Source organism: Papaver somniferum, chromosome 5, assembly GCF_003573695.1.
Source record: "Papaver somniferum cultivar HN1 chromosome 5, ASM357369v1, whole genome shotgun sequence".
Lineage (NCBI taxonomy): Eukaryota > Viridiplantae > Streptophyta > Magnoliopsida > Ranunculales > Papaveraceae > Papaver > Papaver somniferum.
The window spans coordinates 148,285,226-148,356,903 of record NC_039362.1 but is presented as its reverse complement, the minus strand read 5'-3'; the positions used below and the strand labels follow the sequence as shown (position 1 = coordinate 148,356,903).

The following is a 71,678-nucleotide window of genomic DNA, read 5'->3' as shown; positions in this document are numbered from 1 at the left end:
GTTTTCTAGATGGCTTTTCCGGTTATAACCCCATTTTGATTGTGGAGATTTTTGATGTTTGGGGGATAGACTTCATGGGTCCATTTCCCATGTCTGACAGCAAGTTGTACATCCTAGTCGCAGTTGATTACGTTTCTAAGTGGGTAGAAGCCATAGCAACCAGAACAAATGACCACAAGGTGGTACTTTCATTTCTAAAGGAGAACATATTTTCACGTTTTGGTACCCCTAGAGCTATCATCAGTGACGGCGGTTCACATTTTCGTAACAAGTACTTTGAGTCTTTAGTACGCAAGTATGGCATAACTCACAAGGTTGCTACTCCGTACCACCCTCAGACTAGTGGACAAGTGGAAGTGTCTAATAGGGAAATTAAGCACATTCTGGAGAAGACGGTCAACCCGTCCAGGAAAGATTGGTCATTGAGATTGAATGATGCTTTGTGGGCCTATAGAACAGCTTATAAGACACCAATTGGCATGTCCCCCTATCGTCTAGTGTATGGAAAGCCGTGCCATCTACCTGTGGAATTAGAACATCGTGCCTACTGGGCAATCAAAGAGCTGAACTTCTCTCTGGACGAAGCTGGAATTCAAAGGAAACTTCAACTCAACGAGTTGGAAGAATTGAGAAATGAGGCTTATGACAGTGCCAAGCTGTACAAGCAGAAGATGAAGATGTTTCATGACAAGCGTATTCTACGCAAATCCTTCACTCCTGGTCAGAAAGTCTTGCTGTATGACTCCCGATTACATCTTTTTCCAGGAAAACTGCGTTCCAGATGGAAGGGTCCGTACCTAGTACGCACAGTTTTTCCTCATGGAGCTGTAGAGCTAAGGATGTCTCCAACAAGAACGTTTTCAAAGTCAACGGGCAGAGATTAAAGCCATTCCTTGAGCCATTTCCACCCGACATTGAAACAACCGACCTGGAGGACCCAGTCTATGTGGACTAAACTGGTCCACTCTTTCCCTAAATAACCAAACAGTTTTCCAAATGTTTCCCTAAAAACCAAAATTTTTCGTTTTCCCATCAAAACCAAATGTATCCCAACAAAACCAAATTTTTTCCAAAAAGTCCAATCCCATTAAAAACCAAAATTTTCTTGTAGATAATGTGTTAGTTAAATTTCCTTTTGTGTATATTTTGTGCTCATCCATTGTGACTGCTATATGATGGATTTTTGCCTTGAATAACGGAGTTTTAATCGAGCTGTCGCCGTACAATCGGGTATTCTCTCTCCTTTTACTCTACTCAGCATGTTCCTCTTCATATATTGTTTTTAATTTCTTTCCATATTTTGAAACATTGAGGACAATGTTTAGTTTAGGTTTGGGGGTATAGAGTAGATACCATGATAATTTGCCATAATTGAAAACAACTCCTCTTTTTGAAAAAATTGAAAAATTCAAAAAAAAAAATTAAAAAATGAAAAATCATAAAAATGGAGCTCATTTACCTTGAAATGTTGACTCTTGTGCAAATATGTATTTTTATTAGGAGTCTTAGTCTAGATATTTAGGCACCCTGATTCTAGCACAATTCACATAGTGATAAGAAATTTGCACGCGCACGATCTACCAATACATGTATGGCCTCGATCTTCAAGGTGTTGGATAGGAAGTTACGATTGCCAATCACTTTAGAATACTGAACGAAACTGGACTAGCTTGTTCTTTGGTTGGTTGGGATAGAAGATGGAGGTTACATTAAGAAAGACAACCATCGAATTTAACTGGGTGCATCAAAAAGGGCTACCTCTTGCAAAGTGTCATGTAATTTTTGTTTCCTTTTGTATATGTATCAAAAGTGTTTCCTTAAAAAAAAAAAAAAAAAAAAAAAAAAAAAAAAAAAAACGATGTATATATTCAGAAAAAAAAAAAAAAATATCAGAAAAATACCAAAAAAATCAAGTATTTATCAATTCCATCATCTCTTGTTCCAAAAATAAAAGAGAATTGTCAATGTAAATAAGAGTCATGTAAAGAGTCATTTGTTGTTTTTTGTAATAAGCAAGGAGGGTGTATGCCATTGATGTACAACGCGAGTAATTGTGAAATACCTCCAACTCATTCACAATTCTCGTAAAGTCCGGACAGCTAGCTAGATTTCGACCTCAGTTCTTAGCCTGAGAAACTATCTCTTGGTGATTAGTAGTCATGACTTCAGATCTTTCTTTACACATGTGTAGATACACTTTACACTCTTATCACATGTCCTTATTTGTTATCAGTGCTAGGATTGTGCCTTCGATAGCTAGATTGACATCTCCATTTTGCTGTGAGCTTAACTGTTTTGCACATGTCACGTTTGATGGAATCTGAGCTTATATTTTGACCTAGAACTTTGTAGGTACGTTCTAAGCAAACCTTCACGAGACTTCAACTCGTCCACTAGGGACACTTAGTGGTTTAAAAGGCTTAGTGCATACGCTAAATGCATTCGAGAGACCAGCGACAGTGGTATAGTTAGGATTTCCTTAGTTTTGTTTTACTTGAGGACAAGTAAAATTCAGGTTTGGGGGTATTTGATGAGTGCCAAATATGTATATATTTATCCCTTTTTGTTGGCATTTTAACTCATCTTTTATGCATTAATTCTACATTTTATCCCATATTCTGTATTTTCATTGTTTTCAAGAATAAATATTTTTATTAATTAATTTTGCATTTTTAGGTAATAAATAAAGTTCGGATGAGTCGCGGAGCGAAAAGAGCAGAAAAGTAGTGAAAAGCCGGGAGAAATTACGCAAGGAAGCCGCGAAGAATGGTGCGCACAACCTCATTTTCTACACACAAAAGCGCCTCCGTTCTCAGCCGTCAGATCAGTTCCCAGAAGCATCCGATGGTCGCTCCTTCATAGAGCATCAAAATCTGAAGTCTCTGCCAAGCACCACAGCGCTGAAATTCCAAGCCTTCAGATTAGATGGTAGTTGAATCCAACGGTCGCTCCCTTGCTGTTCATCAACGTTTGATATCTCCGCCTTACACTACAACACCTAACCCCATCTAGAGCCGTTAACTTCGTTGTATCAAAAAATCTGACGGTCTCTACAATCTTCACTTCACATCACCGTCCGATCTATCTACCAGCTTCGCATCCAGTGACTCAGCGTCACAGAACATCAAGATTGGATGAAGCCGCCTCACACCCTAGCGACCGAACCCATCCACCTAACCAAACACCCTTCTCCCCAAACCATCGAACCCTTTCTTCTCCGCCATTACCCTGCTGCAGAACCACCTTCTTCACCTGCCGCACCACCATCATCACCACCTCTCCCTGACGCCCCCAAATCACTCCACTAATTTCTCCCCAACTCTATTCTACCTAAACCCATCACGTACCATCTCTTTAATCATCATTTACAACCTCAATTTCTCATCTCTCTGCCTGAAACCCTAGGTGAGAAATTGGATATAAATGATGATTAAAGCATCAATTGGAGCTCGAGAGGAACGAGAAGAAGCAGGAGAAGATTGGGTCGACGAGATGGAGCGAGTATCTCATCAACAGTAGGTAAATCAATTTCACCAAACCCTAGTTCTACTGACTTTGGGGAAAAATTGGGAAAAACCAAAATTTGTGTATTGGGTATAAAGGGGTGTTGGGTGAAGTGTGTAGAAGACTATTTTACCTCTCTGGACTAGCCAGTAGAGAATTTGCTAAAATTTTATGAACTTCAAATTTCAGTGTTTTTCTCAGTTAACAGTTGCAAGTTGCTTATGTGTTGAATTATCTGATATGTTGCTAAATGTGTATGAATTATCTCATATGATGTATGTATGTTGCCACTACATGGTTAGCATGAGCTAATCAGCTTCAGGCCAAGGCTCAGTGAAGCCTTGTGCACTGTCAAGAGTAATTGAGCTAGGATAGTTACTTCCTGTTGCTATGTTTTGAATGTGTAAATGAGAGAGGCCAATGCTCATAGAGCCTGTGATTGGCTGTACTGTCAAAAGACAGCCAATGCTAGGGGTAGACTAGTGAGCAAGTTGGTGTTCTTCCATTTCTAGTTGTATGCTTAGGAATGAACATAACCTAGACCATGTCACTTGATTAGGACACAAGGTGGATCATATGCCTTGGCTTACCCACCAATTCCCTCTCTGTAACTTTTATTTTTCAGTCCTGTGTGCTTGTATTTCAGTTACTTTTCTTCTTGCTTTTTATTCTTGCACCTTGTAGCTTTGTGCACTGAAGTCAGTGCACAATCCTCCCTTGCCCTTGGCTGCCAAGCCTTGGTTATTTGCTTGCTTTTCTTGGCTGTTTCTTTGCTGCTTTACCTTCAAGCCTTGGTTCTTGTCTGTTATCTTTCCCTGCTGTGGTTCTTAGCCTGTTTCTCTATTGCTTTACCTTGCATTCTTGTCTGTTTGCCTGAAACCTTGCATGCCCTTAGCTCACTACACACCTTAGCTAGGAAAACTTCTCATATGCTCCTCTCCCTGTGGACAAACCCCTACTCACTCTTTTATTACAAATCTTGACCTTGTATACTTGCAAGTGTTTTGTGTGCATCTAATCATCACAACAAGCCTGCTGTGTTTAGATTGTGCAAATGAGAGATGTCAATGTTCATAGAGCCTGTGATTGGCTGTACTGTCAAAAGACAGCCAATGCTAGGGGTAGACTAGTGAGCAAGTTGGTGTTCTTTCATTTCTAGTTGTATGCTTAGGATTGAACATAACCTAGACCATGTCACTTGATTAGGACACAAGGTGGATCATAAGCCTTGGCTTACCACCACTTCTCTTTCAGTCAATCTTAATTTCAGTCACTTTTATTTTCAAGACCTGTGTGTTTGCAATTTCAGTTATATTTTCTTGCTTTTTATTTTCTTGCACCTTGTAGCTACTGTGCACTGAAGGCAGTGCACAATCCTGCCTCTTGCCCTTGGCTGCCAAGCCTTGGTTGTTTGTTGCTTTTCTTAACTGCTTCTTTATTGCTTTACCCTGCAGTTTTGGTTCTTTGCTTATCTTTCCCTGCTGTGGTTCTTAGCCTGTTTCTCTATTGCTTTACCTTGTGTTCTTGTTTGTATGCCTGAAACCTTGGTTGCCTTTAGCTCACTGCCATAGTGCATTGCCACTCTTGTTAGCCTAGGAAAACTTCTTATATGCTCCTCTCCCTGTGGACAAACCCCTACTCACCATCTTATTACAAATCTTGACCTTGTATACTTGCAAGTGTTTTGTGTGCATCTTAATCTTCACACCACTAGGTGCCTATCATGGATTTGTTGAACACTTCTTCCATTCGGATTCCCAAACTCTTGCCTATATTTGTTGTATACTTTTTCCCAAAAGGTTTCGGAATCTACCCTTCTAGAGGACTAATTTCTAACCCGAGTTTCGGCATACCATGCTTGGTGATGGATAGATCTTCATTTGAATCAAATGATGCTATTGTTGTATGTGGAGGTATTGGGTGAGTTAGAAAGAATATATGATTATACGAGCTTTGGAGAGTATATTCATATAGGTGTGTTTTGTTTTGTAGAGATAACTAGTGTATTTATAGGATGGTTCCAAAATTTGGCCGTTATGGTAGTCAATCAATGCAGTTGTACTTGCAAAAATTTGAATTTTGAACTCGCCGGTGAGGTTTTTGTTTCCCAAATATGCCGACTAACATACCGTCGGCAGGGCCATAATTTTCTTACCATGCCGGCTATAACAATTTTCCTACACATGAAACGTCATATTCAACTGCATACAGTCGGCAAGGTATTTGTTTAATACAATGCCGACGAACATACCGTCGGCAGGGTCTTAATTTTTTTACCCTGCCGACTTTATGATTTTTGTAACTCAGGAGAAGTTCATTTTCTGCTACATATAGTCGGCATGGTATTTGGTCATCAGAGTGCCGGCTGTTATACAGTCGGCAAGGTCATAATTTTATTACCTTGCTGACTTTATGATTTTTGTAACACATGAGAATGTCATTTTCTGCTACATATGGTCGGCAGGGTCGATAATTCATTTTAATGCCGACTGTTATACCGTAGGCAAGGTATTAATTTTCTTACCTTACCGACCCTGGTAACTGCACTATTTCTGATGTCAGGGACGACAGTCTGCCAGTTCACAACATTGCCGACCCTGGTTTAGTCGGCACTGTAACTTAAGAACCATTCACTCAAGACCCTGTCGGCTGAGTTATTGAAACTTAACATATCTAAACAAACCATTCATTCAATAATTAGAAATCCAACATTTGTCCAAAATAAGAAAACATATGTCCCATAAAACTTAAAAAAATATTTGTCCGACCATTAACCTTAACATTTGTCTACCACATAAAGAAATAAACTAGAAATGAATTCATTCACGACCACGACCACTACCACGGCCCCGTTTATCATTTTCACGACCACTAACACTACCACCACCACGGGTACTAGGCCTCTTTTGTTCAACATTCCTCTTGGCTTGTGATTCCATTTTAGCTTCTGCTTCCCTCTTTAGTTCACCATTATCTTGCTGGAGCATTTTGGTGGAATCTTCATTGTCAACATTGCTAGCATAGTCAATGTGCTTAGTTTGCTCTTCAATCGACAAAGGATCTCTTCTGTCTCTCGCGCAATACATCATCTTCACAAGGATCTTCAAATGCTCCTTTTATTTTCAATTAAACAACAAACAATATATTAATAGAATGATTCGATAATGTAATCATAAAACAATAATAGCAAGTCTAAAATACTTACAAAGTTCTTAAGACTTGTTGTTGGGTCTTTCGGTGGCATCTTCCTCTTACGAGCCGGTTTTTCAACATTCTCTTCTCTACTCACAGTAGAACGAGCAAAACCCAAGTACCATGGCATGTAATCTTCATGAGATTCATAACCTTCGTTCACATCGTCTAAAAGCCTCATATCAATTTTACGGTCACACCTTCCATTCCAATGAGAAGTAACGAATATCAATACTTTTTTGTGACGTGCTGCACTCCTCCCTTACCACTTTAAAGAACGGATCATCACCAAGATGAGGTACTTCTTGGATGTAACCCACCTGTCACAAAACCCGTTATGGATCTTACATTGAAAATCCTTGGGGGTAAAACAAGGGACCGTAGTTGTTGATGGTGGTTTTTAGTATAGAGCGAAAACTGTAAAAGTCTATCTACCTGACCCGTCATCAGATGTAGTAGACATTGATATGTCTATATTCCGCAGGGAATTTGGAGAATATACCAAAATTTGATGAGTGCCTATGTCTCTCTTCATATTATATTGAAACTCAAGCTCCTAGATGAATTGTTCACTAGTATATAGCCTAATGAGTGTATAAGCTCCTATCTGCATTACTCACTAATGCCGGAGCCTGCCGAGTATTTTTCTTATGCTATGGTACCCGTCTGAACCCTTAATATTGATATGGTATGGCAATTTGTGTTCACTCGCAGCAGAGTAGCACGAGTTTACAAGTATCAAGGTTAAGGTCCTCGCATAAAAGTACTCAAATCGGAAAGCATACTGCTCTCTGGCAATAAACTTAAAGAACTCTGTGTCAACACATAGAATTCAATTAATTTTATGATAATTCACAAGATTCATATATTACCCTGACTAAATTGAAAAAATTAGGGTTTTGCACCCTGCGCAGTATATTAGACCCAGCCGGTGGAAATTGAGCTTAGGCGAACTAGGAAATTAATCCGCCATGGATTAGTAGGTGCAAAATCCTACCCAAAATAAGAAAACAAGGAATAAAAGGAGTCGCGTAATAGGAGCAGCAATAAAGGGAGGTGTGGCCATGCCATAGGCCAGCCGGCGCCACTTGCAAGTGGCCACACCCCATGTTTCCCGACCGTCCTGTGTTTCCCATTGACCAATCAGGTCTCCTTAAACCCGCCACACGCACATGAGTTGTGGCTGGGCCCATACTTGACGACCCTATTTCCCATCGACCAATCAGGTCGCTTTAAATTCTCCACACGCGCTGGAAGTGTGGCCACGTCCATGCTTGGCCGGACCCTCTTTTTATCGACCAATCAGGTCGCTCTAAACCTGCCACAGTATTAAAAGAGGAAAAATTGCGCCAGATGGTCACAATGCCAAATTCGCTTTCCAAAACCGCGCCAACATGCCAATGACATGCCAAACGTGCCATCCCGATCCGCATGCTAATGGCATGCCAAACATGCCATGCCAAGTCAATGCACTAAACGTGCATGCCAAACATGCCATGCCGCGTCAATGCACTAAACGTGCATGCCAAACGTGCCACTTTGCCGCAGCAGAATGCTGAACGTGCCAAGATGCCATGAATAGCGCGCCTATGATCTAACCCACCTTCTGTTCGTGGTCAACGCCATAACAGACTTCAATTATGGCGTCCTAATCAGAAACACGACCTTGATTTAGTGGCGTTAGTCGAAACCCTGATTTCTAGTCGTGGCCCAAATTGCGCCACTTCTGGCCCCACAACATGCCACGAGCCATGTGGGACCCAGGAAACCCTAAGAATGGCGCCATACCATATCCACTCATAGAAACCCTTGCTCCTGTGGCCGTTTCAACATTATGGCCCTGCTATACTTCCTTCGGCATGGCTATGGCACCGTTTGCACAAAAACGTCACTGCGCCGCGGCCACATGCCACACGCACTAATTAGGGTTTCGTCATGCCAAACCCTAATTTAGGTAAAGTTGTTACGCCAACCAAGCCAAGTAATGCTACCCAGAGCATTGAGATTGATGTGGCAACTGGAACTAATATTGCCAAGCCATATTTGGGTCTAACACTAATGTGCCAAAATCTAGCGGCCATGGCTACGCCAGGCGCTACTTGCGCCACCGTGCCACCGGCATGCACTAACTATGCCAACCATGCCATTGTGCCACTGGCATGCGCTAAGTATGCCACTATTCCATGGGCATGTGCCAATGGTGCCACTGTGCTGTTATCAGGCGCCAACAGAATGTGGCCACAATCAATGGCCGCCCTTTCTCAAGAGTTACGATCTCAGCCGTCCAAATTCTCCACAGAATTGACAGGCATGTGGAAAGTCTTAGGAGACCAACCAAGACAAGACTAATATAATCACATGATATTCTCCTGCGTCAAGTCTCCTGACTTTGACTTTCCACACATGGCAATCTGCTACACGTTTTCCATGAAAAACACTCGAGACATCAAACATGTCACAAACTGGGGGATAATCATCAGGGTATTGGTCTGGCGGTTTACAGTGTGAGGCGTGCAACATGCCCATTATAAGAAAGTGTCAGAAAGCAGGGCAGTTAGTAGCGGCAAGAAGTAGTGGGTGTAAACTAACCTGTTTCCTTCATAGTGGGAACGTGGTCTCTGGCATATACACATTACCCCACTTCTCCATCACTCAATCATTCCCACTTTATACGAGATCAGGGTGTGTTCAATATGACTTGTATAAATAGGTTGTACCTATTTAACCAAATGGAAACGGTTTGGTTAACAACAACACAGTATCCAGAAAACACAAAAGAATTGATAGCTTACTTTCCGCAAGCCAGTTCCATTTATGATACAAGTCATAAAATAGCCACACCTTCAGAATTAACCATCCTGGTTTCTTCGCTTCCCTCCCTAAGACCAACCTTTCTCCTCCACTTTGTGACCTAAGCAATATTGGAACGACCATTTCTTGGTTTAGGCCAGGATTGTACAGATTGATCTCTCGAATCTAAAGTACTCCTGTGCAGTGCATTTATTTTAGGTTTAGATTCGTTTCTCATCCACACACCCAAATTTACCAAAAAAAGCAGCAACAGTTTTTACCCACAAAAAATTTGGCGACCATAGTGGGAGATTAATCTCTCGGTTGCGAAGCCAATTTCTCAATTTTCATTCCAATCTTCCCAAACTCAAGATGGTGAATCTTAGATATAAATTCAATCATTAACCAGAATTCACTTCAATCACCAATCCCAAGCATTTCTAAAGCCGCTGATGCTCGAAGTCCAATCACCATGGAAGGTATAGCAAAAATATTAGAAGATGTTGTCGCAAATCAATCTGATATTGTCAAGCCACAAAATGAGATATTTTGTCTCTTAAAGAGTATGGCAAACCGGCTGTAGCAAGATCCAGCAAAAATTCGCTCGGAGAACTCCACCAGTTTCAGAGATGGCACAAAAAATGTTGAATCCTTATATGAGGTTTGTGCCACCGCCAACGACGATGCATACATAGTATGTGGACGTATCCAACGAGAGAGAAAATGAATGACCAACACCAATGTACCTTCCGCAAGTGCAGTTAACACATCCCATGGTGTTACACCCTCTAGCACCAACACGAGGAACACCGGAAGCATCCCCTCTGGCGTGACACCTCTTATTACCAATGCCAAAGCCGCCGCTACTCCTAATATTCCTTTGAGCATGACGCCTCCAATCATCACCATGGCTGCTATCAATTCTTCTTTAGGACGAGAGACTGGAGGAGCTAGAAGAAACCAACCTCCCATTACCAGTCGATTTAATGGAGAGACGAGAAGTTCTTGCCAAAACTTAGACGGACATGGCCACAACTCAAAAGGAGCGAAGCAACGAACATCCAAATGATTATGTTAAGGGATTCAAAATTCGGGCGTTAGATTGTCATGATCCAAATTGACTGAACATTAATTGGTGGAGTTGTGCATTAACGCTTTCTGGGGACTCTGTTCAAAAAACTATGTAATCTATGATGGATCATGTATTTTCATCCCTCAACCGTGTTGCGTCGAGCAGGCGATTGTATTCAATTGGAGAAGCTACCCCGAAATCCCAATCTCTCTTGGAAGGTACGGCTGGTAAATGTAACTGGGGACTCTTAAACACTGTTCACCTGAAAGGTGTCGAGTTTGAAAGCGCACTGATTGACGCGGCCTCCGACTTCAACATTGTAACCATCAAGACTCTGAGAGTTGCAAGGGAAAATAAAAAAAAAGTAGCATATTCTTTCCCAGGAGGAGAAAACACGACTTGTCGACCAGCACTATCCGTGCACCATTTTCCCATCTGCCATATCGTGTCAACTCGTCTTTTGAAGTCAAGGTTTAATGGCGCCCTTATTAGGGTTCTCTCCAGGAGCTGCTTAAACGTTCTCTCCAGAAGCCGCTTCAATTTTTCGCTCAGGAGCCGCTCCGCTTCAATGTTTCTCTCCAAGAGCCGCTCCGCTTCAACATTCTCTCCAGGAGCCGCTTTGCTTCAACGTTCTCTCTAAGATCCGCTCCGCTTCAACGTTTCGCTACAAGAGTCGCTCCTCTTCAACATTTCTCTCCAGGAGCCGCTCCGCTTCAACGTTCTCTCCAGAAGACGAAGCCGCTTCAACGACCCCTTCCTTCCAAGGTTCGTGCCCGTAACCGCCACTCCTTCCTGCCAAGGATCGTGTCGTGGCCGCCACTCCTTCCTTCCAAGGATCATGTCGTGGCCGCCACACTCCTCCCTTTCAAGGATCATTATCGAAGCCAGCCAAGCCAACCTATTTTGTTCCCAAGAAAATGTAGTCTCTTCTAATCACACTTGCTGCCAAGAACAGTTGCTGCTCGTTTGTTGATACCAGCCAGAGCTTCACCATAGTAACAACCACTATGGACAGAGGTAATCCAAACTTCTGCATATTTTAGTTTCTCATAGAGGAAGTAATAGAGTCACCAGTATGGAGCCAAGATGGCGATACTTTTATCATAGTTAACCCACCGACCATGTAAGATAGAACCACGTAAACCACCCTTAGGGATTGAGGCTCAACACAAGATCCCTTAATTGTCAAGGACCTCTTCAACTCAGAACAGATGGTCACACAGGAATTCATAACCGTGACACGGTCACACAAAAAGTCATAACCGTTACAAGGTCACCACTCTTCAAAGATGTAGCACAAGGATATCACCACCTCCTTGTCTGGAAGGCGCCTGACCAACAAGCAGTATTTGGCTCAGCTATTCATAAGCGTTGTTGTTAGTAAAGAATCAAAGAGGAAATTCACGCCTTAGCAATCCACACATACCAACTACACCATGTCTACAACATCACCTACTCAGAACTCAGCACCGCCTACCCAAGGCCTGCATGAAGCCGCATATCGCCGACAAAGCCAAATTTGGCATTTCTATATTTCCAATTTCCTATGTAAAGGGTGCATGGGATGCCATAAGTTGGATACAATGCATGGATATCAAGTGCGACTCTCGCCCATTAATCAACAAATGATGAATCCAAAAGATTTCCGCCTTCATCAATTCGTCAACCACCTTACCAGCAAATGCAATAGAAGAATTTCTCAACATGAAGCCGTACACGTACATCAAAGACTCCAAAAGCACGTCGCAGAGGTATTCAGTATCCGGCCACGCCGTCGGATCTATGACCATACAGAAGTGTAACCGGGGACTGCTCAGCGTATCCCATTCGATACAATAGTCCAAGACTCAGAAGATGGTTCGAAGGATGTCGCTTGGAATGAAGTCCTTGGAGACTTGATAGAAGCACGTCGGTAACGCAACGCCTCTTAGCTCATCTACTTCACCCAGCGTTTCCGGAAGATTTCGACCATACAAGCATACACGACATATTGTTAGAGCATTGCTCGGTCGAACTCGCATGCGTTGCTATCTCAAGCATGTTTGTCAATGTTAGGATCAAAAATATAAGTCTTGATTTCTAGTATACTATAGCTAAGGTCTCAGAATAGGATAGAAAGTGTAGTTGAGCTCAAGAACTCCATGGAAATCATCATACAAGACGAAGGACTACTCAAGGAACTGGTGGATCTTCATCGACTAAAAGGTATGTTGATACTTGAACTTATCTATCACTCAAAATTTTATTTATATCCTATCTTGAGACAAAAGTCGTTTTTCTATATAGACTTTGATTATACACATTTGTTATTTTGAGCCGACTATATCTCGCCTATCTATTTCTCGAAATATGTGTTGGTAAGATTTCTCTTTATCCAAGTTCATCTTTACCTAGTGACGAAAGTCATGTTATGTTTCAAATACTTTGAAAATTTCTATGACGAAAAATGGTTTATGAATAACAACTATATAACGTTCTCTGAGAATGTTTCAATGATTGAAATGAGAGTTTAGATTATATAACCATTGGAGGATATAATCATTGTTGTGGAAACACATATATGTATAAGTCCTTATTCCTTGAACCGAATTTTGCGAACTTTGTTGATCAAGAGAACCGTAGTAGTGCATGAGCTAATTCCGCGAACCCAGTCTGCAAACTGGCGAAGTTCTCAAACCCGAGAATTTCTGCTGGAGTTTGTGAACTCCATCCAGGAACTTAATTCCGCGAACCCAGTCCGCGAAATTGAGTAGGTTATGTCTAAAAACGATGTTTGTGAACTTATTCATATTAACTAAGGAATGCAATTGCAAACCGTGGCTATATAGTTCATGAACCTATTCAAGTGAATCAAATCGTTTTTGCTTCAATTGTGTCTTTTGTAGTACATGAGATTTCCTTGCAGTTGAACAACTCTCTAACTAGTTCATTTGAGTCATTTGAACTAGTTATGGTGAAGACGAATATGGTTGATATAAAAGTGATCATATGGCTAACCGTTTGGTACGGTTACACGAGCCTAGAAACGTGCATTTCATTTGTGTATAACAAGATATGTTTTCGATCTAACGGTTGATAAATATTAGCTTGAATATAATCAGGTTTTCATCTAACGGTGAATATTGAATGCTTTGTTACCAAGCTAACATTGATTGCAAACCCTGATTTGTAAGACTATATAAGGGAGAACTCTAGAAACTGGGAAACCTAATCCCCACACATTTTGTGTGATACTAGTTGTGCTAAGCTAGAGTCGATTCTCCTTTAACCTATGGTTTCTTCTAAACTAGGTTAACGACTTAAAGACTTCATTGGGATTGTGAAGCCAGACTGATACTACTTTATCGTAGTTGTGTGATCGGATCTTGCTGTTTCTATTGTACGAGTACAATTGTAATAATTGGTTTGAGATTTCTATCTCCGATAGGCAAGATAAAAAGTAATCACAAACATCTTCGTCTCATCGTTTGTGATTCCACAATATCTTTTTTCGCTGCGTCTATTAAGACTATTGTGAGGTAATTGATAATACTAGGCTGTTCTTCGAGAATATAAGTTCGGATTATCAATTGGTTCCTGTTCACCTTGATTTATCAAAAGATGGAACAAAACTCGTAGGTATATTCGTGGGATACGGATTTATCTATTACCATAGACTTTTCTGTGTGATACATATTTGTTTATTAAAGTCTTCGACTTTGGGTCATAGCAACTCTTAGTTGTGGGTGAGATCAACTAAGGGAATAAAGTACGTAGTCCTGATGGGATCAGAGACGTAGGAGCATAACTGTACCTTGGATCAGTGTGAGATTGGTTGGGGTTAAACTACAGTCCATACCGAAGTTAGTTTGGAGTAGGCTAGTGTCTGTAGCGGCTTAATACAATGTGTGTTCAATATGGACTAGGTCCCGGGGTTTTCTGCATTTGGGATTTCCTCGTTAACAAAATTCTGGTGTCTGTGTTATTTTTTTTCCTCATTATATTTTGTTATATAATTGAGATATCACAGGTTGTGCGTTGTTCAATCAATTAGAATATCCGACCTTTTGGTTGTTGATTTAAATTGATTTACACTTGTATATTGGTCTTTGGTACCATCCAAGTTATCCCTATTCTATTTGATAAAGACTCGCAGATTTTTATTTGCTTGAGTATATATCTAATCGAGAGATTGAGATATAAACTCTTTAATATACTTATTATCTAGATTGAGTCTGACTGTCTAGTTGATTATCTAGAAAGTATATTGGAGTTTGTCCATACAGATTGCTAAGCGAAATATTGAGTGTGGTTGTTAGACCCCCGCTTTTTCACATATCATCACCACAATCAGAAAGGCAAGAATAAGCCTTCCAGACACCGACTCAGTAGTCCAGACACCAAATAACTTAAAGTCAAGGACGGATCAACAACGCAACTACACTCTCCAAGATTATCCCTAACATGATCGTTGCCGAGAATGTATTTCATCCATCCATCCCATGAGTGCAATGGAGTTTGGTAAATTTTGAAATCTATTGGAGAGGTTAGATGCTCATTCTTATGGAGTCAGAACCTTATTACATATTATGTAGAAGATCGATGGTACTGTTGGATTGCCACATGCGCAAAATAGAAAAGAGAACCTACCTTGAGTTCTCCTGGCTCTCCTTTCTGCTGATTATAACTATTGGAGATTGCTTTGTTTCCTTTGACGCTCCCTTTACCGTCGCCAATAAAGAAAGTCATTCACACCAAGCTAAATGTCCAAGTTTGATCAACTACTCATGGATATTACACTCGGGGCTAAAAATACGAAGATGATTGGCACGCCTATGATTGAGCTGCTTCAAATGAATGCAGCAAGCAGAAGAGCGAATAATGAAATAGGAGGAAGTTAGCAAGCCATTTTATATGCATAGAGATTTTGGAATTCGAGTATAGGAAGCTTTTTCCTTTTGGACCATGCACGGAAGAAGGCATCTGGGCCCGCATCGCCAACGTTCCATGGCACCAACCTCCATGACCGAAACCAGCAGCGCGCCAGCACGAGGAACACCAGCCGCTCAACCTGCAATACTCCGTATCCAAACCAGCCGCTCAATCTGCAATGATCCGCGGCGTCAACGCTTTGTAACACCAGTACTCCATGGCCAAGCCAGAGGCGCGTTGACACAAAGATCACGGACTGTTCATGCCTCTTGCCAAAGGTCAATCAAATTTTTTCCTGGTAACCTCTTCATTTCCTGCCCTTTCGATTTGTTATCCTTGTATTTCACCAACTCATGCTTACCCCGCAATAATTCCACTGTTACTTGCTAAGCAGGGGACTTAATGTTGATGGTGGTTTTTAGTATAGGGCGAAAACTGTAAAAGTATATCTACCTGACCCGGCATCAGATGTAGTAGACATTTATATGTCTATATTCCGCAGGGAATTCGGAGAATATATCAAAATCTGATGAGTGCCTATGTCTCTCTTCATATTATATTGAAACTCAAGCTTCTAGATGAATTGTTCACTAGTATAGAGCCTAATGAGTATATAAGCTCCTAGCTACATTAGTCACTAATGCTGGAGCCTGCCGAGTATTTTTCCCATGCTATGTTCCCCATCTGAACCCTTAATATTGATATTCTATGACAATTTGTGTTCGCTCGCAGCAGAGTAGCACGAATTTCCAAGTATCAAGGTTAAGGTCCTTGCATAAAAGTACTCAAATCGGAAAGCATACTGCTCTCTGGCAATAAACTTAAAGAACTCTGTGTCAACACATAGAATTCAATTAATTTTGTGATAATTCACAAGATTCATATATTACCCTAACTAAATTGCAAAAATTATGGTTTTGCGCCCTGCGCAGTATATTAGACCTCGCCGGTCGAAATTAATTTTAGGAGAACTAGGCAATTAATCCGCATGGATTAGTAGGTGCAAAATCCTACCCAAAATAAAAAAAAGGAATAAAAGGATTCGCGGAATAGGAGCAACAACAAAGAGAGGTGTGGCCAATCGAGAGATTAGAAACTAAGAGATCTGGTTCCTAATGAATGCAGTCTTGATACAAACTCAAATATATTTCTTTAATTGAAAACAGGAGAGGGTTCTTACAACAGATATAGGAAATGATTAACCTAGTAATGACGAACGGATAGTGCGCACGTGTCACTATCTGGGCGGTCATTAATTATCCTATCAAGCTTTAGTTACTAAAGCACCAATAATTAGATCAGGGCAGCAACAGTGCCATTACAATAAGGTAACAATACAAGTGAATATGACATTTTCGTTCGCTAAAGAATATCCTTGTCCTCAAGGATAAAGTTTCTGTAGTGAGATGTGATAGTAGAGATGTCTTCCCAAGTGGCATCTGCAGGAGTGGAGTTAGTCCATTGAATCAACAATTGCTTAACCTGGTGCTGCCCTCTAGTAATGGTTTTGTTCTGCAATACTTTTTCTGGTCATGATACTTTCACCTGCATGATCTACAATGGGCAATGTAGGAGAAGGAATATGTTGTCTACCAATGTGTTGTTTAAGTTGAGAAACATGGAAAACTGGGTGAATTCTTGCCTGAGAGAGAAGCTGCAATTTGTAGGCCACTGAACCAATCTTCTGGAGAATGGGAAATGGACCATAAAACTTGGATGAGAGTTTAAGTTCTTTCTGAGTGAGACAGATGCTTGTCTATATGGTTGCAGTTTAATGTAAACCAAGTCACACACCTCAAAAGTTCTATCTTTTCTGGACTTGTCAGCATAGAATTTCATCCTCTCCTGAGCTTTGAGCAAGGATTCCTTTAGAATGTCCATCATTGCATCTCTCTATTTCAAGTAAGAATCAACAGCAGCCACAAAAGTTGTTGCATCAGATAGAAATGACATGCGAGGAGGAAGGTAGCCATACAATGCTTGAAATGGAGACATCTTTAAGCTAGTGTGATAGCTAGTGTTGTACCACCACTCTGCCAGAGAAAGCCATTGGCACCACTTGCTGGGTTTGTGACCAGTAATGCATCTTAAATAGGTTTCCAAACATGAATTCACTCTCTCTGACTGCCCATCAGTTTGGGGATGATAGGTTGTGCTTAGGTTCAAGCTTGTACCCAGGAACTTAAACAATTCTTGCCAAAAATGGCTAGTAAAAACTCTATCCCCGTCAGACACAATGGAAGCAGGTAAGCCATGTAGTTTAAATACTTGGTCCAATAAGTCCTTTGCTACAGAGGTAGCAGTGTAAGGATGGTGTAGAGGGATGAAATTGATGTATTTAGTGAGCCTGTCCACCACCACAAGGATAACAATCTTTCTATCACTGGCAGGTAGACCTTCAATAAAATCCATGGTGATGTATTGCCAGGCATGCTCTGAAACTGGTAATGGATGCAATAAGCCAGAAGGAAAAGTTGTATCCCCTTTGTTTCTTTGACAAGTATCACATTCAGGAATAAAAAGTAATATGTCTTTCTTCATATGAGGCCAATAGAAATAGTTCTTTGCCCTGACATAAGTGGCTTGGATACCAGAGTGTCCACCAATTGCAGAAGAATGTAGAGTACCTAAAATTGTTGAACTGACATTATTACCAGTACCAACATATAGCCTGGATTTGTATCTTAAAATTTCATCCTGATAAGAATATGGTGGTGCTGAGGAGGGAGAGAGGAGTAGTTGTGGAATGAGTTGTTGAGCCTTATTGTCATCAATATAGATGTGAAGAATCTCAATCATCCAAGTAGGTTTTGATACAGCCAAAGCAGCTAGATGTGCAGTTTCATGAGGTCTTCTTGACAATGCATCAGCAACTACATTCTCCTTACCCTTCTTGTATTTAATTTCATAGTCAAAGCCTAAAAGTTTCATTAACCAAATTTTCTGTAAAACTGTAATGATTCTCTGCTCTAAGAAGTACTTTAAACTTTGATGATCTGTGAGAATGACAAATATGTTACCTTGCAAATAGTGTCTCCACTTATGGACAACTTTAACTATGGATAAACACTCTTTTTCATAAGTAGAGAGTGATCTTGCTCTGGGTCCCAAGGTTGTACTGAAAAAGAAATTGGTCTTCCATTCTGAGTTAAGACAACACCAAGGCAGGTGTCACTTGCATCACTTTCAATAGTGAATGGCTGAGTAAAATCTGATAGAGCAAGAACTGGAGTGGTAGACATTGAATATTTAAGCTTCTCAAATGCAATGGTAGCAGCAGGAGACCAAGCGAAAGAATTTTTCCTCAAAAGATCAGTAAGTGGTTTGCTAATGGCACCATAATCTTTCACAAATTTTCTGTAATATCCTGTGAGGCCAAGAAAACCCCTTAAGTCTCTGATAGAAGTGGGTATTGGCGAACTCTGCATAGCTGCTATCTTGTTTGGGTCAGCACAGATACCAGCAGGAGTAATAATGTGGCCTAAGTATTCTAACTGTGATTGGCAAAAACAACATTTTGACATCTTAACAAAAAGTTGGTGATGCCTGAGTAAGGAGAAAACAATCTTCAAATGTTCCAGATGCTCATCCATGGAAGAACTGTATATGAGGATATCATCAAAAAAAAAAAAACTAATACAAACTTCCTCAAGTATGGAGCAAATACCTCATTCATAAGGGCTTAAAAAGTAGCAGGAGCATTTGTGAGGACAAAGGGCATTACTTTAAATTCATAATGACCATGATGAGCTCTAAAGGCAGTCTTGAAAATGTCAACATGATTAACCAATATCTGATGATACCCTTCCCTCAGATTTGAAAGTAATAAAAATCCTTTTAACTCATCTAAAAGTTCATCAACAAGTGGAATGAGGAACTTGTCTTTAATAGTAATGTTGTTAAGTTTTCTGTAATCTACACAAAACCTTCAAGAACCATCTTTCTTTTTAACTAAGAGGATTGGTGAAGCAAAAGGGTTGTGACTCTGCTGAATAATACCGGAAGAGAACATTTCTCTGACTAATTGTTCAACTACCCCCTTTTGGATGTAAGGACATTTATATGGTCTTTGATTAGGGGGCTGAGAATCTGGTTTCAATAGAATTGAGTGATCCAGGTTTCAATGAGGGGGTAATGAAGTTGGCTCAGCAAATATGTCCTGAAATTCAAATAGAAGGGGCAGTGATGGAGTAGGTATTGGAGGTGGAATAGGTGAAGTGGTAACAGAAAAAAGATGACCAATAAGGCCACGTGTTGTTTTTTCCAATAATTTTTTAACAACTGAACCACTCATCATGAGTAAGGAAGGTGAAGTTGTAGTTCCTTGCAAGGTGATTTGTTGACCTTGATGGAGAAAGGAAACACTAAGTTTATAAAAGTTAAATACAACATCACCTAACTTCCTGAGCCAATCAACACCAAGTACCATATCATATCCACCAAGTGAGAGCAACCTCAAATCTTTAGTGAACTGATAACCTTGTATATGCCACTGAAGTTGATGAAAAATTCCAGTGCTCACTGTTTTTCACCATTTGCAACTGTAACCAACATGGGAGCAGTTTGCACCACTTTGCATTTAAGTTTAACAGCCATAGTAGAATCCACAAAGCTAGTTGTGCTGCCAGTATCAATAAGTATGGAGATAAAACTCTTCTTTAAAAGACCTGGGATTCTGATGGTATCACCTGTGACAGTGCCTGTGAGGGCATGAAGAGATATTTCCATGTCAGGATCAATTGGAGACTACACTTGTTCCTCAAAAATTTCTTCCTCATGCTCCAATTCTTGTGAGTCAGAACTTTCAGTTTGTAACATGAATAATTGTTTTCTACCTTTGCACTTATGGCCCATGACATAAACTTCATCACAATTATAGCAGAGAACCTTATCCCTTAGAATGCACATTTGCTCCTGTGTCAATCTTTTGATAATTGGGTTAGAGAAAGCATGTTTGAGTGGTGTTGGGTAATATGCCTTTGGAGTGGTAGGAGCTGACTTGAAAGCAGTGTAAGAGGTGGAAAGTGGCTTGGGAGGAAAGTTGGTGGAAGAGAAAGCTCGAGAGTTGGTAAAAGAGCTGGAGTTGGTTCTAACAATTTTGGCAGAGGCTGATTGATATTTATGTTCCTCCATTCTTGCTAAGGAGAAAGCAGTGGAAAGTGATTTTGGGTAAAACATAGCTACAGAATTGCGCAATTCCCCCTTCAACCTACTAATGAAACTCATGATAAAATAATGCTCACTTAGAGATGGATTATTAGCAAGCATAAGAGCTTTAAAAGCTTCAAATTCCTCAAAATATTCTTCTACAGATGTAAGTTGTATCATTTTATTAAAACTCCCAATAAAATTTTCTTCAACAGGGTTTTCAAATCTGATACAAATACCATGAGCAAATTCGAACCAAGTTATACGATTGCGACCAACTTGAAATTTTAAGAACCATTTGTCGACCTTGACATCAAGATAGACAGCTGCAATGTCCACTCTGCGCGAATCATCAATGTTGTGTAGCCAGAAATAGCGTTCACATTTTTGAATCCAGCCACGAGGATTGTCACCGTCAAATCGTGGAAAATAAAGCTTGGGTACTCGATTGAAGTGATTTGGAATCCCTCCCGGAGAAGTTGAACCAAAGATGAGTCGATTTTCGAGCGGAATACCATGGCTTGGGCCACCTGAATCATCAAGGTGAGTATATCTCGTTGTAGAAGGTAATATGGATAGAATTTCGTCGAAGCGTTTGTTCATCATCGCCTGGTTTCAATCAGTCGTTTGTTGTTGTAGAAGAAGCTTGTCTTCAATAGCAGTGAACGATTATCAGAGCTCTGCTGCTGTCGTTGAACAAGTTCTAATACATCCTTAACAGTTTTAAGATCAGAAACTCCCATCGGATTTTTTTTTTTAGTGTGGCTCTGATGCCAAATGTACTGTACTCAATACAATTTGGTAATCGAGAGATTAGAAACTAAGAGATCTGGTTCCTAATGAATGAAGTCTTGCTACAAACTTATATATATTTCATTAATTGAAAACAGGAGAGGGTTCTTACAGCAGATATAGGAAATGACTAACCTAGTAATGGCGAAAGGATAGTGCGCATGTTTCACTATCTGGGCGGTCATTTATTATCCTATCAAGCTTTAGTTATTACAGCACCAAGAATTAGATCAGGGAAGCCACATTGCCATTACAATAAGGTAACAAGACAAGCGAATATGACACGGCGCCACTTGCAAGTGGCCACACCCAATGTTTCCCGACCGGCCATGTTTCCCGTTGACCAATCAGGTCGCCTTAAACCCGCCACACTCACATGAGTTGTGGCTGGGACCATACTTGCTGGCCCTATTTTCCATCGACCAATCAGGTCGCTTTAAATCTGTCACACGCGCTAGAAGTGCGGCCACGCCCATGCTTGGCCAACCCCTCTTTTTATCGACCAATCAGGTCGCTCTAAACCTGCCATAGTATTAAAAGAGGTAAAATTGCGCCATATGGTCACAATGCCAAATTGGCTTTCCAAAACCGCGCCAACATGCCAATGGCATGCCAAACGTGTCATCCTGCTCCGCATGCTAATGGCATACCAAATATGCCATGCCGCGTCAATGCACTAAACGTGCATGCCAAACATGCCATGCCGCGTCAATGCAGTAAACGTGCATGCCAAACGTGCCACTTTGCCACATCAGCATGCCGAACGTGCCAACGTGCCATGAATAGCGCGCCTATGCGCTAACTGACCTTCTGTTCGTGATCAAAGCCATAACAGACTTCAATTAGGGTATCCCAATCAGAAACACAACCTTGCTTTAGTGGCGTTAGTCGAAACCCTAATTCCATTCGTGGCCCAAATTGCGCCACTTCCGGCCCCACAACATGCCACGAGCCACGTGGGACCCAGGAAACCCTAATAATGGCGCCATACCATAGCCACTCATAGCAACCCTTGATACTGTGGCCGTTTCCACATTATGGCCTTGCTATAGTTCCTTCGGCATGGCTATGGCACCATTTTCACAAAAACGTCACTGCGCCGCGGCCACATGCCACACGCACTAATTAGGGTTTCGGCATGCCAAACCCTAATTTAGGTAAAGTTGCTACGCCAACCAAGACAAGTAATGCTACCCAGAGCATTGGGATTGATATGGAAACTGGAACTAATATTGCCATATTTGGGTATAACACCAATGTGCCAAAATTTAGCGGCCATGGCTACGCCAGGCGCTACTTGCGCCAGCGTGCCACCGGCATGCGCTAACTATGCCAACCATGCCATTGTGCCACTGGCATGCGATAAGTATGCCACTATGCCAGGGGCATGTGTCAATGACGCCACTGTGCTATTATCAGGCGCCAACAGAATGTGGCCATAATCAATGGCCGCCCTTTCTCATGAGTTACGATCTCAGCCGTCCAAATTCGCCACATAATTGACAGGCCTGTGGCAAGTCTTAGGCGACCAACCAAGACAAGCCGAATAGCATCACATGCTATTATCCTGCGGCAAGTATCCTGAATTTGACTTTCCACACATGGCAATATGCTATACGTTTTCCATGAAAAACACTCGAGACATCAAACATGTCACAAACTGGGGGATACTCATCAGGGTATTGGTCTGGCGGTTTACAGTGTGCGGCGTGCAATATACCCATTATAAGAAAATGTTAGAAAGCAGGGCAGTTAGTGGTGTCAAGAAGTAGTGGGTGTAAACTAACCCGTTTCCTTCATAGTGGGAACATGGTCTCTGGCATTTACACATTACCCTACTTCTCCATCACTCAACCATTCCCACATTCTACGAGATCAGGGTGCGTTCAATATGACTTATATAAATAGGTTCTACATATTTCAACCAAATGGCAATGGTTTAGTTAACAATGACACAATATCCAGTAAACACAAAAGAATTGATAGCTTACGTTTCGTAAGCCAGTTCCACATTCTGATACAAGTCATAAAATAACCATACCTTCAGAATTAACCATTTTGGTCTCAACACCTTCTTCGCTTCCCTCCCTAAGACCAACCCTTCTCCCTCACTTAGTGACCGAAGCAAGACTGGAACGACCATTTCTTGGTTTAGGCTAGGATTGTACAGATTGATCTCTCTAATCTAAAGTACTCCCGTGCAGTGCATTTCTTTTAGGTTTAGATTCGTTTCTCATCCACACACCCAAATTTACCAAAACCATCAGAAACAGTTTTTACCCACAAACATTAGTATAATGCAACAACATCTCTCATTTTGATTATACCTTCATTTCTATCATCTCGATAAGGATCAAATATTACCTCATCCACAGTCATTTTGTGCAAGGAGACTCGCATGTTGATAAGCTGATGTGGCATATCCTTATCCTGAGCACCAGTAAAACTATATCATTGTCCTCTTGGCTTGTGACTCGCAATATTAGTGTTCACTTTGATGTGGGGGTTGCCTTTCACCAAAATAAGGGAAGTGCTCATATACCTAAACCTATGTATACACAAAGTTTAGTAAGAATCTTATCTTATAAGCATTTTGAAAAACAAATGATTTAGACAATTGAATTACTTGGAAGAGACATAGATTTCCGTTAACTTGTTTAGTCAGTGCCCTTGAACCCTTTGTAAACTCTGCATTCAAGAAGGCAACCACCGTAATACCCCAAGAATACATATGCATCTTATGAAAGGGATGCAATAGTTGAAGATACTTGGCATCGACCAAGCTTCCAGAACTGTCGGGGAAGATACAGTTGCCCAAGATGTATAACAAATAAGCTGACGTAGTAGCATTGGTTTGCACCATGGACACACTTCTAAAGATTTTCTTGGTCATAGACTATGTGTCCCTCAACATCTTCAGATTTAACTTCCTGCTTATACAACCATCCTTCTTCACAAACAAAGACTCGGACTGCTTCTCATCCAAACCCGAACAAGATCTTGGTCAATTTGAAGATTTTCTCCCAAGAAATGCCTTCTTCGTAGCCATCACTGATTGATTTTCCCTCAACCTCGAAGCCTAGAATTTTATGAGCATCATCGGGAGTTACCGCTATCTCACCGAATGGGAATAACATTGTATCAGTCTCTCCGTAGAACCTCTCACAGAATGAAGATACGGTAACTCTTTCATACTCAACAATTGAACTCTTCACCGCAGGCCACAACCCGAAGTTCTTGATAATCGCTTGCACCTCGGCACATTCCTTGTCAAGTGGCCAGCTTTTCATCATAGTGCTTGAAACTTGGTGCCTCATAAGACAGATGGCATGCTTGTGATCCTAAGTACCAAAAACCCAAATTAAGACAAATACAAACACTTGAAGAAAATTTAAGATAGATACACTTAAATAAAAAAAAAGTTCTATTGAGATTACTTACGATAGCACCATGGATTTCACGTGCCCATGAGTCTTTGTATCCAAAAAGAACATGTCCACCATCTTCTGGGGTCCATAGTGGAGGCTGACCTGGTTTCAGTGTGACCTTCAAGTGAGGGGTAAGTATGTGGGAATCAGCTGGATTAGTGATAACCCGCTTTGGTCTTTCGGTTGCGGTTGCAGTTGAAGTTGTAGTTCTAGTTGCAGATTCAGTTTGTTGATCATTACCTATTTTTTCTCCATCTTCTTCTTCTTCCTCTTCCTCTTCAACAATTTCATATTGTCTATCATTATCTTTATCTCCATCATTGTTATCACCATCATCATTACCTCCTCCAACAGGTGGCATGTCTTGATCATCATCATGATGCTCATCATCTCCTCCAGCAGCCGGAGTTCTTTCAACACCATCATGATCATTACCTCTTCTACCATATGGATTTGATTGGTTCATCTGGAGTTTCATCTGAATCACTGGGTTCCGGTGGTGGTTGAGAATCATTCCTTTCACGGATCTTGAGCGTTCTCCGCTCAACTAATTCCCCTCGATGTGTTGTAGTCAAGAGTTTGTCACCAACACGATGAGGTTTTGAAGGCATTTTTCTTCTTTCCCTTTTGCAACCTAAACAAGAACAATCAAAAAAAAAATTAATAGTCGGCAGGGTCGACAATTATAATCTATGCCGGCTAAAAATTAGTCGACAGGGTCGATAACTATAATCCATGCCGACTAAACAATAGTCCGCAGGATCTTATTCAACTAACCTGCCGGCTTATAACAACTCTGAACACAGTAGATACACGAATTTTTCACACAATTAGTCGACAGGGTGTATAACCCATACAATGCCGGCTAAAATGCAGTCGGAAGGGTGGTATTCAAATACCATGTCGACCTTATGACTTTAGGCATCAGGAGACACCAACATTTTTCAAAACACACCGCCGACAGGGTAAAAAATTATAACCCAACGACTGTAAAAAAACATATATCGCCAACAAGGTATTAAGGTTGAATACCTTACCGACCCTGCAAAAAGAAGTTACAGATATTAAACAGCCGACATGATATTCAACCTAAGAGCTTGCCGACTAATCTTAACTATTAAAAGTCGTCAGGGTCGTGAATCAGAGACCCTGCCGGCTGAATAACTGCAGATTCACAATTTTGATGTTTCTGACCTAATTTGACATGCAAACATAAAATTGAAGTACTGGAGTGAGTTTAAGTGGGCCCTTACTTTCTCAATCGCGCTATTTCTTCGGTTTCAGCGGCGTTGATTTCTTCTTCTTCAACGGTTTTTTTATTCCTTTTTTGTTGAACTAAATTTGCAATTCTAGGGTTATATTGATTGGGTTTTTTATTTGTTCTTTTCATACGACTAGCCCTCGGCAGCCGCTCCATGTGTGAAGATTAATCGGAATTTTCGAATCGACGATTACGATGAATTTTCGATGGTGGTGTGATGGAGAAGCCTGTATGGTATGATGGAGGAGAATAAGAAGATAAGAAAATGAAATGAAAAAAATGAAATCTGATTAGGGTAATAAAAATTATAATGCACAAACATTTTTATAACTTTGTCCATTTTAATACCCTTGCCCTTCAAATGAGTCCCTTTAAAATTGGGTATACCCCAATCTGACAAGGATTATTATCCCATTAAGAAAAATAAAAAAAAATCGATTATTATCCTAGTCAGATCACCTCAATCAGCAGAATCTATATCATCCAACGGATAGATGATGAACAAGTAACAGTCACTAATTTCAAAAAGTAGGTCACCAAAATTAAACTTTCCCATCCAGAAAAACATACTAGAACCGTTTGTAGACGGTAATTTCAAAGCCCTCATTCTCTTGCTTTCTCCGCCCTTCATCTTCCTAAATTTTCGCTTCTCTCTTCTCTTCCCCAATCTCCATCCCTAAACTCCCCATTGGAGAATCAGAGAGAAACTCAGTGAAGCACTTGGGAAACAAACACAATGTCTTTTTCGACAATCAAAATCATTCAACCTGTTTCAGTTACTAGTACTAAAACTACAGCTAGATCTCAAGAGAAATCCCTTCTCGACCCTTTAAAATCAAACAACAATTCCTTCCTGGTTTCTACTAATAAACTTCGTTCAATTTCATCCAAATCGAATTTTCCATCTTTTATTCGGCGATCTTCTTCAATTTCAGCCGTTTCCGATGTCGTTAAGGAGAAAAAACTCAAATCTAACTCCGCTATCTCCAATTTGGTAAATCCTTAAACATATCTTAATTTATTTGATTTAATTAGATCTCGTTTAGAATTTTAATCTATTTGTTTGCATGAAAAAATAGACGTTTAGTTATAGAATTCTGAATTCCAATTTCATTTGTTTTTGTTTTAGTTGATAACTAAAGAGGAAGGATTGGTGTTATATGAAGATATGGTTTTAGGGAGAGCTTTTGAAGATATGTGTGCACAGATGTATTACAGAGGTAAAATGTTTGGATTTGTTCATCTTTACAATGGACAAGAAGCTGTTTCAACTGGATTTATTAAGCTCTTGAAAAAGGAAGATTCTGTAGTCAGTACTTACCGTGATCACGTTCATGCATTAAGTAAGGGTGTACCTGCTCGTGAAGTTATGAGTGAACTCTTTGGTAAGGCTACTGGATGTTGCCGTGGACAAGGAGGATCTATGCATATGTTTTCCAAAGAACATAATTTAATTGGTGGATTTGCATTTATTGGTGAAGGTATTCCTGTGGCTACTGGTGCTGCATTTACCTCTAGGTATAAGAGAGAAGTTTTAAAACAAGCTGATTGTGATTATGTTACATGTGCCTTTTTTGGTGATGGAACATGTAACAATGGACAGTTTTTCGAGTGTTTGAATATGGCTGCATTGTGGAAACTGCCCATCATCTTTGTTGTGGAAAACAATTTGTGGGCAATTGGCATGTCTCATTTGAGATCTACCTCTGATCCAGAGATTTGGAAGAAGGGTCCTGCTTTTGGAATGCCTGGGATACATGTTGACGGCATGGATGTTCTCAAGGTAAGGGAAGTTGCTAAGGAGGCAGTTGACAGGGCTAGAAGAGGAGAAGGACCTACTTTGATTGAATGTGAGACATACAGGCTTAGGGGACATTCATTGGCCGACCCTGATGAGCTTCGTGACCCAGGTAAAGCTTTCAAATCCTTATTTCTTGTTCAATTGTACATTTTCAATTTGTTTAAATGTGAGTTCTGTAGGTTTTCCCGACAAACAAAACAACAAATAAATAGTTACTCACCTGACCTGTTTCATTTTACTGGAAAGATGGTTTTTGGAAGTGATGTCAATAAATCCTTTTGGGTCATGAGCTGTTACTGGACTGCAGTTGTTACTCTAGGTTGACAGATCTATTGAGACCATCTTAATTTAGTTGTACAGTCTGGATCTTAGTTCAATTGCTGTTGATATTGATAGTTGCAGATTCCAAACATGTTTCAAATCATTAACATGTTAGAACTAGAGACTGAAGTTAACTGTTAACATCCAAGTTATATGCAAACCGTATGAAAAAGATTGTTATCATCCATTTGTAAGCCGCATGCATGCTTTCCTTTTGTTTAGAGCTTGCACTGCTGCTTTTCATCCTGTTATTAAAAGGTTATGTGAAATTTGTCAGGGTGTACAACTCGTTTTAATCTTTCTGTGCATGGTATTTCAGTTGTATAATTAGTTGGATGGAAATCCTTCTAATAAAAATGATGGGGTTGACTATACTCACTTTTAGCTATAAATTTTGTGCTTATTTTGTCTCTTTGTTACATTCTTTGGTCTCCAGATATGTTTCAATAGATTCTCATCTTTGACTTTTGTTTTGGCAGAGGAGAAGGCTAAATATGGTGCAAGAGACCCTATCAAGGCCTTGAAGAAATATATGTTTGAGAATAATCTGGTTACGGAAGTTGAGTTGAAGGCTGTAGAAAAGAAGATTGACGAACTGATTGAGGATGCTGTTGAATTTGCCGAAGCAAGCCCTCATCCGGAACGCAGTCAACTACTTGAGAATGTGTTTGCAGATCCTAAAGGTTTTGGAATTGGACCTGATGGAAAGTACAGGTGCGAGGATCCGAAGTTTACACAAGGGACTGCTCATGTTTAGAATGCTTCCAAGATCTATTGGACCAAATATATATCCTTCCACTGTTACTGCGACCTTATGTGGTCGATTTAGTTCAGGTGTTTGTTTTTCTTAGTAACAAGTTTGGCTTTTTTTTCTGTTCTACTGAAGCAGCATTTGTTTGTCAGCTAGGTTTGCTTTCTTTTGTTCGTTTTCATTTTGTCAACTTCATTAATAAGAACATTTCTAGTTTTATTCATTTTATCTTTGGTTTTGTTGTTAATATGACAGTTCTTATCCTTGTAAGATTAAAAAAAATATTTTTTTTCTGTGTTTCGTTTCCGATGGATAGACCAATTCCATCTTCTTCCGTGTCTCGTTTAGATGTTTGTAACAATTTTAATACATGTAAGAGGTTAGCACCTATAATTTCAACTCGAGGTAGTTTTGCTTTTGCTTGTATTGGAATCCTAAGTGTGGTGAAATTCTGGTTGCTGGTGGTGGGACACGGCATGCTATGTTTGGTGCTGCTGGGAGTTGGATGAATTCAGTGGAGTGTTATAATGTAACTAATGTTGAGAGGATGAGTGGATTGCTTTGGATGGGTTACCTAGATGTCCTGCTGGATGTGTTGTTATTTTGGCCGGAAAGGGAGAAGAACTGGAGTTCGGGTTATGGGTGGTGTTATGGTCCAACACCAGAACACTAAGATGTCAGACCAAATATTTAGAGAATCAGGATAAAACCCTTTGATTGGTGTTATGGTCCAACACCAGAACACTAAGATATCAGACCAAATATTTAGAGAATCAGGATAAAATCCTTTGAGTTGGGGGTTAGCCACCTCTACGAAGGAGTTTAAGAGAAAAAGGTTAAGGAAAGAAATTGTTTGTATTAATTGATGATCAAAATAATTGTTGGCCAGGCTATTTATAGCTTCAAAGCCGTGCAAAAGAAGTAAAGAACTAGAGTTTTAATAACTCTTAAATAACTATCTAAACAAGGAAATAAACGGACTAGCTATAGTAGTTCTAAATAAGGAAACTGAATAAGCTAATGTGGAGTTGGTATCACAACATCCCACCCTCCTGGTGAACAGACTTTCCCTCAAGTCTTAAAGTCTGGAAATCTTGCAATGAACTCGTCAGCATCCTCCCAAGTGGCTTCATCTTCAGGATGATTTTTCCTGTGCACTAACCACTGAGTACCAGCATGATGACCTTTCTTGTACATTCTACGCTGTAAAATTGCAGATGGTTCCCATTTGTCATAGCCAATGATATCTGGTAAAACAACAACTACATTAACAGTCATTCCTAATTTCCTTTTCAATTGAGAAACGTGGAAAACATGATGAATGTAACTTGTTGCAGGAAGCTCTACTCTATAAGCCACACTTCCAATTTTCTCCAAAACTCGAAAAGGACCATAAAATCGAGAGAGCTTCGAGAAAGATGTGCTAGCAATAGTAGTTTGCCGGTATGGTTGTAGTCGTAAATAAACCCAATCATTAATCTGAAAAGATCTTTCTGTGCGATGAGAGTCAGCATATTTCTTCATCCGAGTTTGAGCTTCAAGCAATTGTGTTTTTAAGAGTTTAAGAGTGTGATCTCTTGCTTGGAGATTGAGATCAACATCATGCACCGATGTAGAGCCTGGTAAATATGATAAAATCGTTAGAGGAGATCGACTATATAAAGCTTCATAAGGAGCCATTTGAATAGCAGTATGAAAGCTTGTGTTATATCACCATTCAGCCCACGACAGCCATTTAAACCAATCTTTTGGTTTCATACCAGCAAAACAGCGTAAGTATCTGTTTGTGGGTGAAAACAGTTTCTGGTGATTTTGGTAAATCCGTGTGTGTGGATGAGAAACGAGTCTAAACCCTAAATAATGTACTGCACGGGAGTACTTTTGATTCGAGAGATCAATCTGTACAAATCTGGCCTAAACCAAGAAATGGCCGTTCCAGACTTGCTTCTGTCACAAAGTGGAGGAGAAGGGCTGGTCTTGGGGAGGGAAGCGAAGAAAGTGTTGAGACCAGAATCGTCGTTCTGTAAGTGTGGGTGTTTTATGACTTGTATCAGAAAATTGGAATGCCTAGATGAATGAAAAAGCTATCAGGCGATTTCTGAATGTTGTATTGTTCTCCTGACCAAAACTTGTCTTTTGCTGGAAATAGGTGAGACCTATTTATACAAGTCGCAGCAAAACATACCCTGGTCTCGTCGGAAGTGGAAACGGTTGAGTGGTGGATGAAAAGAGTAACGGGTAACACCTGGAATTGATGTTTCCATAATGAAGGATACGTTTCACCATTACTTCTTGCCATTACTAACCGCTTCGCTTTATGACACTTTCTTGCAACGGGCGTATTGCACGCCGCACGCTATAAAACGCCAGACCAATACCCTGGTGAGTATCCCCCAGTTTGTGACATGTTTTGATGTCTCGAGTGTTTTCGTGGAAAACATGTAGCGTTTTGCTACGTGTTGCAAGTTGAAATTGAGAAGCTTGCCACAGGTAAATAGCATGTGATGCTATCAGGCTCGTCTTGGCTGGTCGCCTAAAACTTGTCACAAGCTCTCTGGCTCGGTGGCGAACTTCGATGGCTGAGATAGCATCTTATGAAATAAGGGTAGCCGTTGATTGTGGCTACCTTGTGTGGGCGCCTGAAGTTGCGCATCGGCGTTTTTGGTGCACGCCAGTGGTAATGCGGCATGGCTGGCATGGCTCGTGCATGCCAGTGGCACGGTGGTGCAAGTGGCGCCTGGCGTAGCCATGACCATTAGTTTTAGGCGGTTGGTCGCCTGAAAGTTGCCACAAGTCTGTCAGCTTGGTGGCGAACTTGGATGGCTGAGATTTCATCTCATGAGGAAGGATAGCCGTTGATTATGGCTACCTTCTGTCGGCGCCTGGAAACTTTGTCTAAATTAGGGTTTAGCGTGCCGAAACCCTAATTAGCATATATGGCATACCGTTTGGCATGTGCGTCTGGCATGCGTGTTTGGCAAGTTTGGCATGTCGTTTGGCATGCACGCCTGAAATGCTGCTTGGCATGTTTGGCATGCCGATTGGCATGTGCGCCTGGCATGCACGTTTGGCGAGTTTCGCGTGCTGCTTGTCATGTTTGGCATGCCGATTGGCATGTGCGCATGGCATGCGCGTTTGGCGAGTTTGGCATGCTTCTTGGCATGTTTGGCATGCCGATTGGCATGTGCACCGGGCATGCGCCTTTGGCGAGTTTGGCATGCTGCTTGGGAAGTTTGGCATGCCGATTGGCATGTGTGCCTGGCATGCGCGTTTGGCGAGTTTGGCATGATGCTTGGCGTGTGCGCCTGGCATGCGCGTTTGGCGAGTTTGGCATGCTTCTTGGCATGTTTGGCATGCCTATTGGCATGTGCGCCTAACATGCGCGTTTGGCAAGTTTGGCATGATGCTTGGCATGCCGATTGGCATGTGCGTCTGGCATGCGTGTTTGGCGGGGTTTTTGGGAAGCCAATTGGCTTTGCGACCATCTGACGTGGTTTCTTTCTTTTCAAAGTTGTGGCGAGTTTGAAGGAACCTGATTGGTTAATTTAAGAGGGACGGCTAAGCATGAGCGTGGCTACACTTTTGCGTGAGTGTGGCGGATTTAAAGCGACCTGATTGGTCGATCGGAAGTGGGCCCGGCAAGCTAGGCGTGGTCACACTTCCAGTGTGCTATGGCGGATTTAATCTCCCAGTTTGGCTAAGCATAGTTTTTCGACCAACGGGGTCTAGTGTACTGCGCGGGGCACGAAACTCTAATTTTGCAAATTAGTCGGGTTTATGAGATTTTTATGAGTTATGAAAATAATTGGCTGGATTTTGTATGTTGCACCAAAAATCCTTATCTACAGAATGCAGTGTGCTTTCCGTCTGAGCATTTCGTGCGATGGCCTTAACTTTGGTACTTGGAGGTTCATGCTACTCCGCTGCGATTGAACACAAATCCGTCATGCCATACCGATATTAAGGGTTATGCCGGGAAACATAGCACATGAAAGTACTCAGTGAGTCTTGTATTGGCGAGGTGCCTAAATTTACAGAGTGTTTGGGATGGTTGCTACATTCGCCAGTCTGGATAAATTTCATGTAAATATGTTGAATGGCTCAATAAATATGCTGGTGGAGAGGTTAGCACTCACGACACCGTTTCCTTACAAAGTGATATCAGATGCAAGGTTTTACGATTTTAACCCTAAGCTAAACACCACCATCAACATTAAGTCCCCTGCTTAGCACGTAACAATGGAATTTTTGCGGGGTAAGCATGAGATCGTGACATATAAGATTATAATCGAAAGAGCAAGACGTGAAGAGATTTCCAAGGAAATTCAACTAACCTTTGGTGGAAGGCATGAGGAATCCATGATCCTTGTGTTGGCGGATTTTGCATAAATTCGTCTTAACCGTAGGGTGTTGGCACCAGTTCGGCGTCTTTGGCTACTGGTTAGGGAATGGTTCACGGTGCTGCTGTCTAGGGCATTTGTCAAGAGCGGAGAAGTTGGCGCTGAAACTTTGCCTACTGATAGGCAGAGATGGTACTACAATTTGGTTCTTGAATCGGTGAATGCTAGCTGGCTAGGTTACGGAATTCATGGAGATGGCGTTTCCTTGAAAGGCCAGGATGGCGCTTCCTTGGCTGGTGGAGATGGCGCTGCTTTGAATGGCTAGGATGGAGCTGCTAGATGGAGTAGCAGATGGGCGCCGCTAGCTTGGCATGGTGGATGGCGCGGCTACCTTGGGATGTCTGTGGAGTGGTGCGGCTAGCTTGGCCGTACGGATATGGTGACGCTGGATTGGACGCGGAATGGCCGAGATGGATGATGGCTTGGACGCGGACCTTTGGCACAGGGATTGAACGTGGATCCATCGGCGTCGGCTTGGCATGGATCCGTTTTCTCATCTCGGGACGCGGAGCTGTTGGCTTGGCTTGGCTGTGGCGCTGCTGGCTTGGGTTGGCTTGGCTGTGGCGCTGCTGGATTGGCTTGGCTTGGACATGACGCTGCTGGCTTGGCTTGTCTTGGCCGTGGCGCTGCTGGCTTGGATTGGCTTGGACGTGGCGCTGCTGGCTTGGACGTGGATCCATTGGCGTCGGCTTGGACGTGGAGTCGTTGGTGTCGGCTTGGCCATGGAGCGGGGATATGGCCCTGCTTTGGCTTCAGTCCGTGGAATGGTGTAAACTGGCTTCAGTTCCGTGGAATGATGGAAACTGTATTCAGTTCCGTGGAATGACGGCAACTGGATTCAGTTCCGTGTAAGGATGGCAACTTGCTTCAGTTCCGTGGAAGGATGGCGACTGGCTTCAGTCCGCGAAATGGTGCAAACTGGATTCAGTTCCGTGGAAAAGTGGGGATGACGCTGCAACTTTGGCCATGGACCAACGATGTTGGCGCTGCAACTTTGGCCATGGAGTGCTGATGATGGTGCTGCAACTTCGGCCACAAACTATTGATGTTTGGCGCTCGGAGCGTTGACGCTGGCTTGACCAAGGAGTGTTGCAGGTTGAGCGACTGGTGTTCCTCGTGCTGGCGCGCTGCTGGTTCGGTCATGGAGCATGAGTGTGGTGCGCCCAATCATCTATTACCGTTCAGGGAGCAAGAAGAAATCCTTATTCTGTTCAAATTCTAGAAACTCCGTCCGCATGAAAAGAGGTATCGACCCTCTTCTGTTTTTTGTTGCTCGTCTGGATTCGTGCTTTCGTCTGCAGTTTCTGGCTCCTCTTTGTCATTTTCAGCGGCGGTAGAGTGAGTATTAACGGCAACAAAGCAATCTCCAATAGTTATAATCAGTAGCAAGGCGGGCCAGGAGAACTCAAGGTAGGTGCCCTGGCATGTAGCCACCAAATAGTAGCGCCGATCTTCTCTAGAATGTGTAATAAGGTTCTGACTCCAGAAGAATGAGTATCTAACCTCTCCAGTGAATTTCAAAATTTACCAAACTCCATTGCACTCTTGGTATGTATGGATGAAATAATGTCAGGGCTAATCTTGGAGATCGTGGTTGCGTTGTTGGTCCATCCTTGACTTTAAGTTATTTGGTGTCTGGACTTTCTGATCGCGATGATGACATGTTGTGGATGCTTGTATGGTCGAAATCTTCATTGAGTGAAGTAGATGAGTTGAGAGACGTTCCGTTACCGATATGTTGCTATCAAGTCTTCAAGGATTTCGTTCCAAGAGACATCCTTTGAACCATCTTCTGAATCTTGGACTATTGTATGGAATGGGATGCGGTGAGCAGTCCCCAGTTACACCTGTGTTAGATCCGATGGCGTGGCCGGATATGTGAATGTGTCTCTGTGGCGTTCTTTTGGAGTCTTTGATGCACACGTACAGATTTAACCTGGTTGAGGGGACTGAAAGCATCCCATGCTGGTAGTCCCCATGTGTAGCCTACTTTAATTGCGTCGCATGGAAGAAATATTCTGGACGACGAAGAGGTAGAAGTGAGAGTATTATGTTGTTAATCATGGATTCCTCTGTTTCTTCAAAAAAATGTTTCAGCCGCGTCTCTGAAGTTATCTCATGAATCTTTGATGGTTGTCGGGATGGATTGCGATGAGCAGTCCCCAGTCGCGCTTATCTTTAGTTTCTGAAGTTGTTTTCTCTGAGCAGGCTTGGGATCCGCCACGACCTTGTAAAGTGTTGCAGGCGCCTTCTAGAAATATAGGTGATGATATCCTTATGCTACACCCTTGAAGAGTATGACCTTTTGGTTGACCGTGTCTTCTGAGCTTTGACAGTGAAGGAACTTCGTGTAGAGCCTCAGTCCCCAAGTGTGGTTTACATGTTTCTATCTTGTATGGTTGGTGAGTTGACTATGATAAAGATATCACCATATTGCATTTGTACTGGTGACTTTGTTACTTCTTCCACGTGAAACTAAAATATGGAGGAGTACGGGTTACCTTTGTAGTGATTGTTGCTATGGTGAAGCTCTGGCTGGTATCAACAAACGAGCGGCAAAAGTAGTTCTTCGCAGCATATGTGATCAGAAGAGACTAAATTGTCATGGGAACAAAGTAGGTTGGCTGGAATTGTATGGGCGTCCATGGAAGCAAAGGGATTGGCTGGATGCGTAAGCGAGTAAACTGTCCACGACCACGAGCTTTGGAGAGATGGATCAAAAAGTGGCCACAACTATGAACCTTGGATGGTTATAATCAAGATCCCTGACAAGGAGGAGTGGAGACTTCTGTAGAAAACGTTAAAGAGGAATCTGGAGCGGAACATTGAAGCGGAGCGGCTTCTCGAGAGAATGTTGAAGCGGCTTCTGGGACGAAACGTTGAGGCGGAGAAGATTCTGGCTCTAGAAGCGGAGCGGCTTCTCGAGAGAATGTTGAAGCGGCTTTTGGGGCGAAATGTTGAAGCGGAGCGGCTTCTATCTCTAGAAGCGGAGCGGCTTCTCGAGAGAATGTTGAAGCGGATTCTGGAGCGAAACGTTGAAGCGGAGCGACTTCTGGCTCTGGAAGCGAAGCGGTTTCTCGAGAGAATGTTGAAGCGGCTTCTGGAGCGAAACGTTGAAACGGAGCGGCTTATGGCTCTGGAAGGCGAGCGGTTTCTCGAGAGAATGTTGAAGCGGCTTCTGGAGCGAAACGTTGAAGCGGAGCGGTTTCTCGAGAGAATGTTGAAGCGGCTTCTGGAGCGAAACGTTGAAGCGGAGCGGTTTCTCGAGAGTATGTTGAAGCGGCTTTTGGAGCGAAACGTTGAAGTGGAGCGGCTTCTGGCTCTGGAAGCGGAGCGGCTTCTCGAGAGAATGTTGAAGCGGCTTCCTGAGAGAAACGTTGAAGCGGCTTCCTGAGAGAAACGTTGAAGCGGAGCGGCTTATGGCTCTAGAAGCGGAGAGGATTCTCGAGAGAATGTTGAAGCGGCTTCTAGAGAAAAACGTTGAAGCGTAGCGGTCTCTGGCTTTGGAAGCGGAGCAGTTTCTGGAGAGAATGTTGAAGCGGCTTTTAGAGAGAACTCCAGTGAGGGCGCCATTAACCATTGACTTCGAAAAACGAGTTGATACGATATGGCATATGGGAAGACGGCACACAAATAGTGTTGGTCGGAAAATCGTGTTTTTCTCCTCATGGGAAATAATACGCTTCTTCCATTTGATTTTGCCTTGCAACTCTCAGAGTCTTGACGGTTACAATAGTGAAGTCGGAGGCCGCGGTGCTGTCAAACTCGACATCCTTTAAGTGAACAGTGGTTAGGAATCCCCAGTTCCATCTATCAATCGTGCTTTCCAGGAGGGGTTGGGGTTTGGGAATGACTTCCCTGGATGGAAACAGCTGTTTTCCTGATACAATGTGGTTGAGGGCTGCAAATATGTTTTGACGCTGCGCTTTGGAGAAATACAGAATCTCACATAAATGCTTCATTATAGACAACACGATTTTGTGGGCCAAGTCCCCAGAAATCATGCAGCTCCTGTCGGGAAGAGGGTCTTCGTGAACTCAGGAGGGTTACTGATTTTTTCAGCCTCGATTTTGGAGAAGTCGTTCCTGATCTTCACGTGTGGTGAAATTGGATTGTTGATTCCCGTCCACTAGGCGTTCAAGAGCAACGCGAGCCTCTTCATCTATAAATGCGCGTCCTAGTGAAGTGCCTACGCCGGATGTTAAAAGTATTCCTTGTGAGCTCCATCTGGGGTTGACGTGACTCTTGTGGTGGCCGCTCCAATAGTGTCTTGAGAAAAATAAGTATCTCTTTCCGAGTTGTATCCATGTCTGTCTGAGCCTTACGAGAACCTTTTGTCTTTCCATCAAATCAATAGTGGTAAGAGGATGTCGGTTTATTCTGGCTCCTCCAGTATCTCGTCTTGGTGGTGGAGTAGCAGCGGCTCTGGTGACGGTTGGAGCTATCACACTTGAAGAAACGTGGGGGGTGACGGAAGCGGCTCTGGCTCTGGTGATCAGAGTTGTAGTGCCTAAAGGGACATTTTCCGCGCCACTGGTGTTAGCAGGTGATGCATTAATGCCATTTAAAGAAACGTAAAGATCGAAGATGATTTCAGCGCTAGTGTTTTCAGGGTTTGTTGCTGATCCGGACCTGAGTTATATCATCATGAGATCAGAATTGAAAAATGAAATTTGGAATTAAAAATTGGAAATTGATTTTGCAACTAAGAGATTAATCTCCCAATGTGGTCGCCAGTTGTTTGTGGGTGAAAACGGTTTCCGCTGATTTTGGTAAATTCGTGTGTGTGGATGAGAAACGAGTCTAAACCCTAAGCAATGTACTGCACGGGAGTACTTTTGATTCGAGATATCAATCTGTACAAATCTGGCCTAAACCAAGAAATGTCCGTTCCAGACTTGCTTCGGTCACAAAGTAGAGGAGAAGGGTTGGTCTTGGGGAGGGAAGTGAAGAAAGTGTTAAGACCAGAATCCTCGTTCTGGAAGTGTGGGTGTTTTGTGACTTGCATCAGAAAATTAGACTGCCTAGATGAATGATAAAGCTATCAGGCGATTTCTGAATGTTGTATTGTTCTCCTGACCAAAACTTGTCTTTTGGTGAAAATAGGTGAGACCTATTTATATAATTCACAGCAAAACGTACCCTGGTCTCGTAGGAAGTGGAAACGGTTGAGTGGTGGAGTAACAGGTGACGCCTGGAATTGGTGTTTCCATAATGAAGGATACGTTTCACCATTACTTCTTGCCATTACTAACCGCCTCGCTTTATGACACTTTCTTGTAACGGGCGTATTGCACGCCGCACGTTGTAAACCGCCAGACCAATACCCTGATGAGTATCCCCCAGTTTGTGACATGTTTTGATGTCTCGAGTGTTTTCGTGGAAAACATGTAGCATTTTACTACGTGTGGCTACCTTGTGTGGGCGCCTGAAGTTGCGCATCGGCGTTTTTGGTGCACGCCAGTGGTAATGCGGCATGGCTGGCATGGCTCGTGCATGCCAGTGGCACGGTGGTGCAAGTGGCGCCTGGCGTAGCCATGGCCATTAGTTTTAGGCGGTTGGTCGCCTGAAAGTTGCCACAAGTCTGTCAGCTTGGTGGCGAACTTGGATGGCTGAGATTGCATCTCATGAGGAAGGATAGCCGTTGATTATGGCTGCCTTCTGTCGGCGCCTGACAACTTTCTTTAAATTAGGGATTAGCGTGACGAAACCCTAATTAGCATATATGGCATACCGTTTGGCATGTGCGTCTGGCATTCGTGTTTGGAAAGTTTGGCATGCCGATTGGCATGCGCGCCTGGCATGCACGTTTGGGGAGTTTGGTATGCTGCTTGGCATGTTTGGCATGCCGATTGGCATGTGCGTCTGGCATGCGCGTTTGGCGAGTTTGGCATGCTCCTTGGCATGTTTGGCATGCCGATTGGCATGTGCGCCTGTCATGCACGTTTGGAGAGTTTTGGCGTTCTGCTTGGCATGTTTGGCATGCCGATTGACATGTGCGCCTGGCATGCGCGTTTGGCATGCTGCTTGGCATGTTTGGCATGCCGATTGGCATTGTCTCCTGGCATGCGCGTTTGGCGAGTTTGGCATGCTGCTTGTCATGTTTGGCATGCCGATTGGCATGTGCGCCTGGCATGCGCGTTTGGCGAGTTTGGTATGCTGCTTGGCATGTGCGCCTGACATGCGCGTTTGGAAAGTTTGGCATGCTGCTTGGCATGTTTGGCATGCCGATTGGCATGTGCAACTGACATGCGTGTTTGGCTAGTTTGGCATGCTGCTTGGCATGTTTGGCATGCCGATTGGCATGTGCGCCTGGCATGCGCGTTTGGCGAGTTTGGCATGCTGCTTGGTATGTTTAGCATGCCGATTGGCATGCGTGTTTGGCGCGGGTTTTGGGAAGCCAATTGTCTTTGCGACCATCTGGCGTGGTTTCCTTCTTTTCAACGATGTGGCGAGTTTGAAGCAACCTGATTGGTTAATGTAAGAGGGCCGGACAAGCATGGGCGTGGCTACACTTTTGTGTGAGTGTGGAAGATTTAAAGTGACCTGATTTTTCGATGGGAAGTGGGTCCGGCAAGCTAGGGTGTGGCCGCACTTCCAGTGTGCTGTGGCGGATTTAATCGCCTAGTTTGGCTAAGCATGGTTTTTCGACCAACAGGGTCTAGTGTACTGCGCGGGGCGCGAAACCCTAATTTTGCAAATTAGTCGGATTTATGAGTTTTTTGTGAGTTATCGCCTAGTATGTTGCCCCAAAAATCCTTATCTACAGAATGCAGCGTGCTTTCCGTCTGAGTATTTCGTGCGATGGCCTTTGATACGTGTCGTAATCACAAAAAATTAATTAATATTTTTCCACCTGATTAACAAGTAATATAGTGTCGTCAAGTTCGTTCCCACGAGGAGCAAAAGCTTTTAGTTGTTTAGTTGTCACAAAAGGGGGGAATTGGTTTTAGATTTTAAAAACAAAAGAAAATAAACAAAGCAATTAAAAGTGTATGTTGAAACCAATAAGAGAGATTAGATCAAGGAATCCTTCTTCGTTGCAAAAAAATTATCACCAACCGTAGGTAAAGCATCTAGCTCAGTACTAAATCCCTAAATCCCTAGTATCACCGTATACAGAAGTTCTCGACTACCGGATTCTATTCACCAAACCACCTAGTAGTAGGTCACTCAATATGTAATTTAGTTAAACGCATTAAGATTTATGAATTTATTAGGTTGATATTAGTAGTTAGACTCTTAGCTCAAGGTCTACTTGCTAACGTTGTTTCCACACACGATTGCTCCACGGAATCCCTCCACAAGGTCTCTTGTTTTCTACCTGTGTAAAGAGTCAAGAAACGATTACTTATCCCCTAACTTTCACTAGCTTTAGATTGATTAACAAATAAATTTAGTATGCATCCTAAACGACCTATCAATCAACATTAATGTATAAACATTCCTATTAGTAAAAACAAACGATAATCATGTGAAAACTTCAAAGTAGATTTAAAACAAAAACTCAAAACATGTCAAGAACTAGGAATTCATCCTCAATCAATAAAATTAGCTACTCATGCTAAGGAGTTCACACAAAGAATAAAGAAAAGAGAAGTGTTGTGTCTGTAAAAGGTGTGTATAAGTTGTGTAGAGAACTTCTCTATTTATAGGCTTCAATTTCCTAGCAATCCTCTTAGGAATAGAATCCTCATTCCATAATAACACCACTCTCCCTTTGTAGCTCAACTTCCAAATCCAAGTCTTTCTCAAATCTTTCATCTTCTCTTTCCAAATCCAAGCCAAATTCTTCAAACCCATGAGTCTAGATAAGTCTAGAGAATTCTTCACTAATTGAGTCTCCAGAACTTCACTGGTGCCACCGGAATACGACCAGAAAGACACTGCCGGTTATCTGAATTATCTCCATTGACGGAATATTCTGTCACGGTTCCATTAGAGTTAACGGTCAAACAGGTCAATCGTCAGTCAATCGGGTCAAAGGAGAAGAGTGAGTTAGCCACCGAGTCAGCATCTTACTCGGCTAACTGGTCTTACTCAGCTGAGTTGGATCGGTCATCACAGCACTTAGTTGAATCGTCGGAGGTGAAATTCAGACAGAGTTTCCTCTGTTTACAGGACTAATCCGGCCATAATTTCAGGCCATTTTTAGCTCCATTCCCTGCGACAATCCTAACATACATCTAAGTGCAATCAATATCTTCATTTTTTTTATACCATCTATTCATAGAAACATCACTAAATCATTCATTCTGGCTATATTTCTTCATCTGCAACTCACCAACAAGCCAATATTGAATGAGTAGCGAAAACAACTTCAAGTCATCACCAATTGCATCTTCATATTTCTTCATTACAGATTCAAACTAGATCCCTCTCTTTGATAACAACAACAGAGATGTCTTTTCTCGATTATAATCCCACAAGTTCTTCTACCAGCATCGAGATTCAACGGCAGCAAACTTCGAATTCTTCCTTGTTGGTGTCGAAATCACCATCTAGCTGATCCACTGCTCAAACCCATCTCTCTGTTGAACTCAGAACCGACATCCATCTGTGCTTCTCTGCTTTACAATCTCTTCCAGGAACTCGTGAATCCAACCTATTCTTCTCAACGCCATAAGCATCTTCTATTCTTCACCATATTCGAACTCTTCTAGCATCCACCGAATACTATCACTCCCAATGGTCAATCAAAAAATCTGTGAGTTCTTCTTCTCGATCTCGAATTCATCAACAAACCCATCTCTCATTCACAACTCTAGATCGAACCCTACTCAATCTCCTTCACTGTTCGACATGACCTATTTGATTACCACCGCAAACCCATTTCCTATAACTCGTTGTAACCCTTGAATCCATCAATTCCATCATCCATCATAATCTTCAATGTCAGCAACCACAATTTCTTGATTTCATTCTCAGTTAAAAACCCTTAAATCTCCTTCTTGTCATCTCAATTCAGCAGAACTCGTCAATCTCTTCTCACATTAACAACATCTCTGTCGATCTCATTAATTCAACAACAGATCCCCTATTTCGATCAATCAGATATACAACGGTTGTTGTTTCTCTTGTCTCTGTTTCAGGAGTAAATAATTGAAGAGAAAATACTTCTCGATTCTAGGGTTGGGTTAAAGTAGAGGATGTATAAAGAAACCCCACTACATAAGATAAGGGTCACCCTATATTGAGTGCCCTACAACACAGGTGGTCACCCCTTAACTTCGTCTGGATGTCTTGAATGCTCCGCTAAGAGAGTTTCCCCTTGACTAGGCTTCCAATATTATGAAATGACCTTTTACCCTTTCAGCTCAATTTTTGATGATTTTGTTCTTCTTTTCCTCCATGCGACTCCAGAGTACCTAATAACTCAAAAACACGCGTAAAATACATAATTCACATGAAAAGTAACAAAGAAAGCATAACCAATAGATACTAAATACGATGTATTCTACACCCTATCATCCTTAACTTTGGTACTTGGAGGTTCATGCTCCTCCTCTGCGAGTGAACACAAAAACGTCATGCCATACCGATATTAAGGGTTCTGCCGGGGAACATAGCACAGGAAAGTACTCAGTGAGTCTTGTATTGGCGAGGTGTCGAAATTTACAGAGTGTTTGGGATGGTTGCTACATTCGCCAGTCTGGATAAATTTCATGTAAATATATTGAATGGTTCAATAAATATGTTGGTGGAGAGGTTAGCACTCATGACATCGTTTCCTTTGCAGAGTGACGTCATATGCAAGGTTTTACGATTTTAACCCTAAGTTAAAAACCACCATCAACAGTAGCATTCCAAAGTTCTATTAGTAACTTCAGTTTGACCATATGATTGTGGATGATAAGCTGAACTGTGACATAATTGTGTACCTTGTAAACAAAAATAAGTTGTCCAAAAATTACTCATGAATATCACATCTCGATCACTTACAGTACTCCTTGGAATTCCATGAAGACGAACTATTTCTCTTATAAATACTTATGCAATTGTGCTGGCAGAATATGGATGGGATAAAGCAATGAAATGAGCGTACTTGGAGAGGCGATCAACCATAACCAAAACTGAAATTTTTCTTTCACATAATGGAAACCCATCAATGAAATCCATCGAAATATCGAGCCAAACATCAGCAGGTATTGACAAAGGGTTTAATAATCCAAGAGGAGACACTGATTCAGATTTGTTGCGTTTGCAGATGTCACAATGATCAATGAACTCTTTAAGCGAATTTTTCATGCCTTTCTAATATAAATTTTGTTGAAGTCTCTTGAGAGTTCTTAGATAACCTGAATGACCCCCCAGTAGAGTTGAATGAAATTCCGCAAGCAGTTTGGAGCACCATGAAGAAGAAGAAACAACCAAAATGCGCTTCTTATATCGTAAAATTCCATCTGTATAAGTGTAGTTACGTTTAAATTCAGGATTAGCACACAAACCGACAATAAGTGACGCATATTCTTCATCTTTATGACATTTAGCTATAATATCTTGCACACCAGAAAAGATAGGTGTGGAGAGTAAAGATAGTTGAGGACCTGACAGACGAGATAAAGCATCTGCAACAATATTCTCCTTTCCTTTGCGAAAAAATAATTTGATAGTCATACCCCAATAACTTAGACAACCATTTTTGTTGTTCCATGGATGATGGTTTTTGATCCAAAAAATATTTCAAGCTCCTATGATATGTGTATATCTTGAAGTGTCGTCCCAGTAAATATGGTCGCCATTTCTGAACAGCAGACACAATTTCCAGCATCTCTTTATCGTAGATGGAAAGATTTAGGTTCTTACTTGATAATGGTTTGCTGTAATAAGCAATAGGTCACTGAGATTGCATTAACACAACACCTAAACCCCCACCAGAAGCATCACACTCAAGATAAAATTCCTTGCTGAAATCTGGTAATATTAATATATGAGTTGTAGTGAGAGCATGTTGTAGTTGTTTGAATGAAGATGTTGCAGCGTTAGTCCATACAAAAGCATCTTTCTTCAACAGTTGAGTTAAGGGGTGACTAATCATGCCAAAGTTCTTAAAAAACTTGCAATAATAACCAGCCCCAAAAATGCTCTAAGCTCTTTAATTGTACTAGGAATAGGCCAAGAAAGAATGCTCTTGATTTTATCATCTTCAACTGAGACACCGTCAGATGAAATAACATGGCCTAAATAACCCACAGAAGGTTGAGCAAATGTATACTTAGATTCCTTCAAAAATAACTTATGAGAGCGTAAAATATCAAAAACTTCTTTCATATGTTCAACATGCTCAGAAAAACTCTTGTTATAGATCAATATATCATCAAAAAACACAAGAACAAACCTGCGCAAATAAGGTCTGAGTATGTGATTCATCAAGCTTTGGAATATGGCTGGTGCATTCGAAAGATCAAATGGCATGACAAGAAACTCATAATTCCTATCATGTGTACGAAAAACATTCTTGTGAATATCAGGGCCAAAGAGTCTGATTTGCTAATAACCAGAATGTAAACCTAACTTTATGAATATACAAGCAGGGCCATGCAGTTCATCAAGGAGTTCGTCGACCATAGGAATTGGAAAACGATCCTTTATGGTTATCTTATTTAGTGCATGATAATCCACACACATACGCCAAGTTCCATCTTTCTTTCTAACCATCAAAATTGGAGAAGAGAAATGACTTGAACTCTGTCGAATAAATCCTGCTTGTTGTAATTCTGAAATTATCTGCTCAATTTCATTCTTATGAAAGTGTGGTTAACGATAAGGACGAACATTGACAGGTGAAGAATCAGGTAACAAGGAAATATGATGATCATGATGTCTTGAAGGAGGCACTGAAACCGGACTCTCAAAAATATCTGAATAAGCAGAGATTAATTGTCGGATTTCAAGTGTAAAAACTGAAGCAGTAGTAGGTGTAGCATCATTTAATGCACATAATTGGAACAAATGCCATACTGCTCTCTATCCAATAAGCGCTGCATGGGAAAACTATCCAGCATTATGACTGTTGGAGAATCATTGCCCACCAAAATAATGTCAGAATCATTAATGCGGAATTGCACAGTCAAAGATGCGAAATCCCAAGAAATTGCACCTAATGTCCGTAACCATTGAATGCCTAAGACAACATTACAACCACTAATAGGTAAAATATGAAAATCAGATGTAAACTCATAATCTTGGAATTTAAGTGGAATATTAGAGCAAAAACCTGAGTACATATCTGACCACTATCACCAATTGTTACACATAATGCAGTATATTTAGAGAAAATTGGATAGCCACAATGCTTAGCTATTTTGGGATTAAGAAAATTATGAGTTGAACCTGAATCTAAAAGGACTGTTAATGCTTGTCCCTTAGTGAAACCTGAGATGCACATCGTCTTAGGAGAAGGAGAACTCGTTAATGAATGAAGTGAAATTGTTGGCTCTGGTGTTTCTGCAAAAACGATGTCTTGTACTTTAACTAGTTCTTCATCGACTTGCTCAATAAAAGTCTCATTTGTATCTGAGATCCCTCCAATATCAACAATCTTGGTTTCAAGCACAAATTTCCAGCTGTAAATAATTGATCACAATTAATGCACTATCCTTTTTCTCGTTTTTCCTTTTGTTCTTCCCATGAAAGTGTCTTAGCTCCAGATGGTAAGTTAGGTTTTCTAAATGGACTAGCAGCAGCAGCTGTTGTAGACCCGAGCTGTGGAGCACGATAAGGTTTAGGGGTAGAATTGCTGGCTAACAAAGAATCTTCTTGATTATTGCCTTTGTGAAAGCCGCAGTTAAGGTTTGAGGTTCAAGTAATTTGACCATAGAACCAATATCTGGTTTTAGTGTGATCAAATGATCTTCAGTTAAATCTGTGACAAAAGTCAACAGTCGTTCAAACTCAGGAATGTGCTCATGAACTGTACCTTTCTGCTTAATTGTGTTGATTACCATGTGAGCATCGACAAATTTCGTAGAAGAAAAACGAGCAGGAATAAGTGAACAAAACTCCAACCATGTAGTCACAGTAACTGTTGTTCTTTTCCAACGATACCAAGCATTGGCATCATCCTTAATAAGGTAAGAAGCAATGGAAAGTTTCAGATTATCAGCAACAACGTGCAAGCTAAAATACTGGTCTGCATTAAAAATCCAACCATCCGGATCATCACCATCAAAAGTTGGGAATTTCAGACTGATTGAGCTAGCGCTAATATTAGTTTCATTACCACCAGAAGGAGGTGGAGGTGGAGGTGGTGGAGGAGCAACACCATTACGCTGGGTTTTTTTTTTTTTGAAACTGAAAGAAGAATTTGATTAATTATGAGTGTTTAGAAAGGATATATCCTCCTGTAACTTATCATCAATATTACTATGAGTAAATGTAAGCCAAACACTACTTAATATTTTTACTCTAGCTATCTTGGACAAAATGTCAGCTACTTTATTTTTTTCCTTTGGAACATAAGAACAACTCCAAAGGTTAAACACATTAAATAAATTTTTTATATCTAGTATCATATTATGAATTCTCTAGTCGATACTGAAACTCTGATTATTCACAGCATCTGCAACAAGCTTTGAATCGAGCTCGAACTTCACTCTTCCCGCTTCATCTCTTTTTCCCACTAAACAACTTCCCAAAGTACTCTGCATCCCTCCTGTTCTGGATTCTCCACTCTATTCAAGAAGAAACATTTGGAACTTTGATGTTCACCTGCAAAATCATGAATAATAATTCCCAGACCACCATTACGTTGGTTAACCTGAGGAATAAATTCCCTAAACACCGCACGTAAAGAGGTTCCCAAGGTAGTGGTTAAGGCTGTTGTGAGATCTGTTGAGAGAGTGGTTGACTTCTCAGTTGCATGGTCAGATAAGTCCAATTTTCTGGCAGCACGATCTTCTTCACGCAGTTTTTTTTCCTCATCTTTCTTTCTGTCGCGTGCTTCTTCATCGTGAACATGATTGTTGTTAATGGTTGTGGTAAGAGTATCAAGTTTCTGACTAACAGACACAAGGATGTCTTGAAAGAGCTTCATATTATCTATATAAGATATATCTAAAAAAAAAATTTATTTGTAAATTTTAGGGTTTTATCGAAACCTGCTCTGATCCAGGTGTTATGGTCCAACACTAAAACACTAAGATATCAGAGCAAATACTCAGAGAATCAGAATAAAACCATTTGAGTTGGGGATTAGCCACCTCTATGAAGGAGTTTAAGAGAGAAAGGTTAAGGAAAGAGATTGTTTATATTAATTGATGATCAAAATAATTGTTGGCCAGGCTATTTATAGCTTCAAAGCCGTGCAGAAGAAGTAAAGAACTAGAGTTTTAATAACTCTTAAATAACTATCTAAACAAGGAAATAAACAGACTAACTATACTAGTTCTAAATAAGAAAATTGAATAAGCTAATGTGGAGTTGGTATCACAACAGGTGGATATGGTGAATTTAGAACTGTTTATGGAATTTTTCATGTGGATGAATATTATAGAGATGGAGTAATCTTAGTATTGAAGAATTGTGGGAAATGGAGGGAGATTGGGGATATTTTGGGAAACTTGGAAATGTTGTTGTTGTGGATGGTAATATGCCAATGGTTTTCATGCATGCATTTTAAGGTATTCCTTATAAACAAATAACAATGTGTCAAAATTTCAATTACTACTCTGGTTGAATTTGAACTTGATTTGAATTATTGTGTTGATACTGCAGTTATGGCTTCCATTGTTCTGATAAAAGTGTGTTTAGCTTACTTTATTATATGATTGATGTTTTCATCATTTTCTAGTTTTCAATTACATCCAATAAAATGTAGCATTATGTCATATACACACATCTAAGTCGCTACCTAGTCCGAGTCAGTCTACCGAGCCGTCGGACGAGTCAGCATTAATTCTGTCTGAATTAGAGTTTAGTTATTTCCTCGAGTACCGTGTTACTCTAATGATGTTGTAAGAGCCGTTGGCTGCTAGGTGAGTTGCTACTGGGTATTAAAAGACCAATCTCTGTAATCTTTTCTTAATCAATGAAAAAAACCAATTTGCTTTCAAAATTGAAAGTTAGGCTCTGATTCTTCAGAGAGAAAGCAGCTTGCTGTTATTTATCGATTTCATATCCTTGTAGCTATACCTAGTATACTACAATTGGTATACTAGGTATATCAATGAAGATTCTGTGTAGACTACAGAAAACTCAATGATGCAACTATTAAAGAAACATTTCCTATTCCATTAATTGATGAATTGCTAGATGAGTTAAAAGGATCTATCATTTTTTTCCAAGATTGACTTGAGATCAGGGTATCACCAAATAAGGGTATATGCTACAGACATTCATAAGACAACTTTCAAGACCCATCATGGTCATTATGAGTTTAGAGTCATGCCATTTGGCATGACCAATGCATCTACCACCAGATCCAGATAATGCAAATGATGCTGAATCTTCAAATCCATCTATCAATGAAGTTTGACAGCTTATCCACAACTTATCTACTTCACCTACTAGGTTCTCTCGTACACCGAAAGTTGATTTTCCCAGATTTAATGGTAATAATCCTCGCAGTTGGGCTCTGAAATGTGAACGATACTTTGCGTTTCACAAATTTCCGGTGGAAGATCGAGTTGACATGGCTGCTATTCACTTCGATCCTCAGGTCGATTCCTGGTGGTTAAACTACCAACAAGGTAAAACATCTATCCAATTGAGTGTTTGTTCGAGATTTATGCATTAGATTTGAAGATATTGCTCAGGATAGTTGTGTGGGTAGTTTCAACAAATTGTCTCAAACTACAACAGTAGAGGAGTAGTTTGATTAGTAGGAACATTACAAGGGTTTTATGGTTGCTAACAATCCTTCCCTTCCAGAGAGTTTTTATAACCTCAGCTTTATTAGTGGTTTGAAAGATGATATACGTAATACTGTGAAGATGTTCAAACATGAGACTACTTCTGAGGCCTTTTACTTAGCCATAATGCAACAAGCCTCAATGTGCAATCAACCAAAACCACAAAAAACATTCTCCAGACCTTTTGTTCCCACACCATTGTCAGTGGATCATCCTTATTCAACTATTAAACCATTCTTCACTTCCTCACCTACTTACAACAAACAACATACTTCACCCACTAGCCCCATTGTGACCCATCCAACCACCCCTACTAAAACATCACCAGACAACTCAATCCCACCCATTAAAAGAGTTACTCATGCTCAAATGCAAGTAAGGAAATACAAAGGGTTGTGTTATAATTGTGATGAATTCTATAGACAAGGCCACAAGTGCAAAACTCAACAGCTCTTCATGCTAATTTCTAATGAGGAAATGGAAGAACAAGATCACCTACACACTGAAGAACCTAGTGTTGCTTCCCCCACCTCTAAAGATTCCCCCATTGAGATATATTTACATGCTTTAACTGGTCATGTTGTTCATGACACAATAAGAATTTCTAGTCATTTGAACAAACAACCTATTACTGTTTTGGTGGATACGGGCAATACCCATAGTTTCATTGACTCAACATTGGTGGACAAACTGCAAATACATGCCTCTCCTACACGTCACATGTTGGACACAATATCTAATGGGAACAACATTACAAGTAGAGGACTCTGTCACAATCTTCATTGGGAAATGCAAAGCTACCAATTTTCCCCTAACTTACGAGTACTACCACTAGGAGGGTATGATATGGTACTGGGAGCAGACTGGTTACAGCAATTGGGTGATGTTACATTCAACTTTTCTCAACTCAAGATTTCATTTCTACATCAGGGAATCTACATTACCTTACAGGGGAGTTCTTCTAAACCTTCCATCAATCTTATTACTGGTTCTTGTTTTCGAAAATTTATCAAAAGTAATACCCTACCTTGATTGGCCAGTTCTTTGCCATTTCTTCAACACATGTAACTCCCATCCCTCCTCAAATATCTGAAGTTTTGGATTCTTTTTCTGATGTCTTTGCTGAGCCAAATACTTTGCCTCCTCCCAGAACTTTAGACCATAAAATTCCACTTAAGCCTAACTTTAAACCCCCTTCAAAAAAGCCTTATAGGTGCCCATACATTCATACAGCTGTAGTAGAACAAATGGTTCAATATATGTTATCTGCAGGCTTAATTCAAACAAGTCATAGCCCTTTTGCATCTCCCATACTCCTTGTTAAAAAGAAAGATGGTACATGGAGATTCTGTGTAGACTACAGAAAACTCAATGATGCAACTATTAAAGAAACATTTCATATTCCATTAATTGATGAATTTCTAGATGAGTTAAAAGGATCTATCATTTTTTTCCAAGATTGACTTGAGATCAGGGTATCACCAAATAAGGGTATATGCTACATACATTAAGACAACTTTCAAGACCCATCATGGTCATTATGAGTTTAGAGTCATGCCATTTGGCCTGACCAATTTCCAGACTTTGATGAATGAAATTTTTCAACCATATTTGAGGAGATTTGTGTTGGTATTTTTTGATGACATCCTTGTTTATAGTTCTTCCATGAAGAGCACATTCTTCACCTGCAGCAAGTATTCTCCATTCTCAGACATCACTCCTTATATGCCAAATTATCAAAGTGTGTGTTTGCTCATCCACGGCTGGAATACTTAGGTCACTTAATCTCTGCTCAGGGTGTAGCTGCTGATCCTGACAAGATTGCTGCAATGCAAACTTGGCCTCTACCTACATCATTGAAACACTTGAGAGGGTTCCTGGGATTGACTGGTTATAACAGAAGATTCATAAAAGGTTATGGCACTATTGCTAAACCTCTCACTGACTTACTCAAGAAAGATGCCTTCCTGTGGAACCCATCTGCTCAACAAGCTTTTCTTGATCTTAAATATGCAATGACAAAAGCTCCAGTTTTGGCCTTACCTGACTTCTCCAAACCAATTGTTTTGGAAACTGATGCTTGTGGAAGAGGTGTAGGAGCAGTTCTCATGCAAGAGGGCAAACCAATTTCATTTTACAGCAAAGCCTTGGGACCAAAAGCTTCATCCTTTTCAACTTATGAGAAAGAATTTTTGGTTATTTTCATGGTTGTGCAGAAATGGAAGTATTATCTTTCCCATAACCAATTTGTTATTCACTCTGATCACCAGAGCCTCAAGTACCTTATGGATCAGAGACTATCCACTGCTCTTCAACAAAAATGGCTCAGTAAATTGATGGTCTTTGATTACATTATCAGATACAAAAAATGTGTGGACAAAAAAGTTGCAGATGCCTTATCCAGACTGCCAGAACAATCTGCAATTTGTAATGCCCTCTCCATCAGTGCTCCTCAATGGCATCAAGATATTCTGTCTAGTTATGAAGATGATGCAATAGCACAACAACACATTTCTCAACTCATTATCTCTCCCTCACATCCTAACTTCACTTACAATGAGGGATCTTAAGATTTAAAGGAAGGATTTACATTGGATCAGGTAATAATATTAAACACTCCATTATCCAATCCTTGCATTCTTCTGCTATTGAGGGACATTCTGGCATGCTAGGCACCTATCAAAGGGCAAAAACTTATTTCTTTTGGCCCCATATGAAGAATTATATGCTTAAGTTTGTAGCTTCCTGTGACGTTTATCAATGCAACAAGGGTAATTCTACTTTTCCTAGTGGCCTACTTCAACCATTGCCAATTCTTGAGGCTGCTTGGCAAGATATTTCTCTATATTTTATAGAAGGATTACCTTTATCTAACAAAAAGAGTGTTATCCTAGTGGTTGTTGATAGACTCACAAAATACAGTCACTTCATTCCATTGAGTCACCCCTTCACAGCTGCTACAGTTGCCCATGAATTTCTCAACAACATATTCAAATTGCATGTCATTCCTAGATCCATTGTCAGTGACAGAGACAAAATATTTATCAGTCAATTTTGGCAAGCTCTATTCAAGTCCTTTGGGAAAACTCTCAAACTCAGCACTGCCTACCATCCTCAAACAGATGGCCAGACAGAGAGGACAAATGCTTGTGTAGAACAGTACCTCATATGCATGACCAGATCTAACCCAAAATAATTGACTCAATGGTTGGCATTAGCAGAATGGTGGTTCAACACCAACTATCATATCATTTTGAAGATGTCTCCCTTTCAAGCATTGTATGGATATCAGCCTCCTCACTTGATCTTCCTAGTTGCAACCACAACTTCAGTACTTCTGTAGAAACCTATCTAAAAGATAGAGATGTGATGCTCCAACTTTTGAAGGATGACTTGACTAAAGCTCATGCTCGTATGAAATATTTTTCAGATAAAAAACGAACTGACAGGGAATTTGCAGTGGGAGATATGGTCTATCTGAAATTGCAACCCTACAAGCAGTCATCAGTGTCTATCAGAAGAAATTTCAAGTTATCTTCTAAATACTTTGGACCATTTGAAGTCTTGCAGTGAATTGGCAGCGTTGCTTACAGATTGAAGCTACCAGTTGGTTCCAGAATCCACCCTATATTTCATGTTTCACAGCTTAAGATGCATATTGGACTGAAAGCTTCTACGACTTCCCAATTACTAGTGGTGGATAACAAGGGAGAGTTTGTAGTTGAACCAATTGATGTTCTCGCCACTCGCCTGACTCTCAGAGGTGACAACTCTGTTTCTCAAATTTTGGTGCATTGTTCTAACTCAACTGCAGAGGACGCTACATGGGAGGACTTATCTCATATTCGAGCCCAATTTCCAGATTTCATCCTTGAGGACAAGGATGTTTAAAGAGGGAGGCATTGTCGTATAAACAGATCTGAGTCGCTACCTAGTCCGAGTAAGTCTACCGAGCTGTCGGCCGAGTCAGCATTAATTTTGTTTGAATTAGAGTTTAGTTATTTCCTCGAGTCCCGTGTTACTCTAATAATGTTGTAAGAGCCGTTGGCTGCTAGGTGAGTTTCTACTGGGTATTATAAGACCAATCTCTGTAATCTTTTCTTAATCAGTGAAAAATACCAATTTGCTTTCAAATTGAAAGTTAGGCTCTGATTCTTCAGAGAGAAGGCAGCTTGCTGCTATTTATCAATTTCATATCCTTGTAGCTATACCTAGTATACTACACATTAGTTTGTGACGGACATATATCATGAGAAATAGAAGTATCATGCATTTGCATTATGCATCGTAAACTGTTTAAATTATTGCCTTGGTTTAGTTCATGTAGAATGTTCACTGTCTAGAATTTTTTTTCTTGTATGTTTTCGAGATATAGAAATTTTGTGCCTGTTAAGGTAGGTTGTAGATCGTGTGGTATTGTACTAATTTTTTTTATTTTATTGGTGTTGCTTTCTACCATATATATTTTTTCTTGCATCTATGGTTGGTGTAAGTGGACGCGTTGAAGTCTCCTTGTTTTTTAATTTATTTCTTCATTTGAGAAACAAGAGGGTTTGTACTGCCTTAAGATCTGATGCCCATTTTCATATTGTGTTGAGGCTCGAGTCTCCTTGCAGCCAATCACAATAATATTCTTGACCAAGGCGTGTGGGTTTTCTGATGGTCAATTATTTTTTGTCCCTTAGCACAAGCATTCTGCGGAGTGCTTTTATATATAATCACATGATTCTACTACGGTTGATAAGATGCATCTGTTTGCTTTTCTCTGTATTCAAATTTCAGTTTCGCGTTTTCATTAATCTGTAGGAAACCCTATTTAACATGAAGCGATTTCATTTCGTACATGAACAATAGGCATGTTGATTAAACGCCTTGAGGACCTTGGCTATCTTACAAAATATTTTTTGTTGTTGCAATTTTAAATTTTCATGCTACAAAATTGTCTAGCAAAATCATAATTTTGGGAATTATTTTCTTACAGATATGATAGTTCTTGAAATAGATGGGTGAAAGTGTTGGAAATTTTGGGTTAAACAAGAGGATGAAAACAGAAACAGAAAATGGTGTACCCCTGACTTCAAGGCTCTTTCGATTCTTTTAGACAATAATTCGACCTTTCCCAATAAATTTGGCGAGTACAAACGGTCTCTCGAATTATGCCTTCAGGATTCAATGAAGCCCTAACACCGTAATCGAATTCAAGGATTGTACTTCCTTGACCCGACCAAGAAACACACTGTATAAGGTTCTGATGATGCTTTTTAGAGAAGAAGAAAACAAATTGTTATTTTTTTGATGTATTGGAATGGGAGAACATCTTCACTACTTACAGTGATATTCATACCTGTTGGTAGTGTCGTTTCATCACCAACAGACGCTTCCAAAAGCCATTAATGGTGGCTTATGGGAAGAGACGCGTCTGTTCAATTTTGAATGGAAACTTCTAGGTTTTACTTTGTAAAACCTAATTAATGGCTTTTGGAAACGTTGAAAATATCCAACATTCTCCCCCCATTTTCAAAAAATGAGAAAAACACAAAGTAAAAAAAAAATTAAATCAGAGTGGCTGCATCACTAAAGTGACTGCCTACGTACCCGAGTGGGATCAAGCCAACGTAGTTCACGTTTAGTTTGGGAAATAAGCATCATCGTTGAAACCAATACATAAATGATAGGTATCTTTTGGATTTGAACCTTCACTTAGTGTAAGAAATTCAAGGCCTTATCGAGGTTCAGTGGTGAAACTAGTCTTGAACCAAGTACCCCTAATGATAAAACCGGAATTTCAACACATACTGATTTCTGAGAATAGTGTGTTCTGTAGCTCGCACATTAATGGCCATGTGCTTAAATCCTGGATTCATGAGTCTTCTTTAGAGAACAGTCTTCTTCTCTTAGGAAACAGTCTGATTTCCATACTCATATAGGTAAGTCTCGAAGGTATTTCTGCGAGACACCTTGTGATAAAAGTTAGACTTATTAAGGATTTTCATCCATCCTATTTTCTTGCAGAAACCAGCATTAATTAGAAATGAGAAGTTTTGTATTAGTGCTCCATAATCACCTCCATAAGTTACAGTAAGAATGGATTCATTTCCAGACATGGTAGAGATTCACAATGTATTTTCTCATAATTTAAGGAAATAGAGCTTCATTCACAGATCGAGAAGTATAAAAAAGATATTAAGATCGAGCCTAAGAGCTCCTGCTCCCCAGAGAATACCATATATATACCACTGTACCGTACTAGTTTTTGGTGTTAAAAGTGAACTTAGATTTTATTTGTAACAATAATCATACATCGAATATAGATTCCTTACATAGTTCAATGATATTTATAGGCGTATATTTTAAAATATAGCTCTTCAATAACAAATCATGAAGCGTCGCTCCACGCTTCAACATACGATTCGCTTCTTAAAAATTAAAAACGTTTCACGTTCCGCTTCACGTTTTAAAAACCTTGATCTAGAGATTCTAGACTCGCGTTTCAAGGATTTCATTTCATTTGTTAGTTATTCCCACACCGACAAGGCTGCGAAATGGAGTGTGGTTTAAAGAGAGTGGAAATTGGAAACTGGACAAGACCTTACTTAAACATGATCTGTTCTATAGGCTCGTACCTCTGTATCCTTGAGTTTTAAAGAGACAGGAACCACAGGCTGGTTGATGAACCAGGACCGCACGACCAGAGCGTGATTAATGGTCGTAGGCCTATGATGTATAACCTGTGGCTGTAGATGATCGTTCTCTGCTTGGCTTTGGCCAGCTGTGATGGTCGTGCGGTTGTCTGACAGCCTCCAAAATCTTTTTATCTTTTTTGCTGAACTCACCATAAAATACTGAGGTTTGGAGAATTTTGGAGTGCTTCTGTGAAATCATAATTCACGTATGATAGAGAAATTTGCAATTCAAGAATGAAGCTAACGTTGTTATCTTTCTAGAGCTGGAAAAATATTCAAGGAACTAACACAAATGAAATTGGTCGATATGTGTATCTTTTTTTTATCTCTAATTACTTCAAAGTCAGCTCGCAGCAAATTATTAACAATGATGGAGTGATGGAATTGAGCATCAGTTATAGACTCCATTCATTCAAATATATTTTTATAGTCTACCAAATTTGAGCCGTCACATATGACACAAACTATTTTCTCTGTAGTGGTACTAATTGTGACTAGAATCGATTCTCCTTTAATCTTAGGTTTTTTCCAAAATCCTGTAGGTTAATGACTTAAAGACTTCATTGGGATTGTGAAGCCAGACCCAACTATTTTATCTGTAATTGCGTGTTCTGATCTTGCTGTTTTCTATCGTGATTGAGTACTATCTTCTTTAAGATTTGCTCGAGATTTAATCTCCGATAAGCAAGATAAAAAGTATTCACAAACATCTTCTTATCATAGTTTGTGATTCCACAATATCTTGTTTCGCTACCATACGATTAATATTATTGTGAGGTGATTGATATTACTAGGCTGTTCTTCGGGAATATAAGTCTGGTGTATCAATTGGTTTCTGTTCACCTTGATTTATCAAAAGACGGAACAAAACTTGCGGTTATTTCCGTGGGAGACATATTTATCTATTCCTATAGACTTTTCTGTGTTAGACAGATTTGTTTATTAAGTCTTCGAATTTAGGTCGTAGCAACGCTTGGTTATGGGTGAGATCAGCTAAGGGAATCAAGTGCGCAGAGTCCTTCTAGGATTCAAAGGCGTAAGGAACGCAACTGCACCTTGATCACTGTGAGATTGATTAAGGCTCAACTACATTCTAGTCCGAAGTTAATTTGTAGTACGCTAGAATCTATAGCGTCTTAATACAGTGTGGTGTTCAAATCTGGACTAGGTCCCGGGGGTTTTCTGTATTTGTGGTTTCCTCGTTGACAAAAATTCTGGTGTCTGTGTTATTTCTTTTCTGCATTATATTTTTATATAATTGAAATATCATAGGTTGTGCGTAGTTCAATCAATTAGATAATCCAACCTTTGGTTGTTGATATAAATTGATTGACACTTGAACATTGGTCTTTGGTACCGTTCAAGTTGTTTCTCATATTAATCAGGCTCACAAATTTCTATCTGTTCGACTTCAGATTGATTTGAGAAACCGAGATAGAACTCTTGGTTATATTTCCATTGATGGAGTCTGACTATCAAGTTGATTCTCTTGGAATTATATTGGAGTTAGTCCATACAGATTGCTAAACGAATTATTGGGTGTGGTTGTTATACCCCCGTTTTTAATCCCCCTCTCGTTGAAATCTAATCTTATTTTTCTATTATTAATTCTTTGTATCAAGTAATTCTATTGTTAAGGATCTTCTGCATTTACTTTGAAAGACTTAGAAATCAGAGGAAAAAAAAATGAAGGTGAGTTGGGATGAAATAAAAAAATGAATTGTAATTTGAGAGCCACACAAAATTAAGAAGTCAAATATTTATACACGTCACCATTTAACGAAGTCAACATAGGTCAACGTTGGTCTTTAATCCCAAACGCAAGGGCTGGACAAATGTTAGACCAATCAAATCAGAGTACCAAAAATAAAATAACCCTTATTTGTATCATACCATAATTGTATTGAAAATTCTTTCATTACACTAAACAGAATTACAACTGACATTATATACAGTCAGTAATAATAAGACTGTAAACCAAAAAGGTAAAGAGACAGTTAGCCAATGGACAACAACTAACAATCAAAGCAAAATATGACACAAGATAGACACACATGTGAAATAAATTTACTACTCCCTCCGTCCCTATTATAAAGGTGGAGTTGTAAAAATTTGTAGTCCCATTAGATAGGCAAACTTTCAATTTCAAGATGGATTTTTCTATATATTGCCCTTATTTATTATAGGTAGTTATCACCACAATTAAGTTAATGTTTCTAGTGTTGGAAATTGTACAAAGGATAAAACAGGAAAGAGGATGGAAATGTAAGAAATCAAAAAAAATTCTTATTTTAAGAGAAACTCACTTCTCCGCCTATATAATGGGGACGGAGGGAGTAAAAGGTTGTGTTCATATATACAGAAGTTTCATGAAGAGTTTTATAGGAGAAAATTTTGGGAAAAGTCAATTAATAATAAAAAATAAGAATTATGAGATAAAAAGGTTATAAATAAATAATTAGGTAAATTGTGATCGAAATGGTCATTTGTTAGTTTATGTACCATGCCTTACTTTTTAAAGATGTGGGATATCAAAATGCTAAACTTATAATGAAGTCAATTTGACATTTTCGAGTCATGTGTCATTTTTCTTACATAAGTGCTGGGAGCATACATTTCCCAAATTCGAAGTGGTATTATTATCTATTCTTGCGTTTTACACCCAGATTCAGCTAATAGTTGTTTGTGTTGTTATCTTCAAGATTTAAAAAAAATAAAAAAAAATCTCAAGTTATTTAGTTTTTTTTTTTGGTCAATCAACAATTTTAATTTATTCAAATCAAAATGTGATTGTATGATCGCTTACAAGAATAACAAAAACATCAAAATACAAGATAATAAGAACCATAATACAAATGAAGATATCAATTACAAGTACATCGCGAAGATAAAGAGCCATATACTGTAAAGATGCCCAATTTTTGTAAATGTAGTAGGGAAGGATGATGGTATAATCCGGAATCGATCCCGACCATTTAATCTGATTTTCTTCATCTTCAATAAGAGATACCCCTATAAGAAAGGAGTTATTTGCCCAAAATCTTGTAAATCCAAACGAACCCGGATGCCCTAAATCCTTTGGATTGAATATGGATTCTAAGAAATACCGTGTTAGATTGGAGATCTTATTGAATCGATAATTGCAAGTCACAAACCAGCGATCAAGGTTTGAATAAACCGCCCTCAAAGCGAAGAGAAACTCGCCCCAAATGGCGAAGAAAAATCGCTCCAAATAGCGAAGAAATATGTCAAATGACATAAAAAAACAAAAGATAACTACTTTTATTCAATTAAACTTTAAATATGTCAAAGGACCAGATCTGAGCAAGAGATTAATGAAGGCTAATTTTTTTTCTTAGAAAGAAGAGGAAAGGAGGAGAGAGAGACGTACTCTTAGTAGTGAGTGTACAAGTTATTTAGTTACTATTTAAACAAAAAGGGTCGCTCTTAAAAATAATTGCAACCACGAATTTTTTTATTGAAATGAAATCATAATTCACATTTTTTATTAAAATGAAATCACTAACTGAAGCCACTAATATTTTATTCAAATGAAATCAAAATTCACATATGATAATCGAAAAGGGCTTGTGATCTTCTGCGATAATATATTAGATTAGTACATGCAAATTAAGGTGTGAACCAACTCCATGAATTCAAAATTAGTAGGTCATTCTCATTTATTAAGAAACTCTTCAAAGCTTGAATAGTGCAGTTAGGGTAGATTCTCCATCAAGACCCTTTCCATAATAGGCTGTCAGGTACTCGTATAATGTTGTTTCTCGATATTTAGGACGGTCGGTCTCTGTCAGCTACTCTTTTATAGCACCACGTGTAATTTTAACCTTATAACACCATTATGCATGACGGTGTTTCATTTCTTTCGATCGGCCTTCCCCACCGTGACAGCGGTGATCTAGTTTTATGTCTAATTATTTCAAAATTAGCTTGCAGCTTATTGAGATATAACTGTAGTTAATGTGCCTTTAAGAAGATTGGACAAGGATTTGAGCAGCAGCTATGCATTAGAGCTAGACACAAATTCAAGGCGTTTAACAACTCTAATTGTCTTTAGAATACAGAACACAACATATTAGCCAACATGAATCAGTAGAGACAATAAGAATCCCGTTTTATGCACTCAAAACTAATTGCAAGATATCGAAATGAAACTAAAATTCATACACATATATATATATGTGGATGTGGTGTGGACCGTTGACATGAATTTGAAATTTGTTGGGCATGGCCATCCATTACGGGACTGTTCAAAGCTTGAATAATGTTAGTGCAGATTTCCCGTCAAGACCTTTTGCATTATAGTGTCTTATATACTCGTCTATGGCTGTTTCGCCATATTTAGGACGGTCGGTTTCTAGCAACAACTCTTTAATAGGTCCATACTTCCTTGTTGGTTGTTCCAGATGTGTGCCATGAAAAAAACACGCAACTGATGCTGGGGGATATTCAAGGTTGGTCAGGACCCTGTGCTCCACACTCTTAAGCCGATCATTGGACATAAGCTGTATTTAGAAAACAAAACAGTAAATTAAACGATTGGGGAATACTAAGAGGATACTATTTTGGGAGATTTGTTTAATTCTAGGAGCGATTGAGGCTGCAGAAGTTACTCTATCCTATTCCCTGACTATTTATCTTCAGAATGACAATAATGCTCTAAAATGAAACACTTGTCTGCAAAAGATCACCGACGTTCACAATGAGTGCACCAGGCACAGGAGGAACATCAACCCATTGATTCTGATGGAGTACTTGCAGACCACTAATATGATTATCTTGCAGCAGTATAGTGAGAAAATCTGAATCAGCATGTTTGGATGTGCCAATAGTGAGTTCCGGTTGGGGACACTCTGGATAGTAGTGACATAGGAGAGCCCAACCTTTAGGATGTGCCAATAGTGAGTTCCGATTGGGGACACTCTGGATAGTTTGGCTTCAATCCCAGACCCTCTGAGACTAATTCGAACACTTCCAAACCTAATTTTTCTATATGATCTGAGTACTTCATCATAGTGTCCCTAACAGAAGATGCACAAATACATTAACTTTATAAATTTTCCTTCTAGCAAATTCATAGTTTACGGCAGCAATGCAGTGAAATTTATACTTTACCTTAGAATAATTGGAATTTCTTCCGGTTTTGCAGGTGTGGGAGCCATGAAACAGTAGTAAGTGTCCCTCCAGTTAGCGGATGGTGCTTGGAAAAGATCAAAATTACTCAAGTAATTAGATTTTCCTCCAAGATTACGTATATAAAAAGCGGAAAATGGGTCATTTGTCCAAATATTTTTAAATTACGGTTCAAATGGACGAGTAAAAAATAGTTTGGGTGAAATGGCCAAAAAAAAATAGTAAGGATGAAACTGGATACATCCTGTGTAAATTAAAAATAAGAAAAAATATTTGAAAATGGGCAGGATGAAACTAGTTACATCCTGCCTATTTTTACATTTTTGTCCAGTATCAAAATCTAACTGCCCATTTCATCCAGAAATTGTTGATTTTGGTCTTTTTAACCAATTTTGTGTATAAAAAGCAGCTCTAGCCTCGGCAGGTTGTTCATGAAACATGCGGACTTTTTGGAGCATTTCATCCATAAGATTTATGGGAACACCATGGTTCACTACTTGGAAGAAACCAAAGTTCTCACATGAACTTATGACTTGATCAATGATCAACTTTCGTTGATGATCATCCCCTTTGTTAATTTCTCCGAGGTCTATAACAGGGATGCTAAATTCTTTCGATGGTGATCCGGCGTTCTTCTTGATGTCATCATCCTCGGCTGTTGTGGAAATGAAAATCCTTGGGATCTCTTTAATTCCTGCATCAACCAATCCTTTAACCCCGGCTTTGGTTTCATCGAAAGCTTTCAATTCTTTCATCCGATCATAGTTATTCGACTCAGATCGAATCAAAATATCAAGATCGTCACCATTTAAATCCACCATCATTCCGGTATTATCTGTTATCTTTGGTTTAAGTCGGAAGATGTTATCAGTATTATGAAGACTTGAGAGTTTACTTTTCTGCTCTATAATGAAGTTGATAGCACCGCCCTCCTTGTCTTAGCTCATATCAACCACTGGAATTAGTGGCAATTATGTGTTAGAGGATTTACCTTTGTGTGTGGTACGTGGCTAGTTTATCGGCGTGTCCAATTGACCCATTGTTAAAATTTATATCCAAGCGTTCCAGACGGCTTCGAACATGCGACCTTCTAAACTTGTATGTATGGTTCTTTGATTCATTTCATTTCTTAGTCCCACACCGGCAAGGCTGCGAAATGGAGTGTGGTTTAAAGAGCATGGAATTTGTAAACTGGACACGACCTTACTTGAACAGGATCTGTTCTATAGGCTCGTACCTCTATATCCTTGAGTTCTAAGGAGACAGGAACCGCAGGCTGGTTGATGAACCAGGACCGCACGACCAGAGCGTGATTAATGGTCGCAGGCCTATGATGTAGACCCTGCGGCTGTAGATGATCGTTCTCAGCTTGGCCTTGGCTTGCTGTGGTGGTCGTGCGGTTGTCTGACAGCCTCCGAAGTCTTTTTTTGTTTTTGCTGGACTCAGTTGATCAGCTTGGCAGTGGACAGACTACAAAATCTTTTTTGTTTTTGCTGATGAGAATGGTAATTGTTTTTGTGGTTATGTGAATCTGATGATAAGGTCTTATTTTGAGACAGGAAACCAGAAGAATTCGCGTATTCCTTGCATAAGAATTCAAAGCAAGGTTGGAGGCGATCATATAAGTTTGGCGACAAGTAAAAGTAAAATTTCTGAAATCTGTAAACATCAGATTTTGGATAAATCTTCTCACGCTGAAAACCCATAATACATACACACATACAATGCTGATAGGAAAATACAAACCCGGTACTTGGTCTTTCAAAAATATGCAGCAGCCATTACTGATTTTAAATAACCTAAATTACGCTCGCAAATTACCTTTGTATGTACTCCCACCCCTTCATAAAAGATACTAATAAATTACCACCTCTAAACCATACAAACGCAACACAGAAAGAGATAAATGATCTACTGCAATCTTGACACAGGTGTATCTCAAGAACCAGAAAAATGTCTCACCGTGAACCCAAAACTACAGCCTACATGTGTTTGGCAGATTAAAGAGAGACGCTGCTTTGTGATGGCTAGAGATGGGTAATGTGGGAGTGACAAACGGTAGAAACATGTGTGGGATGACGGCAGGTGATCGTCGGAGCAGGATGTCTTGCAGATAGTTAAAGGATGTGACAAGCCAGAAAAACCAACTACAGGAAGGTATTTCACTGAGGTCCAAAAGAAAAGAAGCTCCCTCTTCTGCTCCATGGACATACCCTCAACAACCTGCAGAAATATTCAAAAGATAAACACTCAGCATTTTATGCAACCATAATGCAGATTATTTGTACAACTATAATAGAATTCATAAACTATGGTGGTCATATTTACCTTCCAAAACCAGCAAATCTGTTCATCGTTTTCTTTGCAGTCTTCATACTTCATGTGTGCTTTCCAATCTTTGAAACAAATAGGTTTGTCACTTCCATCCAACACACAATCAAACTCTTTTATTTCCCTGACAAATGTCAACCCCAGAGCACCTGAATCCACAAGGTCAGCATCCATCTCCAAAATATCTTTGCAACTCTTATACATCATGGGATCTGCACATCGTATGTCTTCCATGGATATTTTCTCCTCCGCTAATTGCAAGAAAAATACACGGTCAAATGCAATGCCCACTTTCACTTTATGCATCAAGGCTAAAGCGATAACTCGACCACAGAAGGCATACAACATAAGTTGTTGAGGTTTGACTTGTGCTGGGTTGGGAAAAAACCTGCGCCTGTCCTCTGGGCATTCTACAAAAAGGGAATATTCTGGACTAAAGAGTGCTTGGCATACCAAGAAAAGCCACTCCCGCAGGACACCATGACCTGTAGCAGCCTCATTCTTGAATTCCACGAAGAGGCCATTATGCAAGGACCTTGCTTCTACAAGACCAATGTGTTCAAATGGTTCTGTCAACTAGAGCTACCTGTCAACGAGCATTTTGTGCAGCTTTCTGTTGTCGTCCTTTACCTCAGGAAACATCAGAACCATCAGATGTATCCTTGATTCAAAATCTATTGCAGTGCCATACTTGAGAAGCCATAGATGATCATCACCCCTCTTTGAGTGCCAAATAAGATATCTAATTGCAAGGGGAAATGCACGAAATGCACCAGATAGAAGTTCTTCCCCGTCTTCGTAAAGTTTAGATATGTTGTTCAACTCCTTCAGAATAGAAAGAAGGTAAGACCACCCAATATTGAATTTCAAATTACCTCCTGCATCCCTAACAGCTACGTCTAAAGATTTCAGGCATTCGTTGATCTTCCTCTGTAAACTTGTAAAAACCACATAACACGTATAAATCATTCAAATATGGGTACTTCTTGAAGGCATTTGGATCCAGCGGAAGTGATTGACCCTTCACTCTCACATGCTCCTGAATTGCACTACCGAAAATTCTCTCAAGACTCCTTAATTCAGTAGTTGCTAAGGGTGATGGTGACAGATAAGTTGAATTTAAAGATCTGCTCAACTTCATATCTGTCTCATGGAAAATCTTGGTGAGGCCTCCAATTAACTTTGACGTCCTTGCAATACCAAAATATGTTGGTCTATTTGAAAAGGCAATTGACTTCAAAATGGATATAAGAGTTTCACGACAAGAATAGTATAACTGGCGCTCTTCGTCATCAGTAGTCGTATAAAACGCTTCGTAAAAGCTCAGAACTATTGTAGCACACTGATTTTGTATGGACCTAGGTAAGAAGAAGCCAAAATTGGTTTTAGGATCGATTAGAAAGAGCCTAATGCATTCCTTAGCTATCTTTTTATTTTCTTTAGCTGAAGAACGGAACAATAAGAATAGAACACGTGTTAAACCTATGCAGTCGAAGATTTGAAGATGCTCCATAGACTTCTTCTTGTTGTACCTAGGAATGGTCCTCAATATATCCTTAAGCCCCTTTAATATATCGTCTCTTGACGAGTATCGAGCACCAAGCTCATCATCATCATCAATAGTCCTCCCTTTACAGATGCAACAGACAAAGTAATTAAAATCAGCAAATTCTTGTACTCTTTGTTCATATTCATCACTAGCCATCAATTGCTCAATTTGAATAATGGCTTCCTCATCTCCCTCCATCCTAATATGTTCAATACTATCTTGACTAGGCTTAAATAAACAAGTCTAGATTTTGCAAGTCACACAAACATAAACGGAAACACTTGTCCTTCAAATTTGGAAATCAGAGTACTCCCCAACTTGGTAAGAAATCAAACTAGTTTTATCAATCAGAGTACTTCTCAATCTTTGTCTTGGATGCTGCTACTGCTTATCTTTGCTAGGATTTTGGTAGTATGTTTTTCACTAAAATGTCGATCTTCCTAAATGCGTTGATGCAATCCATAGTTTCATAATCTAGAGTGAAGTGCGGAACGAGAGATCGAGAACCATGACGATGTGTGTGGTCTAACTGAGGTGGTCATGCTGCGCTTGCTTGTTTCTCCAGCTCTTTTGGGGAAAGAGAGATGGATGCTATAGCCAGACAAGGATTTAATTATGTGACACAGTGGACCAATGGACACTCTGTTTTGTTGTTGGGAGTTAAAAGGCCCTTTTTAAGAAGGCACAATTGGGGATACTTCAAATACTATATTTTGATTAGATGAAAAAGAATAAGGATTTTGGAAAATTTATGTGATATGAGAAGGTGCTTAAATTGATTTAATGATTCATAATTGCAACATTTTTTAGATAATCAAACTTTCGTCTATGAAAAAACACCAAACCAAAGCCCAACTCAAACACTAAGTCAACAAAATTTTGCTTTTACAAACCACTTTCGGTATTGTATTCATCCGATAAAACAATACCGAAAGTTAACGTGCTACTGAAATTCAAATTCGATTTTTTTTATTTAAGTACAATTCAGACTTTTTTTTTATAACCTAGATGGTTTTGGCGTAAGGCTAATATAGTTATTTTACACCTAAAAAAAAGGACCCCTCAACCAAAATACAACCCCATTTAACTTTGAGTATCTCTCAATTTATGGAGGTATCCCCAATTGCGCCTTCCTTTTTAATCAGTCTTGGATCTTTTGATCCCTCTTATTCCGATAGTTCTTTTCTGAACTTGTGGTTTTTCCACTGGGTCCATCTAATTAAATTCCGTTTTTTTTTGTTCTGGTTATTTATAGTAGTTTATGTGTTGACCTTGTTTAAAGGTCGAACCTTTTTTTCCATCGCTTTTTTTATTTTATATTATTGGTATTCTTCGTACAAGGGTAAATAGTAGGATGTGCAAATCACTGAATTAGTATTTCTGCTTATGTTGGTGGCAAGTTACAAGTATACATGTGCAACCAAGGGTGTTATAGCGGTAGCCGTTTTTTCAGCATGGATCCACGCTCGTCCGAGGATCATGTCATACTCTGGATCTTCCTTGATTATATAAATCTTGGTTTCTGCCTAGGTTGAGTCTATTTATATCTTGAGAGTGATGAAGCCATATGCATATCTGGTGGTTCCTGCATGATCTCTGATTGAGATGGGAGCATGAGTAGCTTCTTGTCGAGTGATACCTGCAGCTCTGAGTGTTTTCAACGGAATAACATTGACAGTAGTACCAGCATCGATCAGTGCTCTCTTGAATTTATTTACATTGAGATTGATTGTGTAAGAAGTCCCCAGTCGTACATCTCTTTGATTGTGGCTGGAGGTTCGGGAAGTATTTCCGGAATGGACAGACGTCTGCCTGACACGATGTGATTCAGTGTTGTGAACATGTCTTTCCTTTGTGCATTCGACAGATAAGCAATTCACATATATGTTCGACCAAGGATTGAACTGCTTCTTTGCCAGGTTGTTCAGGGAGAGTGAAAGTCTTGATTGGGAGAGGATCTTTGTGCACCCCTTCAGTCCCTATATTAAGCTTGTGCTTCAAAACATTGCAGTCACTTGTCGGATGATTGACGAATTTATGAAAGTGGCAGTATCTAGGAACTAAGATTCTCCATTTATTCCTCAGTGGGCTCTCTCCTGATGTATGGCAATTTGATTGCACCATCTTGGATCTAGACTTCTAGTTTTTCGATCGCTTCTTAAATGGGAAGGGGGAAGTTTGAGTCTGTCTGGTCATTCCCTATTTGTTGACGTTGGGTCGGAGATTATCCATTTCGGGTTTGATTATACTTCCTTTGTGTTTTTGAGGAGCCTTGAATGCTGGGGAAGCATGCTTGAGTTGTGCCTCGGCTTTCCTTTTACTCCCTCTGCGACAACATTAATGGAAGGTTAGAGATTATATTGCTTGTTGATTAGGCGTCTGCTACCTCGAGTCTCACGTGGTTCCTCAACTTTTGTAGTCTTTTCTCTCTCTCTAGTAAAGCAGGTGCAGTAGTTGCTGATCTTTGGCTGCTTCATGGTTCCGAGAAAGTTTAGAATCAGAGATTTTCCCAATAGAGCTCTGTAGACCGGGATCATTCCATTGATGTACAAATCTATAAGTTGCTTCTCAGTGACATTTGGATCATGACAATCCAAAGTTTGGACTCCGAACCTTTTCACATAATCGTTTGGATGTTCATTGTTCCTATGAAATATCCTTCCCATATCAGAGAGAGTAACTTGTTCTGAAAGGAAGAAGTATTTTTTGTAAAAAACATAAATCATTTCTCCCCAACTGGAAATGCTTCCTGGTGCGGTTTTTTTGTGCATGTGCATGCTCTGCCTGTCGGAGATTTTGAAAACTCCTTCAGACGGACAACATGGTTGTACTCATGTTCGCCCAGTGACTTTAGAAACCGTGAGACATGTTCCCAGGTGTCTCCAGTTCCATCATAAAGTGTGAAATTTAGAGAGGTGTAACCTTTTGTTAGAGGAACTCTTTGTATAACATAAGTATATGGAGGTTTGTGGTGATGTATGGATGATGTCTTGTCTTTCCCACGATCCTCCAAAAAGCATTCCAAATCTTCTCGAGTGATGAAACTTGACGGTTCCTTTGCTGGTGGATTATTTGCAGCATAACGGACTTCTTTCCTTTTCCAGGATGTGGATTGGGGAGATTTAAAGATCAGCGGTTGACGATATTTCCTTAGCTTTTCCTTTTTCCAACTGACGTTGGGGATGAGTTTCTCAGGCGACAACTTTTCTATGATAGTCTTAAGATATGTGTAAAACCCTTTCTATGTTGGAGCCATGTATGTCTGTTTCTAGGTGAGAACTTCTTGAACCTTCATGAGGTCGTCTATGCTAAGTGGATATTCTCTGATTTCTCTAAGAGCTCGACTCAGTTGATCAGCTTGGCAGTGGACAGACTACAAAATCTTTTTTGTTTTTGCTGATGAGAATGGTAATTGTTTTTGTGGTTATGTGAATCTGATGATAAGGTCTTATTTTGAGACAGGAAACCAGAAGAATTCGCGTATTCCTTGCATAAGAATTCAAAGCAAGGTTGGAGGCGATCATATAAGTTTGGCGACAAGTAAAAGTAAAATTTCTGAAATCTGTAAACATCAGATTTTGGATAAATCTTCTCACGCTGAAAACCCATAATACATACACACATACAATGCTGATAGGAAAATACAAACCCGGTACTTGGTCTTTCAAAAATATGCAGCAGCCATTACTGATTTTAAATAACCTAAATTACGCTCGCAAATTACCTTTGTATGTACTCCCACCCCTTCATAAAAGATACTAATAATTACCACCTCTAAACCATACAAACGCAACACAGAAAGAGATAAAATGATCTACTGCAATCTTGACACAGGTGTATCTCAAGAACCAGAAAAATGTCTCACCGTGAACCCAAAACTACAGCCTACATGTGTTTGGCAGATTAAAGAGAGACGCTGCTTTGTGATGGCTAGAGATGGGTAATGTGGGAGTGACAAACGGTAGAAACATGTGTGGGATGACGGCAGGTGATCGTCGGAGCAGGATGTCTTGCAGATAGTTAAAGGATGTGACAAGCCAGAAAAACCAACTACAGGAAGGTATTTCACTGAGGTCCAAAAGAAAAGAAGCTCCCTCTTCTGCTCCATGGACATACCCTCAACAACCTGCAGAAATATTCAAAAGATAAACACTCAGCATTTTATGCAACCATAATGCAGATTATTTGTACAACTATAATAGAATTCATAAACTATGGTGGTCATATTTACCTTCCAAAACCAGCAAATCTGTTCATCGTTTTCTTTGCAGTCTTCATACTTCATGTGTGCTTTCCAATCTTTGAAACAAATAGGTTTGTCACTTCCATCCAACACACATCAAACTCTTTTATTTCCCTGACAAATGTCAACCCCAGAGCACCTGAATCCACAAGGTCAGCATCCATCTCCAAAATATCTTTGCAACTCTTATACATCATGGGATCTGCACATCGTATGTCTTCCATGGATATTTTCTCCTCCGCTAATTGCAAGAAAAATACACGGTCAAATGCAATGCCCACTTTCACTTTATGCATCAAGGCTAAAGCGATAACTCGACCACAGAAGGCATACAACATAAGTTGTTGAGGTTTGACTTGTGCTGGGTTGGGAAAAAACCTGCGCCTGTCCTCTGGGCATTCTACAAAAAGGGAATATTCTGGACTAAAGAGTGCTTGGCATACCAAGAAAAGCCACTCCCGCAGGACACCATGACCTGTAGCAGCCTCATTCTTGAATTCCACGAAGAGGCCATTATGCAAGGACCTTGCTTCTACAAGACCAATGTGTTCAAATGGTTCTGTCAACTAGAGCTACCTGTCAACGAGCATTTTGTGCAGCTTTCTGTTGTCGTCCTTTACCTCAGGAAACATCAGAACCATCAGATGTATCCTTGATTCAAAATCTATTGCAGTGCCATACTTGAGAAGCCATAGATGATCATCACCCCTCTTTGAGTGCCAAATAAGATATCTAATTGCAAGGGGAAATGCACGAAATGCACCAGATAGAAGTTCTTCCCCGTCTTCGTAAAGTTTAGATATGTTGTTCAACTCCTTCAGAATAGAAAGAAGGTAAGACCACCCAATATTGAATTTCAAATTACCTCCTGCATCCCTAACAGCTACGTCTAAAGATTTCAGGCATTCGTTGATCTTCCTCTGTAAACTTGTAAAAACCACATAACAGTATAAATCATTCAAATATGGGTACTTCTTGAAGGCATTTGGATCCAGCGGAAGTGATTGACCCTTCACTCTCACATGCTCCTGAATTGCACTACCGAAAATTCTCTCAAGACTCCTTAATTCAGTAGTTGCTAAGGGTGATGGTGACAGATAAGTTGAATTTAAAGATCTGCTCAACTTCATATCTGTCTCATGGAAAATCTTGGTGAGGCCTCCAATTAACTTTGACGTCCTTGCAATACCAAAATATGTTGGTCTATTTGAAAAGGCAATTGACTTCAAAATGGATATAAGAGTTTCACGACAAGAATAGTAACTGGCGCTCTTCGTCATCAGTAGTCGTATAAAACGCTTCGTAAAAGCTCAGAACTATTGTAGCACACTGATTTTGTATGGACCTAGGTAAGAAGAAGCCAAAATTGGTTTTAGGATCGATTAGAAAGAGCCTAATGCAGTCCTTAGCTATCTTTTTAATTTCTTTAGCTGAAGAACGGAACAATAAGAATAGAACACGTGTTAAAACCTATGCATCGAAGATTGAAGATGCTCCATAGACTTCTTCTTGTTGTACCTAGGAATGGTCCTCAATATATCCTTAAGCCCCTTTAATATATCGTCTCTTGACGAGTATCGAGCACCAAGCTCATCATCATCATCATAGTCCTCCCTTTACAGATGCAACAGACAAAGTAAGTAAAATCAGCAAATTCTTGTACTCTTTGTTCATATTCATCACTAGCCATCAATTGCTCAATTTGAATAATGGCTTCATCTCCCCATCCTAATATGTTCAATACTATCTTGACTAGGCTTAAATAAACAAGTCTAGATTTTGCAAGTCACACAAACATAAACGGAAACACTTGTCCTTCAAATTTGGAAATCAGAGTACTCCCCAACTTGGTAAGAAATCAAACTAGTTTTATCAATCAGAGTACTTCTCAATCTTTGTCTTGGATGCTGCTACTGCTTATCTTTGCTAGGATTTTGGTAGTATGTTTTTCACTAAAATGTCGATCTTCCTAAATGCGTTGATGCAATCCATAGTTTCATAATCTAGTGAAGTGCGGAACGAGAGATCGAGAACCATGACGATGTGTGTGGTCTAACTGAGGTGGTCATGCTGCGCTTGCTTGTTTCTCCAGCTCTTTTGGGGAAAGAGAGATGGATGCTATAGCCAGACAAGGATTTAATTATGTGACACAGTGGACCAATGGACACTCTGTTTTGTTGTTGGGAGTTAAAAGGCCCTTTTTAAGAAGGCACAATTGGGGATACTTCAAATACTATATTTTGATTAGATGAAAAAGAATAAGGATTTTGGAAAATTTATGTGATATGAGAAGGTGCTTAAATTGATTTAATGATTCATAATTGCAACATTTTTTAGATAATCAAACTTTCGTCTATGAAAAAACACCAAACCAAAGCCCAACTCAAACACTAAGTCAACAAAATTTTGCTTTTACAAACCACTTTCGGTATTGTATTCATCCGATAAAACAATACCGAAAGTTAACGTGCTACTGAAATTCAAATTCGATTTTTTTTT

At 40.1% G+C, this 71,678-nt stretch overlaps 5 protein-coding genes and 2 non-coding genes across 7 annotated transcripts; 3 read left to right on the top strand and 4 right to left on the bottom strand.

The window, feature by feature from the left end:
• Nucleotides 1-26,684: 26,684 nt before the first annotated feature.
• Nucleotides 26,685-29,266, top strand: LOC113283144 (pyruvate dehydrogenase E1 component subunit alpha-3, chloroplastic-like). The gene is made up of 3 exons (XM_026532308.1): nt 26,685-27,092; nt 27,228-28,008; nt 28,700-29,266. The coding sequence occupies exons 1-3, from the start codon at nt 26,835-26,837 to the stop codon at nt 28,975-28,977; spliced, it is 1,317 nt and encodes a 438-aa protein (XP_026388093.1). The 5' UTR covers nt 26,685-26,834; the 3' UTR covers nt 28,978-29,266.
• Nucleotides 29,267-30,042: 776 nt separating this feature from the next.
• Nucleotides 30,043-30,651, bottom strand: LOC113279843. Its single transcript, XM_026528494.1, has one exon. The coding sequence runs from the start codon at nt 30,649-30,651 to the stop codon at nt 30,043-30,045; it is 609 nt and encodes a 202-aa protein (XP_026384279.1).
• A 25,154-nt stretch (nt 30,652-55,805) lies between these two features.
• On the top strand, nt 55,806-56,022 carry LOC113285078. Its single transcript, XR_003328583.1, has one exon. It is a non-coding gene; the product is annotated as a small nucleolar RNA U3 (small nucleolar RNA).
• Nucleotides 56,023-60,173: 4,151 nt separating this feature from the next.
• LOC113277961 (1-aminocyclopropane-1-carboxylate oxidase homolog 1-like) lies at nt 60,174-61,904 on the bottom strand. The gene is made up of 5 exons (XM_026526921.1): nt 61,453-61,904; nt 61,039-61,176; nt 60,844-60,944; nt 60,595-60,806; nt 60,174-60,428 (listed from the first exon to the last, which is right to left on the bottom strand). Exons 1-5 carry the CDS (start codon nt 61,878-61,880, stop codon nt 60,174-60,176), a joined length of 1,134 nt encoding a protein of 377 aa, XP_026382706.1. The 5' UTR covers nt 61,881-61,904.
• Nucleotides 61,905-62,253: 349 nt separating this feature from the next.
• Nucleotides 62,254-62,470, top strand: LOC113285075. Its single transcript, XR_003328580.1, has one exon. It is a non-coding gene; the product is annotated as a small nucleolar RNA U3 (small nucleolar RNA).
• Nucleotides 62,471-62,752: 282 nt separating this feature from the next.
• LOC113279841 (E3 ubiquitin-protein ligase UPL5-like) lies at nt 62,753-65,134 on the bottom strand. The gene is made up of 4 exons (XM_026528493.1): nt 64,421-65,134; nt 64,018-64,317; nt 63,385-63,888; nt 62,753-63,279 (listed from the first exon to the last, which is right to left on the bottom strand). The coding sequence occupies exons 1-4, from the start codon at nt 65,132-65,134 to the stop codon at nt 62,995-62,997; spliced, it is 1,803 nt and encodes a 600-aa protein (XP_026384278.1). The 3' UTR covers nt 62,753-62,994.
• A 4,617-nt stretch (nt 65,135-69,751) lies between these two features.
• On the bottom strand, nt 69,752-70,459 carry LOC113279840 (E3 ubiquitin-protein ligase UPL5-like). The gene has a single exon (XM_026528492.1). It carries the CDS (start codon nt 70,457-70,459, stop codon nt 69,752-69,754), a length of 708 nt encoding a protein of 235 aa, XP_026384277.1.
• Nucleotides 70,460-71,678: the final 1,219 nt, after the last annotated feature.

Excerpts from the sequence above, each read along its gene's own strand:
- LOC113283144 (XM_026532308.1), top strand. The coding sequence starts at position 26,835 with ATGTCTTTTTCGACAATCAAAATCATTCAACCTGTTTCAGTTACTAGT. Across the intron at positions 27,093-27,227 it reads ACTCCGCTATCTCCAATTTG|TTGATAACTAAAGAGGAAGG; the intron begins GTAAATCCTTAA and ends TTTTTGTTTTAG. Across the intron at positions 28,009-28,699 it reads TGATGAGCTTCGTGACCCAG|AGGAGAAGGCTAAATATGGT; the intron begins GTAAAGCTTTCA and ends TTGTTTTGGCAG.
- LOC113279843 (XM_026528494.1), bottom strand. The coding sequence starts at position 30,651 with ATGGCTCCTTATGAAGCTTTATATAGTCGATCTCCTCTAACGATTTTA.
- LOC113277961 (XM_026526921.1), bottom strand. The coding sequence starts at position 61,880 with ATGATGGTGGATTTAAATGGTGACGATCTTGATATTTTGATTCGATCT. Across the intron at positions 60,945-61,038 it reads GAAATTCCAATTATTCTAAG|GGACACTATGATGAAGTACT; the intron begins GTAAAGTATAAA and ends ATCTTCTGTTAG. Across the intron at positions 60,807-60,843 it reads GAAGCCAAACTATCCAGAGT|GTTGGGCTCTCCTATGTCAC; the intron begins GTCCCCAATCGG and ends CACATCCTAAAG.
- LOC113279841 (XM_026528493.1), bottom strand. The coding sequence starts at position 65,134 with ATGGAGGGAGATGAGGAAGCCATTATTCAAATTGAGCAATTGATGGCT. Across the intron at positions 64,318-64,420 it reads GTAGTGCAATTCAGGAGCAT|AGGAAGATCAACGAATGCCT; the intron begins GTGAGAGTGAAG and ends ACAAGTTTACAG. Across the intron at positions 63,889-64,017 it reads TGGTTCTGATGTTTCCTGAG|AATGAGGCTGCTACAGGTCA; the intron begins GTAAAGGACGAC and ends GTGGAATTCAAG.
- LOC113279840 (XM_026528492.1), bottom strand. The coding sequence starts at position 70,459 with ATGACGAAGAGCGCCAGTTACTATTCTTGTCGTGAAACTCTTATATCC.